At 37.1% G+C, this 65548-nt stretch overlaps 3 protein-coding genes across 4 annotated transcripts; 1 reads left to right on the forward strand and 2 right to left on the reverse strand.

The window, feature by feature from the left end:
* Positions 1-2016: 2016 nt before the first annotated feature.
* LOC139691943 (uncharacterized) lies at positions 2017-12415 on the reverse strand. The gene is made up of 3 exons (XM_071589899.1): positions 11613-12415; positions 9449-10812; positions 2017-2835 (listed from the first exon to the last, which is right to left on the reverse strand). Exons 2-3 carry the CDS (start codon positions 10582-10584, stop codon positions 2796-2798), a joined length of 1176 nt encoding a protein of 391 aa, XP_071446000.1. The 5' UTR covers positions 10585-10812; positions 11613-12415; the 3' UTR covers positions 2017-2795.
* A 90-nt stretch (positions 12416-12505) lies between these two features.
* Positions 12506-38905, forward strand: pkaap (A-kinase anchoring protein pkaap). The gene is made up of 10 exons (XM_071590496.1): positions 12506-12757; positions 12956-13102; positions 14628-15375; positions 19425-19548; positions 20009-20148; positions 25021-25256; positions 28312-28537; positions 30308-30384; positions 34423-34475; positions 37271-38905. Exons 1-10 carry the CDS (start codon positions 12733-12735, stop codon positions 37445-37447), a joined length of 1953 nt encoding a protein of 650 aa, XP_071446597.1. The 5' UTR covers positions 12506-12732; the 3' UTR covers positions 37448-38905.
* Positions 38906-51631: 12726 nt separating this feature from the next.
* On the reverse strand, positions 51632-61371 carry LOC139692004 (G-protein coupled receptor 143-like). Of its 2 annotated transcripts, XM_071590008.1 has the most exons (7): positions 61314-61371; positions 60752-61137; positions 60521-60632; positions 60199-60293; positions 59795-59973; positions 56521-56842; positions 51632-52435 (listed from the first exon to the last, which is right to left on the reverse strand). In XM_071590008.1, exons 2-7 carry the CDS (start codon positions 60899-60901, stop codon positions 52076-52078), a joined length of 1218 nt encoding a protein of 405 aa, XP_071446109.1. In that variant the 5' UTR covers positions 60902-61137; positions 61314-61371; the 3' UTR covers positions 51632-52075. The 2 variants fall into 2 exon arrangements, with proteins under 2 accessions (XP_071446109.1, XP_071446108.1); XM_071590007.1 differs by lacking the exon at positions 61314-61371 and having other exon boundaries at positions 60752-61303.
* Positions 61372-65548: the final 4177 nt, after the last annotated feature.

Genomic DNA, 65548 nt, shown 5'->3' on the forward strand with positions numbered 1-65548 from the left:
AGCACCAGAGTCCTCCATGGCAAAGTAATAACTAATATAAAAATAAAACTAGAAAATGCAAAAGCTACCACAGCTTAAGTTATTGTCATCTTGTTTAAACTGCCACATATTACTGCCTTCTGAATAAAACTTGATTAATTCATTTAATTTGCCAATAAATATAGGTAAGCCAAGCTCTAATAGTGTCCAGGATCACTTGAATGAGCTGCTTCTGATTTAGAAAGATCAAATTTGTTATTTGACAAATTTACTTTTTCTAATTAAATAATTAAAGAACAAATCCTCAGTGTACAACAATTTCACAATAAAACCAGTACCTACAGAGTCATTTTCATGGGAGGTCCCAGAAGTACCCGGCCTGACCTAGAGATGGTGGTAGTTTTTTTTCCATGTAGGCTTCCGCGGAGATTTTTGATGTAGGAAGTGGTTCTTTCGGGTTTTCTTCCGCGTGTATCCATTTTCCGGACAATATTTCGCCAACGTTCCAGTTGGCTTCCTCAGGTCCACTGAAGTTTCGATGCAGGTTTTGGTCCAATATATATACCCTCCGTTTGGCGCCTATTTTGTGGAGGTGTGCTCTGATTCGTTGAAATCCTTGAGGACACGTTTCCACGCGCTGGCGAGGGGGTAGCCGTCCTCGCGGTTGAAATTTCTGGGTGTTTTTGCAATTTCAATTGCATTTGCATCGGCACTTCAGTGGACCTGAGGAAGCCAACTGGAACGTTGGCGAAATATTGTCCGGAAAATGGATACACTCGGAAGAAAACCCGAAAGAACCACTTCCTACATGGTGGTAGTTGTTTGAAAAATACCACTGCATTAGAAAGTATGCTATCTATAAAGCATACATTTCAAGTTGGAAGATACCATGTTGTTTAGTATTTGTTTGGCAGTCATCAATAGTGAACGTTTTCAGGGAATTTGTGCAAATGGAGAAAATTGGTCATTGGCATGTGATACAATACTTTTATTTGAAAGGCCTCAGCCCAACCAATATAAAAGCTGAACTGGATTCTACTCTGGGTGAGTCGGCTCCTTTGTTTACAACAGTAAAATATTGGGTAGCAGAGGGCAGGCCGTACGAGCTGTCCAGATGACCATTGCATTGGTCGACCAATTGAGTTGACGACTCCAGAAACAGTGAAGAAAATCCACTAAGTATAGGGGATGATCGTTTACTGAAACTACGCGAGCTATGACATAGTAGGTTATTCAAAAAGTGTGGTACATCACATATTAACTGAAAATTTGGACAAAAGAGCTGTGAGCAAGATGGGTGCCGCATTTGCTTACACTCAAGCAAAACCAGTGTCGTGAAGATGTTTCAATTGAGTGTTTAGCAAAGTATCACAGCAGCAAAGCAGAATTTTTGCACCGTTTCATAACCATGGATGAAACATAGGTCGATTACTTCACACCTGAGACAAAAGAATGGATTTGGATCAATGTATTCAAAAGGGAGAATCGGCTCCAATGAAGGATAAGACTGTTTCATCTGCAGGCAAAGTCATGGTGTCGGTTTTTTGGGATCCACGGGGGATAATTTTTATTGACTAATTTGAAAAAGGAATAAATATCAACGGCGAGTATTATGCGAACTTATTGCAATGCTTGAGTAAAGAAATCAAGCAAACGCAGCTGCATTTGGCTAAGAAGAAAGTGTTGTTTCATAAAGACAATGCACCAGCTCACAAATTCACTATTGCAATGGCCAAACTTCATGAATTAAAGTTGGAATTTCTACCTCATGCACTCTATTCACCAGATTTAGCCCCCTTGAATTATTTTCTGTTTGCAAACTCGAAAATTGGCTCGATGGTCAAAGATTTTCCAACTGTGAAGAAGTGATGTCGCCAGTTAATCGCTATTTTGAGGAGCAAGACAGTTCTTATCGTAAAAAGGGTATCAAACTTATTGAACGCTGCTGGGAAAAGTGTATAGAGCTGAAAGGAGATTATGTTGACAAATAATTACATTTTTTCCAAAATCTTTGTTTTCTTTGTTGGGTCGGTTACTTCTGGGATCAACCTAATATATGAATTTAAAAATTCTACTGTGAGTTTCATTCAATTCATATGCAAGCACATACATTTTAATTTAATAATAAGTATTGTGGCATATCTCAAAGTTCCCTTGAATTTACCCTCAGTATATCCTTAGGGATAAATAATATTTGTTTTAAAAAATCAAGACCATTACTGCCCATACAAAAACATCTCACTTTCAAAGTAGTGAAGATTGATTTCAATGCCAAAATGCTGCATTTATGGATTTGTACATTAAATTAACACTTTTTCACATTATTGAGGTTTATAGCTCACTGCAAGAGTACCACTGTCTTCATACAATTGATCTTTCCTCCCTCTTTCTGACAAACAACGTAGGTACTTAACGGTCTTCCCAAGTCTATCTATGGAGGAAAGAAATTTTTTCCAGTCCATTACTGATTTAAATTCATTAAACAAACCTGATATAATAATGCAAGTCATATGCATTTCTTGTAGTTCATCAATGAGTTTCTGAAAATACTTTTGAAGCTATCTAGGACAAACTAGATATTAATTTCAATTGGTTAGTGCCTAAAAACAATGGCCATTTGGCAAATACATGGAACGTATTCCATAACTTGTGCAAAATATAACCTTTTCAAGGTTTGTTATAAATAAAAAGACAAAACTGTAAAAAATACCTAATAAATTCTTTGGTTTAGGCCACAGGTTGGATGATATTAGAAGCTACCAATGTAGTGTTTACAACACATTATTCATTAATGTTATCATAGTTCTATTATATAGCTACTGTTCCACAGAGTTGAAATCTGTAGTCTTGATTCCTCTGAAAGTAAAAAAAAAGATAAACTAATTGAGTAATTTTAATGTATTATTTCATTAAACTAGTTTTAAATTAATGGATATCATTTATTAAAATAAGAAATAGTGTTCACTGTTACCATAGTTTTCTTGATTATGATGAGTACATTTCATGAACATTTTTTTAAAAATTAATTACGGATATTCATAACAAAATTTTCACAGGCAATGCATATCTCCTAGAGACAGTAAAATATCCATTTAAAAAAACATATACATAGGGATTGATTTGAAAATATGCAGATAATTCAGGTTAAGAGCAATAAACTATGAATTTACTAATAGTCATACAATTCCAACTTAAAGGACAACTTAAGAGCGATGGTAAATATGTATACTATAATAATATAATTATGGTCAATAAATATTGTTCATGAGAGGTATTTCATAATTTTGTTCATTGAGGTATTACATAATTGTAACCCTTAACCTGTAGCTTACAAACATGTCTCTCACACAAAAAAATAGCAAACTTTCCAAAACTACATAGTGTGTTCCAAAGAAACTGTGGGAGATGCCGCAACAGTAACATTTAATGGAGTCATCTACTAATATGCATTTCAATGCAACAATTTCAGAGTGTACAAATCACTTGCCTTGACCAGGATTCAAACCCAGATCCCTCAATGTCCAGTCGAGTGCTTTAGCCAGTTAAGCTATCGAGGCATCATCTTAAACTCTAAAATTTTGGGGTATTTAAAGGAATTAGATGTTGTGACGAAATACCATGCATACAATGTCACAGGCATTCGTAGTCGTGCGCGACACGCCACAGTCCTTGAGGTTGAAGCCAATTTTTAAACACTTAGGCTGTTTATACCTTGACAAATTCTGAAGAAACGTATGTATGGTATTGCGTGATTTCTTGAGAACAAGGACATAATGGTATCCATATCATGAAAGCAAGTTTATCTTTGAGAAACTAAATGAAAACTTCATGTAGAGGTTATGAATCTTCCACTGGTTAAAATCTGACTTCTCCAGGTGGAGAGTTGTCATACTGTCAGCAGGGAGAGAGAAAAAAGAGACTTGCATAGAACATCTGTGTGTTCATGCTTGGACAGAGAAGATTGCTTGAGAAGCAGAGAGGGATATCCCTTAAACAATGGGACTTTCAACTGGCTGGCCAATTCAGTATTGATACATATGCATTTGCTACCCATCTCTTTGGATGTCAGCATTCTTGCGACATATTGAATCTACAGTGACCACTAGGGAATCTGCTCCCTGTGCATTCATGTGTGATCGAAGTTTATTTATTTTGATCCTATTTAATTGCTGTCTTGGGGGGCCTTGATAATGCAATTGATAGTGAGCAAGTACTGGGCTTAACTGAAAGGAGATGTGATAAATATTGCCCTAACAAGGATCCACTTGATTTATCCCAATCAGATTGGCCAAGCCTTTTTCCCTAAATAATAGTGAAGTTGTGGTCCCAATGAATAAATACAACGGGAAACACAATGTACAAATTTAGAAGTACCAATAATCGTGAGAACACTAGAATCAATTGATAAATTATATTGAATCGGCCTATTAACCCTGGGAACTTATGAATAGCACCTTGCATAAAAAAGTTACAAGCATCAACTCAAGGAATAAATTTTCATATAAATGGAAAAAAATCAAATGGGATACTTAAGATTTCAATCACTATGTATTACACAAGGCTAAGCATCCCTTCATTTCATAAACATGAACTTCCACAAAGTTGAGCCGGGAACAATTGAATATCCCTTCTGTTATACACTATTAACTCCTGAATTATGACTTTCAAAAACGTAACGGAAGAAGAGCATTTATCAATGGATTATTTGCAGCTTGTACACATCCACAATGAATTCAAATACATCAGGCACATCCTACAAATGGATTGAATCATATCAAAGTGAATGGCATCAGCATGAGGAGCTCTCAAAAAATTGCTCCATATTTGTTTCTCCTGGAAGAGAAAAAACACTGGGTAATCCCCAGGGTTCTGTACTTGGTCCTATTTTATTTTTAATTTATATCAATGACCTACCAGATAAACTTAAGTTCATTAAGGGAATAGACCCATTACTGTATGCTGAGGATACAAATATCATTGTGTTAGCCTCCTCGGTAGGTAGTTTGACAGAAGGAGCAGCTGAAGTAGCTCAGATTTTCAATGAATGGCGTCTTCTTAACTACCTAAGACCCAATGTGAATAAGTCCATCCTGATTTATTTTATTAATAAAAACAAGTTTCCACTACAATCTCAGTATACATAGGAGGTGTAAGCATTCCCTAAAATTCCAGTGAGTTACCCTGCACATAAAAATGTCTTCAGAGGAACACATTTTCAAATAATGTAGAAAGCTAAGATCCCCATGCTTCCTCATTAGAAATATTAGATATTCTGTAAATTTAGAGGCCCTTATATCCAATTACTACGGATACAGGTATTTATTATGGTAGGTACTATGAGCAATGCTCCTTGCGATGCACCATGCAAACCTCTCGTCAAAAGACTTGGTTTATTAACTGTACCTTGCATATATATATATATATATATATATATATATATATATATATATATATATATATATATATATATATATATATATATATATATATATATATATATATATATATATATATATATAATAATAATAATAATTTTATTGGACATTAAACAAAATAGTTTTGCAATAGTCTTCGTCATAGAGATACATAGTTTAGAGATTATGGTTACATAAACACATATTACAAATCAAATATTACATATTACAGTCAAAATACATTTGGTGAGACAAATGATTGTATGTCTATCATGGACCACACAATTTTTGAATCAAAAAACTCATTTACTGAGTAGAATGCTTTTTTAGTCAGCCAGTTCCGGATAACTTTCTTAAACTTGGGCACACTCACAACTTTAGCCTCAGAGGGCAATCTATTAAACAAACGAATTTTTAGAATATTGAAAGAATTGCTGTTCTTGGCTAATCTGCAATAGGGAATGTCTAGTGTATCGCTGTTCCTTGTATTATGAGAATGGAAGTTAGACCTTTTCTCGAAAGAGCTAAGGTTTTCCTTGACATTACATAGGCATTTATAGATATACAGACTATGCAGAGTCATGATGCCCAAATTACAGAACAGAGGTTTACAATGTTCTCTTGGGGGTGAAAAGGAAATAATTCTGACTGCCTTTTTTTGCATCTTAAATAACATATTTGTGGAAGGTGAGTGGCCCCAAAGTACAATACCATAGTCAATGTGGCAATGAAATAAAGCATAGTATACCTGAATAAGGAACTCTTTTGGAATAATATATTTGAGTTTACGTAACATATACACAGCCTTTGACAATTTTCCAAGTGTGCCCAGTATGTGAGGCTCCCAAGTCAATTTTTGGTCGAGTTCGAAACCAAGTAATTTAATGGTACTCGGGGGATTAGATATGGTACTTAGTGAGAAGACCAGGGACTGAGTTTTATCATTATTTAAAACCAGACCGTTTGCAGAAAACCAGTTTGATGCTTCTGATAAACACCAATTGGTTATAGTACTAGAATTAACATTCTTAGACTCGTGAACAAAAGTGGTATCATCAGCATAGAGTATGGACTTGCAGGAGACATTTGACGGTAGGTCATTAATTAAAATAAGGAATAAAAGAGGGCCAAGGACTGATCCTTGAGGAACTCCATAGACTAATTTCAGGGGTGAGGAAAGATTGTTATTAGTGCAAACACATTGGGATCGATCAGTGAGATAGGACTCAAAAAATTGTAATTCAAGATCATTGAAACCATAATAATGAAGTTTTTCCAGAAGAATTGGATGAGCAACACAGTCAAATGCTTTAGAAAGGTCACATGCAGTTATAACAATGGAGGATTTACTTAGAAAAGCATTTAGAATTTGATTAATTGCGGACTCGACAGCTGAAGTAGTGGAGTAGCCTTAACGAAAGCCAAATTGCGAAGGAGAGAATAAATTGTTAACTTGAAAGTGCTCATAAACCTGAACCTTAATAGCCTTTTCAAAAATTTTTCCAAATACCGGTATTAAAGAAATAGGCCTATAGTTGGACGGTAACGTTTTGTCTCCTTTTTTATGAATAGGTATCGTTTTTGATATTTTCAAAGCATCAGGAAAGATGCCCGATTGAAAGCAAGAATTTAGAATTAGCGCCAGGGGTACCTCTATGAAACCCACAAGATCTTTAATTAAGTTGACCGATAGCCCATAGACATCAGTACATCTAGAGTATTTTAAGGTTTTGATAATTTGACGGATTTCGTCTTCCGTAATCCATTTCCATTTGAAGGGAGATAATGTTGCTGGTGAATTATTAAGAAGAGGCAAGGCAGTGCTTGGAGTTGAATCAAAATTTGACACAAGGTCAGCAATTGATTCTATGAAAAACTTATTCAGGTCATCAGGCTTAAATGGAAGGTCCAGGTCGCCCCTCGAATGACCAATCTCCTTATTTATGACCTGCCAGGCTGCTTTTAAATGGTTAGTAGCATTACCTATATGACCGGAGTTAAAGCTACGTTTAGAATGTATTATTTGATTGTTATAAAAGGATTTAAGTTGTCTCCATGTCCTTTTATCCTCATCATTGCCAGTGCGAGTGTACTTTTGACGCAGCTGGATTACATGCAATCGTAATTCAGAAAGCTCGGGAGTGAACCATTTCAGGGACTTTTTGGAACTATATGAATGATTCACAAGTCTCTTGGGGAAACACTGTTGGAAGAAGGACAAAAAAATTTCAAAAAAGCAAGCAAAGTTGTCATTGCCATTTGCAAAGGTGAGCAGAGAATACCAGGTTATGTTTGATAGGAGTGATTTCAATTCACCAATCCCATGAAAGGTAATTGGATGGCAGAAAGTATGGGTAGTCCTACCTGTTGTGTTACTTTGGCACTTTTTGTTTGAGAATTGGAAATTAAGAGCTAGATGGTCGGATAAACCAGGGTCGATGACCCTGATACAGTACTGTTCAGTGTTTAGGCAAGTAATAACATTGTCCAGACAGGAGTCAAGTCTTGTTGGTTCCCTATTTGCACAATGTAAGTTAAATGATTGTATCAGAGAAGTGAGAGCAATAGAAGCACTGGATGAATGACGTATATCTACGTTGAAATCACCACATAAAATGATTTCGAGACCCAGCCTAGAGAACCACATAAGACTCTGCTCCAATTTATCACAGAAAATATTAATATCACCTGATGGGGATCGATATACGCACACAATAATAACATTATACTCCTTTATGGTAACAGCACATAATTCACAATTAACTTCACTAGAAAACTGATTTACTTCAAGCTTCTTGCATATATATATATATATATATATATGATGTACTATATATATATAGTACATTACACAGTAACAAACAATATAGAAACAAAAAAAAAGATCACTCACAATCACTCTTTTTTGTGTTTCTATGCTGTTTGTTACTGTGTAATGTACTATTCGGCACTTCAGTGTTACGTCGACAAAATCATAGATATATATATATCTATAAATATATATATAATATATATATATATGTATATATATACATATATATATATATATATATATATATATATATATATATATATATATATATATATTGCCATCTTGCATGCAAAGGGTAATATTTCTCAGTACGAGTGCAACCACGATTACCATAGTCACTATACAAGGACCTGCACCAGCCATTTGTCAGGACACACAATACTGCTCATGGGCCCAAAGCAATGAGCTTAAGGTTATTCAATAAACTTCCCCATGAAATCAAATATGAAACAAAACTACCTATTTTCAAGAAAAATCTGTTCAACCTATTAAAAAAATAATACGTTCTATTCTGTAAAAGAATAGCAGGAATTGTAGAATTAGATAGAAATAGATAGTGCATAGAATTGTCACTACACATCAATTCTGCCTTAACCAATTAATGTATAAATATACTAATGAATTGGTGAATGTATATATGTTGTGTAGTTCTTCTAAAATTGTGAAATTTATACTTGACGTGTCTTATATATTTGTGTATGCATATGCAACATATCTCCGGAATAATAAATGCATAATTATTATCATAATTAATTACACCAATTATAACCACTGAACATGACAGCATTACACACTAGCTATTGAATTCCCGAGAGATGGTGTATCTCGGCAAGACAGTCGACGTTTTTTGAGTTTTGTTGATTTGTTTTAGAAGTTTTAGCAATAAATGTTATGAAAAATATAAAAAATGCTTCTTCATTTAAATAAAATACGATATATACTCATATATTTCATATAAGAATAACCATATGGTAAAATCTATCTGTATCATTTGCCTATTGACTACAAAATTAGACAAATAATGGTAATTGGATTTTTTTTCAAATGTGAAAAACCTGCTTTGTTTGCTGTAATTCGTACAAGTCCTGATACTAAATAATAACTTACAATATCAACTTTCTCAGTCTCCAGAGTCATGTCACATGTAGAACGAAATATATGAACCGCTTCAAAAGAGAAAGACTAACTGGGGCATTCAATTGAGGTACTTATCATTTTATTATTAGAGAGAAATAGAAATTACCTCTGATTGTGCTCAGATGAGAAAGTAAGCCTTATCTTGTTCTCTAAATTACTCACTTCTTCTTCCAGTGAGATTAAAGAAGATTTTAGTGTACTTGCTGAGCTGATGTTACTCTTCTCAATTACTTCTTGGCCTTTACTTATAAGCTGCATGATAACAGAATCATTAAATTTTGAAGGCACAGGTAACATTTCAAATGGCAGAATGTTTTTTGAAAAAGGCAGTTTTGAACCTTTGACTGGATCTAAAATATCTCTCTTAGAATGTTCTGATTCTGTTAACTTCTTCTGCTTCTGATTTAACTTTTTAATTAATGTTCTCACATTGGTCCTATATTTTTGCCTCCACTCAAAGTCCACACGCTCCATTGAAGCAAGGCAGCAGGGGGATGCACCCACAGAGGAAGACTCAGATATTTTAGATGGCTCTGAAACACCCTTTACACTTTTCATCTTGTCATCGTTAAAATCCTTAGCACACTGCACGTCTGAAGACTCTACAGATCTGACCACATTCACACTGTAATTTTGCAATGCCTCATCTTTCTGTAAATCACTTTCTGAAATGTTCATTTCCTTTCCTCCTCCTTCCCCCAGTTGCTCTAACCCCAATGTTCCTGCTTGATTTTTACAGCATATTGCTTTCATATCCGCAAGCTCCTTTTCCCTCTGCGCCAATATGGACTTCATTAATTCAAAGCTCTTTCGTACACGCTCAAAATCATCCCGAATGCATTCCACAGCTCCATCCAGAGTAGACTTTTCCTTCAAAGCTCCTTGCAGAGCAGCCCTCAACTCCTCCCTCTCTCCCTCAGCTGCCCTTCTCTTCTCTTCTTCTTCCGCAAATCTACATTCTGAGTCCTTAAGTTTTCTCTTCAACCCCTCCAAGTCAGTGGTGTGCTCTTCGAGCCTTTGCTGAAACTCTGCAATCCTCCCGAGCCAAGTGGCTCGCTCCTTCTCGCTCTTGCTCACAGCATCCGAGTGCATCTCTGCTTCCCTCTTCCATGCCTCCACCTGCCCCTCCAACTCTACCACCATAGCTTGCCAGTGAGCCTTTTCTTCCTTGACCCACCTCTGGCTATCTTCCAATCTGTCAGGCAAAGCCGTGGGTTCCACGGAGGGTGACAAGCCAGTCATTTCACATTTCACAGCCAAAGACCCTTGAATATCTCCAAGATTTCCATCGATTAAACGTTTTCCAGAAGACTTTGGGGACCGTTGCTTTTCTTCATCCAGGTCTTTCTGGGCTCTGTCTCTTGCAACTTGACATTCATGCAGCTGCTTTTTATGCCAATCCAAGTTTCTGCCAAGCTCGTCGTAATCATCCTTTATAAGTTTATACCTCTCTTTCTCATGAAGTTTTTCCTGAAAAATTGAAAGAAATAAGAAAAAATAAGAAAGCGGAGAGGAATTATTTGAGTCTAGATTAGCTCTACATTAATCCAATGCAATATAATCAGAAAGTAACTAAATCAAATCTTGTGCTAAACATAGAGGTTTTACATTTATTCACACATGCTTTTATCCACTTCCATGACCTACATGTAGATTTAATTTCCCAATATGTCTTATTTTAAAACCAAAAAGGCTCTGCCATTGTTGTTACATTTCATATTAGCTTAGATTTATAACTGTCAGCTAACAGCATATCCCATAGAGGACCACAACTGAAATCATTTAAAAAGTGTGTACTGATTCGGTGGGCTCAGAAACCCAAAATAAAAGCCATGAAATTGTGGGGTGTACCTATTTTGTGCCTGTATACGAGCATTAATTACAATATCCCCTCCTGTAACAAAGGTACTATATAAAAACAGAAAGTACTTCTTCGGAATGTCACAGTACTCCGATCGCTATGTAAACACTAATAGTAAAATAAATATTGACAAGCTTTCATGAAATATTTTCCATCAATGTCTTCTTTGAGTTTTCGTATTTTTTTTAACGCGGAAAGAGGAAAATTAGCTCTCCAATAATTATGAACTTCAGGCAATAGTTCAACTGATGCATATAAAAGTTCAATTTGAAGTTCTTAAAATTAGGCAACAACTTTGTACGCGTAAGTGAATCAATTATTATCACGGGTACAACCCCTGCTTGTGAAGCCTGAATGGATTACTATTATAGGATAAAAGAACTTTAACCATGAAATAAAAGAGCCTTACTCTTTGCTCCTCCTGCAATTTTACCACTAGTTCGGCAATTTTTTTCTTCAGAGCTTCCACAACTTCTGCTTTTTCATCGGCCTCCTCTTTGGAGAGCTTGGCTTTCAGTTTCCATTCTTGTTCCTGTTGTTTAAGGCGTTCATAGCTGTCTTCCAAAGACAGAGGCTTTATTTCTTGTTTTTCTCTTTTCTCAATTGTCGGGTAAGGGTTATACACATTTGAAAATGAAGATTCAGCCCAGCTGGCTGTGGCATGATGAGATGCGTTTTTATCACTTTCTACAGTAACAGCACTGCCTTGGCCAAATATGTCCAATGTGCCCCTATTCCCCGCAGTAGAGCCATTCTTTTTCTGTGAAGATTTGCTGTGAACATGCAGGGGTTCTGTAAGCGGTAAATTGGTCTCCGGCTTATTCCAAACCGAGTCACTAACCCTGGGGTTGACGCCATGCAACCGCCGTGTAGGGAGGTGTACCTTTACAGTTTCCTCTTTTTTGTTATTCGACGCCAGCTTGGCCGGATGGAATATTAAAAATAAACTCAGCTTAAAGGCAAACACACAATATTATGCACCAAAGCAGGAGAAGAGTGAGCCACTTCCAACATTTCGTATGTAGTGTCAACTTGGAACCAAAGCTAGTGCCCCCTTCTTTAAATTCGATTTATGCAACACATTCACTAAGCGTCCTTCACTTTCAGGTAGCTTTGTCAACTAATCATTTCAACAAGCTCATTCTTCGTGCCAATCATTAATTAATCTGGCACGTCACCAATTTGTTTTCCTCAGCGTTCAGCAGCAGTCTCTCTCCTCTTCATATCGTACGCCCTTTGTTTTCGTAACTCATTTATCTACTCTCCCTTCTCTCGAATGAAAAATATCGAAAACAACAGTCATGGACGGCGTGAGAGATTGGTTGGCCTTTAGTAATTAATATCAAAGATAAGGGCGCCGAGAAATTCCGTTGAAAGTTTGCTTTGTAAATCATGCGGAATTGTGATATCATTGAATAAATTAATGTTTCATATAATTCTTTTGGGTGCAATACTGGCGTCTCGTAGATGTCAGCCCACAATTTTTACTCAGTGCCGAAGTAACTTGATGATTTGAGCACCTGCAAAGGATGCTGCAGTTCTGGAAGAAATCTGGTCAGTTACTTTGAATTGACATTTTGACTGTTTATTTATGAATGACAACCACTGGCCCCATCAAGGAGGCATAGTGTTCATTGGTGTCAATGCGATTGATTAAGTTGTATTCCCAAGTTGCCCGATATACCTTATTTTCGTCGAGAAATGTTGACAACCTTTCAACAAACTGTGGAATTTGTATCCTATCTCTTTCAGCTTCTGGTCCAGCTAAAGAAAAACCCGATTTATCCAAATCAAGCCATTCTGGTGGGAACTCACCTCCAATTAGTAACGGTAACGGAGTTTTCATCGATGAACCAGGATTGGCAGGACCTTTGAGCGATTTCCATGATGAAGCTAATGGTACTTTTGATAGCTCTAATGAAATAATATTTACATATTTTCTATTACTCAACATTTCTATCAATAATATAACTGTGTGTGTGGAAGGAGTTACAAGAATTATAAGTAACAATTGGGGTTTTAATTGGGAAAGGGAATTCATTTGCAGATTCTGTACTCAAGTTTTCTCATTTTCGCTGTTGTGCTCGCTAGTTATAATTGCGAGGATGTTCAGAGTGTTGTAATATATGCTCCTTGAACAAATCCACTAGGCCACAATCTTGGCATAGTGTATTGGTTATGTGTCCTGAGAATTGTAATTTTCAAATTCATTGGTTGATTCTGATAGATTATGCATGCCAAGTAAATGTGAACTAAAGAGTCATTTAGGATAGTTTAGGAAGTGTTTTACCCAAAAAAATACATGAATTCCTGTGACATGGTTATGGTAATCAAGTTCATGGATAGCACCACTTATAAACAATCTTATAGTATTATCAGTAGCCCATTTCTCATTAATCACAACTTAGATTTGTAAAGAATATCAAATGTAATATAGGGTGATAATATTCTGTTGTACATATGGTTGTTTGCTCAAAATCTTTGGAAAATACTGAAAGAACAGAAGTGGGCCTCTATTGATCTGAGTATATTATCATAACCAGCTGAGAGTTAATAACTATTTTTAACCAGAATGCTGTTGGTGTCTTTCTCATCAGTGGGATAGATAAAAATAGATCGGATGCGATGAGTTCTGAAGTTTTCCGTATTTTAAGGACTCTATGTAGGGCTGTGGCAGGATAACAGTTTCTTGATATAGCTAATGACGTTAATATTAAACAGGATTTTCTTAGAAGTTTGACTTGAGATTAGAGAGTTGTCATGAGCAGCTGAATAAATGGTCTAGTGGATGTTGAAGGAAAGGTGGTATTTTTGGTAAATTTTGGGGCATTGGTCTTGTGCACCACTTAGATCCATAGTCAAATACCAACAGGAGAGTGTAGCTCAATCATCTCTTAAAATATTTTTTTCTGAATCGGCAAAATGTCCAAGCGAGTGCGTGCAAATAAGATGCAAATCCAATGAATAAATAAAACAATTTCAAACCATATGATGTGTACCAACAGACTTACCTCCATATTTTCATGAAATCATTATTCTTGGAAAACTCACTAAAGTATTTCAGGAAGCGAGCTGCTGTAAATAAGTTATAAACAGGCATTTTGCAGAAGTGTTGCAAGAATTTGTAATAATTGTGGAATCGTCCAAAACCTACCTCTTTTGACAGGCTTTGCATGATAGGGCAAATATTTATTTTAAAAAGAAAATCTGTTTATTGGGTAGTTCCATGTATCTTTGTGGTAGCATTTCATGTTAAGCCATAAAAAACTACCTCATAAAATGTGAATGAATAAATAATAATGTTTTGAATAATTCAATGTGAAAAACAACATAGTGTTTCAACTGTAATGTTAATATATGTATGCATATATGTATTAGAATTTAATTTTCCCTTTTCAAATTTTTTAAAATGTGTTATTCTCAGAAACTAGCAATGGACCCTCAGAAGATGAGAAAGTGCTCAAAGGGAAGTCTCGACTGTGGATGACATTATCACAAGTCCTTGAAGATCAAAAGGGAGCCCTGGTACACTTCTCAAAATTTATGGAGTCTCTTCCCAGTGGAGGCCCACTACTTCGATTTTGGCTTGATTCTAAAGCATTCCAGGAGATGACTCCAAAAGCTCTGGATGAAGCTGAAAGGTCATCTTCGGGCAGCAGCCATTCCTCTAGCGTTTCCATGAACAGGACATTGAATCCTGTTGATCACAAATCACCCAATAATCTTGGTTCACCCAGTTCTGTTTTGTCTTCTGCAACCTCTCCCCAGTTTTCCCCATCTGTCCCAATAATTGAGGAACGTGAAAATGTTTCCAAATCGACTCCAAAAAATGAAAGACAGGAGTCTTTGGGTTGTGCAAATGTTCAAGTTTCTCCGGCTGAATCTCCAGGGGAAGTGAGTTCTGACGGTTGCGCAAGTTCTAAAGGAATTTCCCTCTCATTGTCCTTACTCAACGAGGAAGGTGTTACTGTAAAGTGTAGGACTGGTGGATATGTGGCAGAGGCAGTGCGCATATTCAGGTGTTACGTGGCTCAAGATGCACCAATGCAAGTTGGATTATCAATTGAAGTTCGGAATGCAATAGTGGATGCTATATGTCGGCCAGGAGGAGATGTTGACCAAAACTGCTTTGTTGAAGCCCAGTCTCACGTTTTCTCCATAATGGAGAACCAGTAAGTATAGACCTTATTTTTGTAAGTGTAAACTTTATTTTTATTTAGTACAAACTTGTGTGTCTATGGGTCACAGTAGTCCAGGGATAGAGCATTGGTCTACTGACCGTAGGGCCCACATTTGATTCCTGGTCACGCCTCTCTGGGCACCCTCAGTTCAGTCAAAGCTGTGTGAATTTGAGGGTACCAGATCTTCTTGGGAAACCATAACTGGCACAGGGAAAGGAACTGGCCCCCCTACCATGATGTGAGAATTCCACACGCCATTAGGCTTGGTACTAAGTCAACTCTGCCATCACCTACCAAATGGACCTTTGCGTTGATTGCTGTGCTTACAGTCTTTTTACTTGCATGAAATAAGAATGGTAATAGGAAGAGCCAGTGACCTATTATATCTATTTATATAAGTCAAATTTAAAGCAATGAATTAGGAAAGCCATGGTTTAAAAGGCTGTTGGTCAATTAATATTACTGTGCACTTGTATAATTTTAGAGAGCTTTGCAGTATTCGAGAAAGTGTGTTAAAGATTAAAGAATTTAATGTGGTTTGTCCCTGGAATGGGCGTATAGAAATATTTGCTGCCTTCCTCTTTGTCCCTCATTCATTAAATTGCATTCCCTTTCAAACTAGTAAAACTCGAGGGTCTGAAATTAATAACTACACACAATGAGATTTGAATGAAAATTTGAACAATTTTGTTGAACGTGTTTTATGCCCAATTCATAATTATTTGTTCACCTATTGCCTTTAATTTTTGGGTGTTGAGCTCATTTGATTCATACTCTCATGTACTATATTAAAATGTCAGTCAGATTGTAACTACCATGTCAAGAGTTTTAGAATTACGTGCTGATTCACATAGGCCCTTTCTCTAGTAAAAATTCAAATGTTGAAAAATATATCCCATTTGTTATTTATAACAGATGTTAATCTTTTGTAAACACCTAGGTGCTGTGCATTCACTGGAATTGTGTGCTTGAATGGGCAATCAGCTCAATTGTTCTAATTATCAGAAGTTACCGATTTCTGAAGTTCTTTTAGTGAAATGCAGCTAATTGGGTAGTTTCATGAAAGAACATTATTTCCTTAATGGAATAAATGTAGAATCTGGATGATAAATCTGAAGCTGCTCTGCTGAAAAATGAATAATGAATTGTTTTAGAAAAAATTGAATAGAGAAAAATTGCAATGGTGGACCAAAACAATGGGGAACTGGGAATGTTGGGAAGCACCCTGCATGACAATACAGTGACAAACTACTTGGGTAACTTGCTAATGTTCAATCTCTCACTCCAGTAATTGACATGCCAAAGATTTTGATTAAAGTCTAAAAGAGAAAAAGCATGGTTAATAATATACTCCAAGGTGCTGTAATGCTTTGATATTTGTAGGTGAAGGTATTCTGGAAATTCAGGATGCGGCAACATAACTTTCTTTTTTCAAACGCAAAACACTGTCAAAAAAAGAAATTATGTTACCACACCCTGTATCAATGAAATCATCCCAAATTCTCCTCTTTGGTTATTCCTCCAACTTTGAATCATATGCTTGTGCGCCCATTGACAGCATTTTTCCACCAATAAATGGGAGAATAAAGGTGTTTTAAAATTATTGAAAAGCTAACTTCATTAGAAGAAACCACAGATTTCTCCAGCTCTAGTAATATTACCGATTAACTTATAAAGTTACATATAGATGTTACATTAAGCAATCACCAGTATTAGATGTAATATTTGCAGTAAGTGCAGGCCCATAGTTTTATTAGTCTACTAAATTACATTAAAAGGCAATTCCTCCCAAAAGGCCTTTAAGAAATAATGTCCAAGACCCTTCCAGATAGGGATTTGGGAAATTTACCTTGTTTGTCATGTCTCACCTAAAAACCTGACCACCCACTCATGTTCTCACTGCATGTACTGTATATTCTTGACCATTTTTGTATGTGGAATTTGTATATTACACCCATTGCCTGTTGCTCATTACATGCATTTAACACCATGTTGACCAACTCACTCAGTTTCCCAAAAGCAAATCCTGATTCAGATCTCAATTTAGTACTCCTGAAATACATCATTAAATTAAAGAGAATGAGAAAGGGATGGAATATAAGACCTCACTTCTCGCCCGCAAAGTGACTCCTCTTCCAATTAAAACAGTCATTCTCAAGCTGCCTGTATGTCCGGATGTGTATTGACTACTGTGCAACAACCTATGCATCAGATATTGTTCCACACTCTTACCCTCTGGATTCCATCATGTCCTACTGTTCTATTACACCAGCTGCTTCCCTTAATTACCTGATCTTCAGACACACCAGTTTCCTTTGCCAATTGTTTCTCAGTTGCTTCTTTGTTAGTCAATAATCTCCCATGAGCAGTGTTGAGGAGGAAAGATGGCACTCATGTGGTCACTGTGCATTGCTCACTAAAAAACAGTGATGCCAAGAGCCATCTCTCAAACACCCTTCCACCCTCCTCTTCACAACCCCTAATAGAAAAGATTAATTTTCTCCTCCATGTCTGCTGAAGTCAGTATGAGCGATATCAAAAGCATTTTGTTCCTTTTTGTTTATGATCTGTGCTTAGCCTAAGTAATGTTTTATGATTGCATTTAGTTTTGTAATATAAAATCCATCATTGTAATATAGTGTAGCCAACTTCAGAGTCTCTGATTATTAGTTGCATCACAAATGATCCATGGGGGATCGGGTTGGTGCAAACCTGGGTCCCACTCAGACAACCCAGGTTCAAATCCTGCTGGCGGCAGATATTTTTCAGTGTATCTCGATCCCTACTTGAGGTGTTTTGTGGAGAGCTCTTTGAGTGAGTACGCCGTCTGTCGGATGGGATGCTAAGCTGCATGGCCCTTGGCGCCTTTCATTAAGAGTAGGCTAATGCCGATGCCAGGTTTCTCTCCCCCCTTTCATGTCCATCCCTAATGGCGCAAATGACCTCAGCTGTCGGTTGCCGCCCCTAAATACTACTACTAGAATTGATTCACATTTCCTTAAAAATATGGCAAATTGAACATAAAAAACTGGAACCAACTACAACCCCATGTGTGGTTTGATGCATAGAATATGTGGGTGGTGTGGTATCACAAATGTGTAGGGTATCCTTGTAATGGCTTGACGATCCAAGGATCAGGTGTCTTGGTGGAATCTCTACACCTTCATCAGCACACATGCAAGTTAATCTAATATTTTATGAATGAATTTATGCATGCGATGAACTTCTGGGGAACCATTTTCAACTCAGGAAAAGGTACTGGCTCCCTCACATAGAATGTGTGGATTTCACTGATAAATAATCTCTTTTAGAGATTTTTTATCAGAGGCATAAGCATTCATATATGCTTTGAATGCATGAATACAGCAGAAATGTAATGTTTGTGTTACATTCCTAAAAATAATTACCAGCTGTTGACTCCTTATATATTTATATATATATATATATATATATATATATATATATATATATATATATATATATATATATATATATATATATATATATATATATATATATATATATATATATATATATATATATATATATATATATATATATATATATATATATATATATATATATATATATATATATATTTTAGGAGAAAATACCAATCACAATAAATGAAATTGCTTCTCGTTGCCATTTTTTGGTGACTCCTTAATACAGTATTGTTATCTGTTAACATATAATGATTGCATCACCTTAGTCCATTTTGTTCTTCATTGAGCTGATTGAGCCCCACCCTCTCCACTGAAACCAAACGCCTGTTTGAAAAGAGTAGTGTTATCTGATTTGTGGTGCAGCTGTTATGTATGAGAATGAAATAATTCAAAATTCCTACAGTGTAGGATAACTGCATGTTTTAATAAAAGTAAATTTGATGGTTGTTTTTTTTCTGGGTCTATCAACTTTTTCTGATGCCTGCCCATGATTATAATGATTAAATTCTGGTGAACTTTTCTAACAAAGGAATGTAAATATATGTTATCCTAAGATATTAAAGTATTTAAAATTTTCATTAAAATCACTTTCAGATATTTCAATGACTTCCTCAACAGTGAATACCATTGTCAGCATCAAGTAGATATTTTGACAAGTGGTAAAGTATTACTTGATGACATTCTTTACTGTGAGACAGCACTGTTCCATTTCATGGAGGTAATTATATTTTTCAGTTTAATTTCTATATTTTGTATCGCTAGTGTCCGTCATTTGGTCCTTTTTTTATTGTATAAATTATTCACACGGGCTTCATTGTAATAATCTTAGAGTAAATACTTCCGAGCAAACATTCTTTGAATACAAAAAAAAGGTGACGTGGATTGTCCTCTTCAAAGAAGGAATGTGTTGAAAGAGGTTTATCTTGCGAGAGCTACTGATAACACTATTGTTGACAAATAGATACCTCTTCTTTCATAAGAATGATGAAAAAATTTTGATATGCTTCATCTGTTTTGAGCCCAAGGTGTGATGTTTGTTCAATTGAATGAATGCATGGCTTTTGATCTGGAAATAATTTCATCACAAAGATGAGATGTTACGTAATTTTTGGTATGATATAGTTTTCACTTTATAAGCCCCTGGTTTCAACCATTTTCTATTTTATCTTTTCGAACAGTTCCTTGAACAGGAAGGAAAGCAAGGACTTCTCTTAGAATTTTGGTTAGCAGCAAATAACTTTCAGCAACAGTTAGCAGAACAAAATGGATGCTACAATCCTATCGAAGCTCAAGATGATGCTATAATTCTCTATGATAAGTAAGTGAGAAACTTAATAACTAATACAATATTCAGTGAAGGTAACCTGTTTCCCATTGCTAAAAATTTCCCTAGATTGTGATGACTAGACAAACAAGTGACAATAAGCAAACCAAACAAAAATAATAATTTGTCGGATGATATACACAGGTCATAGATTGATGATTGAATTCATGCATTTGAATCAATCCATTCACCTGGTTGTACCATAATTTTCCCAGAAGAGTACTAAAGGGTGAAGGCATAAAGTATTTTGCCTTTAGAGTGCATTTCAGATGATTGCCCTCTAGCATTAAACACTCTTCATGAAGGGAATCGGTTTGTATTTGATAGGACAGTTTATTTTACTTGAAGGAATAGTGAATATCAGTTCATTATATGAAATGCATTTAAAACTATGTGCTGATATATGGCTAGTTATGTGCTGATAAGATTATTGCATATTCATACTGCAGATTCAAATGAGTTCCTAGAATGCATTATTATTAGAGTACGCTCTTAAATAATTTATATAATTTGATGTGTTACTCAGTATAATGTACGAGGGCGGTTCAATAAGTACCCGTGTTAGAAATGAAGAAACCATTTAAAAAAAAAATTTTTTATTTTTCAACCTAGTCCCTTATTAAAAAGATACACTTCTCCCAATGTTCCGACTATTTTTTTAACCCCTCCAAAAAATAGGATTTTGTCGAACTCTCCAAAATACGCCTCTGTCTCGGCGATAACTCTCTTGTTTGAGCTAAATTTGTTTCCCGCGAGCCATTTCTTCATGTTAGGGAATAAGAAAAAGTTGCAGGGAGCCAGATCGGGTGAATATGGGGGGTGCGGCAGCAATTCATAATGTAGTTCATGCAGTTTGGCGGCGGCAACTCCAGATCAGCTTATTGTCCACCGAGAGCAATCGGGGCACCCATCGGGCTGACAATTTTTTCATTGCCAACTTATCATGTAAAATATTAATTGCCATTCCAGTCGACACACCCACGGCCTCTGCTACTTCACGCACTTTTGTTCGTCGTTCAGCGAGAATCATGGCGTGGACTTTTTGAATGATTTCCTCGATAACCACGTCTGCCGGGCGTCCTGGTCACTCTTCATCAAAAACAAATGTTCGCCCATGTTTAAATTCGTTGAACCAATATCTAACTGTGGTCATAGATGGCAAAGTGTCCCCTTAAACAGCATCAGTACTGCTCTTTTTCCATCTTAGTAAATATCACGAAACACGTCTTAATCGAATGGATGCCAAATCCAAACTAACCTTTTAATCAGTCTGAAATTTGTTTCACCGTTGTTTGATAGATGGCAGCACACGATTATAACATAAACTTCCCTCAGGAACGCCCTTTATCGTCAAACACGGGTACTTATTGAACCACCCTCATATTTTGTCTTTTGCTCTTCTGATGATGAATTATGTGATACTGTGGAACATTGTTTAATGAGCATAATTTGTTCCTTTTTCTTACTCCCAAAGCCAAACACTCATTAGGAGAAACAATTTTCCTGTATAAATTAATTTCAAATGCAATGACGCATTCCATGTAGAAAAAGTAAATTATGTTCTAGGTTTATTCGAAGAGTATTATGTGTGTGCATTGTTGAGGATGGTGAATCATCTTCATCTTTTCTTCTATTGTGGAATGTGAACTTTATTTGCAGAAAACAAAGAAGATTATAAATTCTTAGTTTATTAATTATGATGCATCTCTAATTATTTTTTGCTAGAAAGCTATCTGGAGACGTTTGTTTTTGTCGATACTTCAAAATCATTTTGGCAAAAAAATTTCTAATAAAGACCCGTCATGTCACTATTAAAAATTAGTTGCAGCAGGTAACCCTCGGAATCTACAAGTTTCTTGAAGTCACCAATGAAATTCTCTGCTGTATTTGACTCAGAGCTAGTGGCTTCACCATGCCTCATAATGCTGTGAATGTCAGTTATTCTCTTGACCTTCTCAAAATTCCCTTAAATGCTTCTTCCTTGGCCACTGATGATGGTGGCGTCCTCTAAACAAAGCCGACCAAAATCATGTTTGCCTTCTCACCAATGACGTTCTTGTTAATAATGTTGCCTTGAAATTTCTTTTTGTTTCTTCATACGAGAAGCGACCTTCCAATATGGTTGAGAATATGTAACCATTGCATAGATATTCTTGTTACTTCCTTTGAAGCATCAGTATCCTTAATTATATCCTTGTTCTTGAGGGTAATGCAAATTGTTTCTGTCGATTGATTGTATGCTAGATCAGCCAAGCTCACACCTTGCTCTGGCTTTTCAATGATTTTACTTTTAATTTCTGCAGTTAGTTTTATTCCCTCTTGGCTGTCTTCCTGTGGTTTTTTCTACAGTGGTATTTTTGCAAGAATTAGTAACCTTTGCACCAAAAAATCACAAATAATAGACCTTGAACACCAGTTTGGAAAAACATGTGATCACCAGCAGCACTAAGATGCTAGCGGAGCAAGTGCTAAACAAACAGAAGCAGTAGACTTGCAATACTTCCAGGAATCCCCATCTTCTCATCACTCATTATGGAAAATGTCATTTAGTCATTTAAAGAAAAAAAGTCATTAAAAAAAATATTTTTTGCTCATTATGCAAATTACTCATTGTGCAATGTGCTCAGCAAGCGAGGTTCCACCGCACATGTCATTAATATTCTTGTTGTGCTTTCAATTTGGTCTTAACTATTGCTGTTTATTATGCACAGACGAAGTACACATATGTATGGTTTTTATGTTTTCATGGAAAACTGAAACTGATATATCCATCACTATTAAGCATTGGCTTGTTGTCCTATTCTTTGTTCAAATGAAAAAAATAGTGTTGCTTTTTCATGATTAGTGTTTGGGTATTGTGTGGTTTTTTCATCCATTTACTTGGGTCTACCTTGACAATGGAATGCACCACCCCTTGGTGTCGAGGGTCGTGCATTCCGATGACCCTTAGAGCTGTGTTGGCAGGAGTAATAATACTATCTCCTGGTAGGGTAGATTACTTAAAATAATAAGGTGTATGAAGCCTGAAAACATTTTGGCAGTAATAAGGTAATCATGATTTTTAATAGCTAAAGGTTTTATATGCCCTAAACCTTAACTGGTCCAAGAAATCAGGAGAATGTAATTATTATGTTCTGTTGAAATCCAACACCATTGACCTGGTCCACTTAAGGCCCATAGATTTGAATAGTATCGTATTTAGAGTAACAGTGCTGTGAACAGCAGATATCTTGAGGTTAAATCATTTGTATCAATGACCAAATAATCGAAGTTTTTCACAAATAACAAATTTATTCACTCACTCACACTCCGTGACGAGCAGATCGATCAATAATCCGATGCCCAAGCATTTTTTTCTTAGAACTCAAAACAATTAAAATCATCACAGTAAACAATCGATACAGCGAGTACCTGATCAACCATCTACTCCGGAAGAAACGGAGAAGACTAACTGCCACAGTGAGCATATCTCTAGCACCAGATCCAACACAAGTACTCAAAAATGGTGTGGGATCCCTTTCATTACTCAAATATTGCACTCCTCCCAAGAACTAATTGTGAGTTTCATTCTACACTCCCTTTAAAATGTGTCAAAACAATCGTGCAAAAACAAAATTTACTATTGTCAAGGCAAAAAGTTGTGGTGTTTATTATACATGTGTTGTGTGACTGTAAAACTAGCTACATTTGGCTGATGGGGAGGAATTTTTCCATTTCCGCAATTAAGGATGTGATGAGTCATCATAATGAGGAAACACCTCGTGAATGGAGGTGCCAAACACATATTGGAGACCAGTCATGCCTGCGACTTTCAATTGCAAGTACTGCATATGCAATGTAAGGGCAAAGAAATAAATGTGCAGACATGATTGGACATTGTCCAATTGTTGGAGAAGAACACACTTCTCCTTGATGACCTGCAGTTTACCTCCACCTCACCGTACCCACAATCAGCTTCCCTAAAGTATGTACCTTGAAACATCATCCACCTCCAAACATCCCTACCTCCCACGACCCCCGGCTAACTAGTGATGAACTCCCAGCACCCTGGAGTGTGCTAAGTGCAGTGAACAATTCCTCCTCTTCTCAATTATCATAATTTCTCAGGTATTGTGGATACTAACTATACTCCTCTTGACAATCTAAGACTTCATTCCTAAGCGCTCCCTTGTTCCTAGTGGTGAATGCCATGCTCTCAGAAACCAGAGACTTTCGTATTTTTGAATCGATATTAAACTTGGAAATTTTGCAATCAGTTACTTAATCCTCATCCAAACCCTTCTTACCCCCTCTTATCCTCCCACGTTAATTTTCCCACCCCTACCTTCCTACTCCCTGCCCTCCTAAGTAATAGTGCATCTAAGATGGCACTTGTCCTCATTCTGCACCCGAAGATTATTTAGTACATGGGAAGTTGGTTGGAAATAAATTTGTTGCCTGGTGGAAAATTGCAATAATTTGGTCATCAATTTGTTTCAAATCCACTCTTGAAACCGCACGATTTGTAATTCATTCATCACTCATCAAGTGGAAGAAGTTCGAAAACAGTCAGTTTTCTTTTGTATTCTACCCAAAACCATGAAAGGAACATCGAGGGAGAGACTAACAGAAATTTATTTAGTTCTGTTGGCTTATGATAAAATGATAGTTTGGATTTAATAGAACTGTTAATGATTTGGTAAAAAAATATTGAATTTAAATTGAAGAAATGGTTGATGTGATCCAGTCATTTCTTTTAGGTCTTGACTTACGTATCACACTTGATTCTGCCTTTTGCATTTTATGCCCAAGAAGTAAATCAACACGGTTGACCCTCTTTCCTTATTGGTGAATGCTAAATCTTGTAATTTCATTTCTGGGGGGAAGGTATTTTTCATTGCAGGCCACAAGACCCTTAGGCCTGGGCGCAGCTGTCCGTCTGGAGGTTGAGCAGAATATTTGCAGGGAAGGTGGACCTCTTCCTACTTGTTTTAACAAACCCATGGCCATAGTGCATCGTGCTCTCGAGCGGAGGCATCTTACGGCGTTTTTATCATCCCAACTTTTCTATCAGCTATTGTCAGAACTTGTGAATTCAAAGCATCATTCCGCCAAATCGCCAGGTGTGTATTTTGAAGAAGTGATGTGAAGGACAAATTATGGCTAAATACCCAACTGGTCTAACTTGTTGGATATGGCACCATGTCTTTTTAAATCTGTAACTTTCACAGCAGTGATCCTTGTGATAGTTTGGAAAAAGTGAATGTAATGTATGATAATTGATGTAGAAACAGAGTATTTTTTTCCCAATCTATTTAGGATAACATATTCCAGAAGAGAACAATCAGTTTTCTAAATTGAATATCCAGTGCACAGACCAAGTTTGATCCACACCCTCTTTGGTGACTTCCGCCTGAACTTTTTCACTCTGTTGATGGTCTGGCCACCCTAAATCAGCGCAGGTGGGGGAGTGCATGAACTTGCCCTGGGGATGGCAGGCTGAAGGGTCTCCCGCAAGCATTTGTGATTCATTGAGTTCAAAGAAACTGCAGGGGATGCCACAACAGTAACTTATGACAGAATTATCCACTGTTGCATATTATTTTGCCACAATTCAAATTTTAAAAGTCTTAAAAAAGAAAAGTATATTTACACCAAGAGAAGTATAAGATTTATACTATTTGAAATTGTTGCGTTGCAATGCACATTAGTGCATGCCTCCAGTAAAAGTTACCGTTGTGGTATCTCCCACCGTTCCTTTGAATTTGTCAAAGGGAAAACCTATTGTTTGAAAGATGGGCTAACCTCATGGACTGTGATGCAATTGCATGACTGCAAATACCTGTGACATATGCATGGTTTTTCGTCATTATATCTTTTTCCTTAAAATCCCACAAAATTTTGGAGGAGTGTAAGAGGATGCCTCAGTAACTTAACTGGTTAAAGCATCTGGCCAGACATCAAGGGATCTAGGTTCCTGTACCGGTCAAGGCAAGGTTTATGCTTGGAAATTGTTCCATTTTAATTCATTAGGTTAATTGACTGTGAAATGAAGTTTTAGCATTGAATCTGCGGTGCCTACTGCCACGACTTAAGAAGTAATTTTACTGTAGGACTACCATTTGGTCCTTTCTTAGGGTTCTTACCCCCTATTTTCAAGCAGAACAGGACTGAATGTTTACAAAAATATGCAAATTTTGCAAAAATTATTTGAAATGACAAGGTATTATCTCCTGCGGTAACCCTTCTGTCTGCAAAACTTCTCTCGCCCTTTTCTCTCTGATTTTCTCAGGTAAGTTCATTTCAAGAGATATATACTATAAGTGCATATTTATTGAATTGTGGTATTGGCGGAGGAGGTAATTATCTGTATTGTTCCATCTCAATGGTATCTTACCCTAGTGTGTGAGCCAATGTCGCATTTCATCTGAGTTCACTTCCATTCTTGTATTCCGTAAACTTTGTTGGGCCCTATCTGCCGTGTAGCCAAGATATATTCCTTTCCTCCCCACCCTCCTGCTCTGGCTGTTGCGTCACGTCAACCAGTCGACATCTTGCATGCTACTCGTTTTTTATTCCCTCACATCTGATTTACACTTCATTTATCGAAGTGGAATTTCATTATAAATTTTTAAAAGAAGTCCTTTGTTAAGAAATCATTCCTATTTGCCTGATTTGTGAACTTTGCTATCAATTGCACAATGCTGTTTTCTTCATTTCTCTACTTTCTGTATGTAACTCTTCTGTTTCAAGAATGATGATATAGTTATGTCATAGAATTGTTCAATGTTATAATCCTAAAGCTTGGGGAAAAAGGTGCAACCTATGACCCTAGAATGCTCATTGTGATTGTTTAGTCAAGGACATAAACGAGCACATTGAGCATATTCTTCTTTGTGTACAGTTTGAATATAGATGTATGAGAAAAGTGATGGTGAGTGGTACTTAAAGGGTTGGTAGATTTTGCATTCAAAGCATTTTTTATCTTCTTGTAAAATGCCCAAAAATCCTTAGTTACTGAGTTAAGAATTAAATCAAAAACATTTTTCAGTAACCAATGAAAACGCTGTATTGATTCCATGAGCATTGAGATTAAAGGGCTGTATCTATTGATATCAATTAAGTGAACGTGCATTTTTTTAAAAATATCTCCTTCCCCTGGGTTGTAAAGCTTTGAAGTTAAAATAGTGGAGCATATCTTCACGACCATTTCATTAGGCAGACGTGCTGTTGATGGCCAATGATCTTTTGGCCTCATTAACATTGCCGAATGGCAACACATCTACCTAATATTATTCCCATTTTGGTCAACATTCAAGGTCCATTTACACTTTTATTTCAGTTTTTTAATTGATTGAAGTTCTCTACTCTTCCCTTGCTAGTTCCCACTCCCCTTGGGACACCTACAAGATTTACTTTTCCATCTAATGTCCTGTTTCACTTAGTGCACATGAATTTATCCTTTGGCCCTCCTTATGGTACCTACCCATCTGTTTTGTACGCTCCAATCAAATCCATTGACTTATTGTGCTACACATTGTCTCTACAGCCTCTTCTCTATGGCCTTCTTCAACTTTTCTTGTTATATCTATCCACTTGATCATCAGTATGCCAGATCCGAGTTCCAAAGGTTTCAATTTTTTTCTGGTTTTCTTTTCCAATGGTCCATGGTATGATCAATCAAGTACCACAGTTCACATGAATACTTTCATGCGTTGCTTCTTTGTGCCCAATGCCCTCTGAGCTTCAACTGTTCTCAATGAAATATTCAATGGCCTGCTTCCATCTCATGTTATAATATGTCCTAGGAAGTTAAAGAGATGTCACTTCCTCTAATTTACCCCTTCTTAATGTAATCATTCATCTGCCTGTAACTTATACATTCACTATTATAAGACTTGAGTTTCTTTTATGTCTCCCATCATATTATATCTCTGAATTACTCGGCCTATTCTGCTCATGTACCTTGTAGTCTTCTGGTTTTTCAGCTATAACTCCAGTATCATCTGTGAGAGTCTCTTTTCCTTTCCCATATTCAATTCAATTCCTTTGATACCTATTCTTTATTCTCCTTGTATTTCTTCTTTCTAGTAAATGCAGAGTAATACTGGTTCATGGGAATGAAATTGTAGTTTGGAGGAATGTCATTTAATATTCTGATTTTTCTTGAAAATGAAGGAGCTGATAGTTGGAAAGAAAACAGAGGAAGCCAGTCCAGCCAGAGTACACCTTTATCTTCCAAAGATCATATGTCGACAAGTGGAAGTGATGTGGAAACACCCCACAGTAACCCGAGCACTCTGCCAGTCAAAAAGGTTGTGAGAAATGTGGATGGGAGAGAGATGACAATTGACTCACAACAACTTTATGACCCTGATTCTCTGTGGAGGAGACGGCAGAAAAGGTATTGGCATTGTCACTATCACCTGAATCAAATGAAAGGCACTGCAATTACTTTCAGGCTTAGATGTTACCCATTTGCAGTCTATTACAGTAAACCCTCTTTTAAATGGCATGCATCCAAAGTGATAATATATATCTCCAAGTTAATACTAAAAGGAAGACAATGTATCTTAATGGAAGTACTTAATCACAAAATTAGTGAACTCAATGAAGCTGAATTCTGTTCAAAGTCGTCATATACCACAATTGGTTTCATTTCATCATATTGATACCCCTTTTTCCCATGAGTAAAATGTTTTTCTTGTTTTAAGGCAAAGGAGAAGTTTCGAATTTGTGCTCAAGAGAAGTGCATTTGGGTACTGAAACAAAATCTAGCATAAAATTGGTAAAATCTGGCTTGAATTTGTGGAACTTTTTGATTGCACAAAGAAAAATTGCAGCTTTGTTAATTCCACTTAATGTTTTAACGTTATGACCTGGGTTTCATAGTATCTGATGGTGATGATGATGCTATGTGTCGAAACCCAGGTTTGTAAGTTTAAAACATTAAGTCGAATTGACAAAGCTGATATTTTTCTTTCAGTAAAATCTAGCATGTATCATTTAATACTGTGAATATTTGCACCCTTGCATTTTAGCTTTAAAGGCTGATGTTTTTAAGTCTAAGTTGTGAAATGCAGCATTCCTAATTTTTTATGAAGCAAACCAAGGTATTTAACATCTTTATTCATGGATTTCACCTACCTGGGAAACCATCAAAATATGAAAAATTGAGGGCAATTTACTCTCTGGGAAAATTGTAGAAAATTTTGTGTTAGTTCTGGAAAAATTAACATTCGGATAATTTCATAGAGAAGAAGAATGCCTAGATGATGAGAATAGGGATCAAAATGGACCAAATGAAGACTAAAAAATTCATAGTTAACTTGCCTGCTTCATCTTTTCAAGAGATGCATTTTGGAGGAGCTACCAATTCACATCTAGGTATATCTCTGTTCTTCTTCGCAGCCCATACCCTTATTGACCATCCGCTGAGAGAAAATGCATTGAAATTGACTGTGGTTTGTACTTTCAGTGAAAATTTGGGCCTAAATATTGTGGAATTTATTTTTTTTTTATTTTGTAACAGCTTTTATTTGAAATTCTGCTGTTAATACTTGTAAAATTATGGCATTTGTTATATCCTATCCATGTATAATTAAATTTTACATTTTTGAATTTGACTATCACTTATCTTCATTAGTAAGCCTTCATTCATATTCATTGATATTGAACTATTTGAAAAATAGTTTAAATTATATCAGCTTATTTTGTGCTTGTAACCTCCTTTTGCCGGGTTGTTTGTTTTGTTTTAGGCTAATCCTAATTTTTCTTACTGCAATAGAGTAATTATTGGAAACAGAATGCTAGGTATTTTCCACAAAATTTTTATTTGTTGACGTTAGTTTCAACGCATAGGCACAGTCTTTGGGTACCACGGTTCCATTTGCTTATGGTAAGTTATGGTACTTATGGAAATTACGGTAAGGTACCTGAGGATGATGCCTATGCATTGAATATAGCTGAGCCAAATAAAAAGTTTGCGGAAAATACCTATTATTTTTCTATGGTTCAAAAATGAATTTTAATTTAGTCAAGCCCAGTAGCATCTAATGTAAACAGTGTTTATTCTTAAATTAGAATAAGTTACAGAAATTATATTAGCTCTCTCTGTAATAATTGTCTGAAAAACTTAAAACCATTTGTCTAATGGGTTCTGTTTAATTTTCAGTGGACTCTGTTTTGGTAGAATAAATGAAATGGGGAGATTTGAGACTGACATTGAGCCTGAACCTGATCGCAAAGGAGGTTAGTGCTTTTTAATCATAAGTTAATCACCATTTCAAAACCTTCCTTTTTTATTAAAATTTAAGATTCTGATTTTCATTGGAAAAGTAAAAAAATCTCATTACAAATTTCTCCAAGTATCAATCGAATTCGTAAAATTCCTCCGTACTGCCCTTGCCAAGCGGATAGTTCAATAAGTCCTTAGGAAAAAATAGAAAAATAATTAATTTTGGTTAGATTATTTTTACTTTCCAACCTAATCTCCAATTAGCTTGATACACTTTTCCCAGCTTTTTTTTATGGCATCTAAAAAGTGGGATTTCGCAAGGTCCCCTTCATAGACATTTGTGTTGGCAATGACCTTGTTTGGTATGAATCGCTTTCCACAGAGACATTTTTTTGTCAAGTTTTTAAATTGAAAAAAGCCACAAGGGGGCCAAATTTGCTGAGAATAGTGGATGTTGCAATAATTCACACTTTAATTTCATAATTTTTATCATCAAAATTGGGCAGGTTTACATCAGTGCATTTCCTGCATGGAAGATAATTTTTTATTTGCCAAATTAGAATATTTTATTTGCTCAACCAGTGCAATAAAGATGCATAATACTCTTCATTTATCACTGGTCCTTTTTGCTAGCAATCGATGTTATACATTTTATGTGTATCCCAAAAACCATGACCATCATTTTGTCAGTTGATTTCACTTTCTTTGGCCTTAAGAAACCCATTTTCAACCATTCCTTAATCTCTAGAGTGTAGTTGTGTATTCATGTTTTGTCCACAGTTATTTATCAATGTCATTTAATTAATCACTTGTCAGGATTGCGATGGAAAAGTGCAAAACCCGCCTCCAAAACAACCACACAATTACATTTATTCTCCCCTGGCAGCAAACATGGCATCTATCGTGATTTTTTTCACAACCAATTTTTATGTAACATTAAAAATGCTGTATCTTGTGATATGACTGGGGACTATATTATTTCATGAACTTTGATCATTCAAAAACGCATTGTGGATTTTTTTAATTATTTCGGAGAAAGTCACTTCCACTGGGCATCTCGAATAATGTTCATCATTTGCGGAAGTACAGCCACATTTAAACTCATGTACTCAATTGTAAAGAGTTGCCAACACAGGAGCAGATGTGCCATTTTGTGTGCTTCAGTGGCACAGTGGCTTGGAGTCCTCTTCCCTCTACCTAAATCCTAAGACAAGGAGATAAAGTTAGGGAGAGAATAAAATGTTTGTACCCACAAGGAATGCAATATGGCCATGTGTACTCTCCTCCTCCCCTTGTGAAAGGTGCCCTGTAATGAGTCGGCCTACTCATAATGACTGCATTGTGCACTGAAAGTGTGAACAAAAAGTCATAAGTGTGAACAAAAAGTCATAAGTGTGAACAAAAAGTCATAATAGGTCTTGTGATTCAAAGTTAAGAAGCTGCATCCATATTTATTATATCAAATAGAATTTTGCATTATTGATTGATCTAGTAAAAATAAGCCTCTTTTGCAGGGAATGAATATCTGAATGCAATGGGTATCCATGTTTTAGGTTTGATGTTAATCTCTTATCCTTGTTTTGACTTTCATTTTTTTCACTTTCAAGAGTAGGCAAACACTATTGATAAGTTCCTTCCTGTCTTTGTCACCTTCCTTCAATGCAATTCATTTGGGTGTAATTTTCAACCAATCCTAGATGACATGGGTGATCTTTTTACACTCTTATACGAGGTTTGTATAAAAAGTATCGGGAAAAGTTTAGGAAAAATGGATTTATTTCAGATATTGCTATGATGCCTCAAAATTCTTCCAACTGCATTTCTTGAGCATTGACACACTTTTGCCAGTGGCTTTTCTGCAACTCAAGTGCTCCCTGATAGGCGGATGCTGTAAGGTCCTTAAGGGTAGGTGTGCATGCTTCTTTGATGGCACTTAGGGTCCCATGGTGGCATCCTTTGAGGGAAAATCACTTTTGGGAATAGGGAATAGTCTGCTGAGGCCAAATCAGGTCTATAAGGGGATTGAGGAATCGTCATGATGCTATTTTTCGTCGGGTATTCAGCGGACCCTCGACTCTGCTTTTGGTCATCCGTCTAGACCTTTAAAATGAGTTCAGAACAGATCTTTCCCATCACCAAATTTTCAGTGATAATGGTTAACACTGTCATCTGATGAATGCCAATACAATCTGCAATCATGTACACACTCAACCAACGGTCTGAATTCAGCACTTAATGAACACATTGACGTCTGTTCTTGACATCGACGGCTATCCAGCGTTGGGCTCCTCCTCCACACTCTCTCAGTCATCTTTGAAGAGCTTGTGTCGCTGAAAAATTGTAGTTTGTGACATGCTTTCATCCTTGAACACTTAGCAAATCTTACCCAATGTTTCCATGTCAGATTTTTTTGACAAAATTTGATTGCGAATGACTTCAGTCGTTCGCTACATTTTGTGCTTCAGCTGAGTCACTGGAGAGGGCTCCACTAAAAACATGATCTAGCCTGAACAAATGCTCGAGGGCGATTGGTGCACATTGAAGGTCAGACCCCCCCCGACCCATGACCGATCCTGCACAGTGCAAGTGAGCTGTGATGAACCCTAGCATCAGGAAACAATTATTCCCAATGCTTTTAATGCAAACCATGCACATCCCATAATTCAAAATTCATGCTGTATATCGTTTAAATGTACAACAGTTTCGCCAGCTATCCTGCTGGCGTCCTCAGGTCAAGGATGAAAAGAAGCTTGTTGTCCCATCTTATATAGGGAAAATCCGGCGCCAATACCGGGAAATTTCTTGGCCAATCAGGGAACGTCCTCATATTTGCGCGGAATAATTCTTTTCCACGCACTGTGGAGTGGATATCCATCCTCTCTGTTAAAATTTTCTGGCCTTTTAACGATTTCAATGGCCTCTCTGATTATTCTCTGGAAGTATTTTTCTTCTTTCGCTATTATTTTAGCGTCGTCGAACAGAATAGTGTCCGGGTTCACTCCAGGCGTGCTCAGCGATGGCCGATGCTCTAAACTGTTTGGCCTTGGTTGCCTTCTGGTGTTCACTCATGCGTGTTTTCGCGAGGGCTTTAAGGAAGCATGATGTGGTGACCAGATTCAACTGCGTTACCGAGATAGCTGACACCCTACCCGGACCCAAGGATGGAATTTCTCCGTTAATATCAGAAGGCGTGTACCAAGTGCCATGCTCCTGTGGCAAATGGTACATCGGTGAAACATGCAGAGCGCTGAAAACACGCATGAGTGAACACCAGAGGGCAACCAAGGCCAAACAGTTTAGAGCATCGGCCATCGCTGAGCACGCCTGGAGTGAACCCGGACACTCTATTCTGTTCGACGACGCTAAAATAATAGCGAAAGAAGGAAAATACTTCCAGAGAATAATCAGAGAGGCCATTGAAATCGTTAAAAGGCCAGAAAATTTTAACAGAGAGGATGGATATCCACTCCACAGTGCGTGGAAAAGAATTATTCCGCGCAAATATGAGGACGTTCCCTGATTGGCCAAGAAATTTCTCGGTATTGGCGCCGGATTTTCCCTATATAAGACGGGACAACAAGCTTCTTTTCATCCTTGACCTGAGGACGCCAGCAGGATAGCTGGCGAAACTGTTGTACATTTAAACGACATACGCGGACGCAGCCCGAAAAATGTGGAAATCACCTACTCATAGCCGCGGAAACCTGCGAACGAACATGCTGTATAGATTGTTGAGGTTTGTCAAATGGCATTAAAACTAGTAATTTTAGTAAATAGTTTGCTATTCAATTTAATTTTAAGATGAACGAGAAGAGATCTGAGTTTTCACTTGTAATGTGAAAAGTAGTGCTCGCTGTGTGCTAAGTGTAGCCAAGTGTGGAACAATGATAATCACTTGTGGAACCAGATAATCACTGGGACTTAAACTTTTAACCAGTTCACAGGCGAGTGCTGCTCCCAATTATTAGTATCCTATTTAACAGGAGAAAGGAGTTTTAATAAGTGCTTAGTTCCTTTGTATACATATTTGATTTATTTTTTCTCCTTTTCAGAGTCCAGAATAACCAAGGTTGTTAAAAAACTTGTTAATATGGACGAAGACAAGGTAATGTATTCCCATTTTATTTTCATGATAAATGCATGATATTCCAATCTAAGTCCCCTGCTCAAAGCCCGTTGCAGTTCATCAGATGAAGCTGAATTTAAAGGTCTATTTTTCATTTTCTCCTGGAAAATGTGGGATTAGCAAGGAAGATATAGCCATTAACTTAAATGTTCTGAGCAACTCAGAGTTTGAAAAAAAATGGCTTAGCATCTGAACTGTACACTTCCACACAGCACAGAGAAATATGTTGTGAAAGGCTCTGTACAGAAATCTGCTGTTAAGGAATTGCAAAATGTAGTCTTAGTATCTTTAACCTAACTGAATAAGCGTTGACGTGATAGCCCACATCTAGCCAGTTCCTTTCCCTGGCACACCTATGGTTTCCCAGGAAGGTCCGGCACCAGAACAATCACACAGCTGGGGTGGAGCTGAGGGTGCCCAGAGGCATACTCAGGTATTGAACCGGGACCTTCTGGTTTCTATTCCAACGCTCAAATGGCTGTGCAAGAGTTTCATGTTTTTTGAATTCTATTGTTAAAATTTAGTGTTTGTTTATTTCAAATCACGATTCCAGTGATGACTCTTGGGCAAGATTTTCCCAAATTGGTATGAGTGTATATAACAAGAAATGGAAGTTGACCCCATAAAAGTACTTGGCTGAAGCCCCTCCAAAAATTGTGTCAATCGAATTTTCTGAGGGGATGCAATCAAAATTTTCCAGTTGATGGTAAAGATTTTTTAAAAAATTTCTATTAAAATCCAGGCGTTCTATCTTCTGAATATTCTTTGGTAGAAAAATTAGCATTGTATAAAATCTTCATCAGTGAGTCTTGATAGACCTTCAGTTAAAGATGTGTACATATGTTCAATTCCCTAATAGTAGAAAAGTTTGGATAAAGTAAAATGACCAGAAAAGGAAACAAATTAAGTGCAAGGGATGAGAAAATGCCACTGCAAGAACTTCAGGATATCAGAAAAAGTGAATGTAGGATGTATGTGGGTCATTCAATAAGTCCTTAGGAAATAATAGATAAATGAATTGTTTTGGTTAACTTTAGTTTTATTTTTCAACATAATTAAGCTTGATACCCCTTTCTCAGTGTTTTGCCAACTTATTTAAGCCGTCCAAGTATTAGGAGGAATTTAGGCATTTGTATTGACAATGACCTCCTCATTTGATGTGAATCGTTTTCTGTCGAGCCATTTGTTCCGAGTCTTCACTGGAGACCAAATCTGGTGAATAATATTGAGGTTGTAATAATTTGAACTTAAATTCCATAATATTTTCTGTTGAAATGCACAGGTGTGCACCTGAGCAATGTCTTGTCAGAAGAGAATTTTTTTTTGCCAAATGAGTAAATGTTTTCTAGATTTCTTCGCTCAACCAATGCTTTAACGATGTATAATACTCTCCATTTATTGTTTGTACTTTTTGCGAGTAATTAATGTAAATGGTTCCACATGTATCCCAAAACCTCTCAGTCATCACCTTGTCAATTGATTTCACCTTTTTCAGAGCTGGATCTTTGACCTTAAGAAACCCACTGTTTCAACCACTCCTTTTCCTCTGGAGTGAAGTAGTGTATCCATGTTTCATCCACCCTTATGAATCTATACAGAAACTCATCAGAATTGTGATGGAAAAGTGCCAAACAGGCTCTGAACCGACCACATTATTGTGTTTATTCTCCACTGAGAGGAAATGTGGCAGCTATCTTGGCAAAATTTTTTTCATCACTAATTTTTCATGCAAAATTGAAAACACTCTGATTGAACTCAATTATTTCGTGAACTATGATTTGTCAATCATTTAAAAACACTGAGAATTTCATTTAATTGTGAATCAATTACTTTGGAGGAAGTTTATTCCACTGGCCATCCTGAATAATGTTCATCATTTGTGAATGTATGGCCACATTTAAACTCATTTACCAAATTGTAAAAAGTGACCAGCACAGAAGCAGGATGCCATGCACTTCATCCAACTTAGCTTTGATTTCTTTCGGTGATAGGCTTTTTTAATACAAGTGTAATCACTGTCTGAAACTCATTTTTTTCCATTTTTCTAAATTAAATGTTGTTACTTCAATTGACTATAAAAATGAAACTATATGATGCACATAGATGCACCTTCAACAGCAGTCAGATGAGAGGTGATGCTTGCTAAAAGCAAACCTTTTCCAATATTATGAGTTCCATCTCTTGGATTTTCTAAGGAATTATTGAATGACCCATGCATTGAATGGCAATCGAATGTGGGAGAGGGTGGAAGTTTAGGCAAACAAGACAGAGGGAGAAGTGTGCCATTTTGGACTGAATGAAGAGATGGAGAAAGATTGTAGATTTGAAATTTAGTTAAGTGTACAGTAGGGCGTAAAAGTATTTTGTGTTTTTAGCAGGGCTTCAAATTGTAGCAGTTCCTATTCCCTTGGGTTCATCAAATACCTATCTTGATAAGAGAACTAATGTTATTAATCATAATTTATGATACCAAAGTCACAATATGATGGGGCCTTTCTTCTTGAATGCTGTGTAATTTCAATGGAATAATTATTATCATGAAATTTAACAGAATTTGGAACTTTCTTTGAAGAACAAAATGTTATGAAATTATTTTCATTCACTTTTGAAAATGCCCCCCTCCCTCCCTCCTAGATCCAGAGTTTTCTCGGTCTGTAATGAATTGCCCTCTGACAGTCCTCTTTACCTCTTCTATATCAAGTGAGGGGTTAATGATGCACTTTTGAAACTTGTGTAGATAAACCCTAATTGCCTTCTGTGTGTGTTCTTTCAAGGCAAAAGAAGACATGGCGTGGCAAATAGCAGAGATGATAGTTAAGGACATAACCAGCCTGACTCTTGGAGGATGTGATGAAGAGGTGTCGGAACAAATAAGTTTAAATCGGAGGAAGGATGGCCTGACCGCTGAGGCCCATCAAAGAGAAATTACGGGGAAAGGATTGAAATCCTGACCAGTTGAATGCCATGTAACTTTGCATTTTACAGTGATGAAAGAATAAATGCAAGGGAGTTTGGTATGTTAAAGAACCTCTTCCCTTAAAAGGTAGAAAGAAAACTGTGATCCAGAGAGCATTGGTGTTTTATCTGAGGTGTGCATGTGAATCGCCATGAATATTTTTACCTTTTCCTGGAATGGTTGAGCTGATTTGTGATGAGGTCCTTTCAGAGTTTTAAATGTTGCCGGTGAGCAAACAATTTGGAAAGATTATAATATTATTTTTTTTGATTAACCGATACTAAGTCCTTGGGTTGGATAATGAATGCCCCTGGTGTGGTCCCATTTTTCTTTTCATGGTAGCATCATTTTATTCAAAGACTTTATTTCATTTTTTTTTTAGTGTTTTCTCTTGTAATATGCTGTTTTGTGAGATATATCTTGAGGATGTGATGATATCAATTTACCTGTATTATGACTGCATTTTTTTTATATCTCCCAAGTGCCGAGTATGATGTTAGTCGTCCTGCTCCTTGTTAAAAATGCATTAATATAATTATATACATTCAGATATAGCATTTCAGTATAAATGTTATTATGATGATGTTATGCATGCAGATGATAAGTGTTGTTATTTAATCACAATTTTTGTTTTCATGAAGAGGACTTAGTATTTGTTTTATTGTTTAAGAGAATCAAAGAAACAAAAGGCTTCCATTTGATGTTTAAGCAGGTATCTTTATTGTTTCCTGCAGATTTATTTCCCATTTTAGTGAGCTTTTGTGAATAGCCCCTATATTTAAAGTATATCCTAATTGTACAACAAGATGGTTCTTTAAGGAAAGAAAAGCTTTGAAGCACCAAAATATGTCTTCTGTGGAATTTGATGGATCAAATGGAACTACTGATATACATTTTCTGTTAGAAAATTCATCGGTAGTCACAGTTGGTGCTCTGGTTAATTCCCTGTGATATTGGTTCATCATGAGTAATTTAGACGTTTTTACACTGTGGATATGTTTGCTTTAATACTCATTTCTTATTTCTGGTGTGCTTGATTGCTTTGTAAAATTGTTATTGGTGGGAAATAGGCTAGTCATTGCCTTCAGTTTCCATCTCTTCAATTAACCACCTAAAATCTAGTCATTCCTCCATTCTTTCTTGAGAGCAATTGAAGAAAGGTACCCATTAGAGCCATGGATCAAAAAATTAGAACCATGTTTTCCTGTCTTGTGCTGTGTCATGATAGTGTGTTATTGTTATTTCAGATTTTGCAAGGGTTAGTAAAAGTACTGGTTACGTACACCACACTATTCATGTATACTACTGATTGGCGGCATTGAAACTTGAGTGTTAATGCATGCTTTTTTCTGACCTTATATTGAATTCCTTTATTTAATATGTACCTCTTCCCCAAAATTGTATTATATATTGTATATAAATGCAGAATGTTAAACATTCAAGTAATATAAAGATTTTTATGAATGGATATTGCTCATGCATTTTTTCACCCCCAATGCAGTAATTATTGGAAGAACCCCATGTTTAATCTGAAGTGTTGAATTCGTTCAGCTGATGAATTATATTTTATGTTGAAAATTCCAAAATGTTATTGGCAAAGGTACAGGGTGGGTTCCAAAAGTAATGCAATTGAATTTCCCACGCCACTCCTATTGATCAGAGTGGGATCAAACCACTTGGAGTATGTGGGGGGGGGGGGAACACTAAGCTTTGCCGCGAAACCAGTCTCAGTGCTCTCCAAGCTGTGGAAATGGCAGGACATCAGTTTATGTAAGCCTATATGCACCGACTGTCTTGAAAAAGATGGAATCAACAATCTAGCAACATTATGCAATTACTAAGTTTTGTGCTAAACTGATGAAATCTTTTGAGGAGACAAGCAAAATGATTTGTTAGGCTTACAGGGACTCTGTCATAATCACAAGTTTCGAGGTGGTTAAAGGCCTTTAAAGAGGGCCGGGAAGAGGTTCACGATGAATAACGCTCTAGGCCAACCAGCAAAACCAACAACATCGTGGTTCATGTGGTTGCCAATGAACTGAACTTGTCATATACTACTGCGTTTCGGATTGTTACTGGAGATTTAGCGATGAGGAAAGTGTGTACCAAGCTTGTGCCCAAGGTGTTTGCCACAATGCTCTACCAGTCAGGAAGTTCCTGGCCAAGCACCAGGTGCCAACGCTGCCACACCCCCCTATAGCCCTGATGGTCCCCAGGAGACTTCTTTTTGTTCCCTTGGCTTTAGGCAGCCCTGAAAGGAACCCTTTTTTTTTCCATGGAAGAAATCCAATTAGCAGTAACGAAGGCCTTGCGAGAGGTCCCCAAAGACACCTTCTGGGGCACATACCAATCATGGCAGAGTCACTGGAAAAAATGTGTAGAGGCCCAAGGAGAGTACTTTGAAGAATTTTAAGGGTTTGTGCAAATCTGTTCAATATATTACTTTTAAAAAATAATTGCATTGCTCTTGGAACGCACCCTGTTTATTCTAAATCAGTATCATTGGTGTCTATTGGGGGTTATATAGATAAGGAATGTTGGTGAACTCTTTATTGGAGACATCAAGTAGGGGTGCTATCTCTAAAGATTCAATGATTTTTTATTGTTTATGGAGAGATTGCCGAGACACGAGCTACATGGAAGAAAGCCATGCATTTGGGAGACAAATAAGCAATTGTGAGGGAAAGAAAACTATGAATAACTCATTTTCTGTTGATGTGGGAAAGAGCCAGCAATGAAAAATCTGTTGAAAATCACTGAAATGGAGTCATGAAGGGTGATGGCAGGGTGTATGAGAAAGAATGACCGGGTGCCATTTAGTGATCAGAACCTTAGCCATAGGTAATCTCTGTGACCTGAGATTCCTTATGCTCTCTCTCTTGCTCTCAATTCCATTGTCTGTGCCATAAACTGGGTTGGCTAAGGTTTTCAACATGAACACAATAAACTATATTATGCCAAGCAGAATGATGCAACATTATGCTTATTGATGTTTTGAAATAAATCAAGACACAACAGCGACATAGCCACCTTTTGGCACTCACTTGAGCAATTGAGAAGTGTGATGAAGTATACCTGCATAATGCAGATTTAATAATGAAAATTCATCAATTAATGAATGAACTACAGGAAAAGTTTTTGCAATTTTATTTCAAGTTTGATTCATTTTATTTATTTGATACATAATAATCAGTGGAATTCCTTATAAAAAAGGCAAGTGAGTATTATTATTGGTAATCTACTGGTTAACCTAGGTTTTTGATGGCACAAATTTCCAAACAGTACAGCTACAATTCTCTTCTCTCCTAACAAAACACAACCCTTACATCCTCTACAACTATCCTCTCTTCAACTGCATATACTTCTTTCCTCCCTTCATTCCACTCAACATCCCCATCCTATTCCTGCCCATTTCCTTGCTTAACATTCTCCCCTCTTTCAGTCTTCAACATCCCATTGCCAATCAACATGCTTTACATCCAATTTTTTCTGTTTCATAATGATTTCTCCTAACAATCCACTCTCCTTCCCAATGATACCCAGCACTTGCTCATTTGTTTTCCTTTCGGTCCAACTCACCTCCATCCTTCTCATCACCCAAATTTCAAAAGCCTTCCACGCCAATCATTCTGCTTCATTGGCCATGTTTCCACGCCATACAAAACTGCACCATATCAAGGTTTTGATGAGCCCTTTCTGGAAATCCTTACTCAATGTCCCTGTCATCAATTTCTTTCGCCTTGTGAAAGCCTCTTTGCCTAATGCAATTCTTTTCCTTATGTTCCTATTACTTTGACCATTTTGGTCCAAAGCACTTCTGAGATAGGTAAATTGTTTCACTTGCTCTAGTTTTTGCCTTCCTATTTAAAATTTAGCTCAGCATTTCTCTTCCTAGAAACCACATAACCTTTGTTTTAATTACCTATATTCTTATCACATTGATCTTTTATGTATATATATAGATAGTTTTCACACTGACTTTTCAATACATTCAGCAGAGTTTCCAACCCCTTGGCTGACTAACAAACGAAAGCTTGCTAATCCGTAAATTTAATTTTATGAATTCCCTTTTGACTTTCATTCCTATCTCCAGTTCTTCCTCAGCCTGTTTTACCATTTCCTCCACATATACATTGAATACAGGTGGTAATGAATATATCCCTGCCTCACTCCTCTTCCTAACACTGCCTATCCAGACTATTCATCGGCCACTTACACTTGAGCTGTCTGAGACATACTGGATGCGGATAAGTCTCCCATCACTCCAGTCTACTTCTCTTTTCTGCAATACATTCTTCAATTCTACCCAAAATACTCGATCAAATGCATATTCAAAATATACTATACAGGTTTTTCAATGCAACAATTTCAGAGCGTAAAAATCATTCGCCTTGACTGGGACTCGAACCCAGATCCCTCAATATCCGGTCGAGTGCTTTAGCCACTTAAGCTACCGAGGCGTCCTCTAAACTCTGAAAATTTGGGGCTTTTAAAGGAACAAGATGTTGTGACGAAATACCGTACATACAATGTCACAGGCATTCGCAGTCGTGCGCAAGGCGCCACAGTCCACGAGGTTAAAGCCAACTTTAAACACTTATGGTGTTTTACTTTGACAAATTCCAAAGAAACTGCGGGAGATGCCGCAACAGTAACTTTTAACGGAGTCATCCGCTAATGTGCATTTCAATGCAACAATTTCAGAGTGTAAAAATCTCAGAGTTTAAGAGGACCCCTCGGTAGCTTAAGTGGCTAAAGCACTCGACCGGACATTGAGGGATCTGGGTTCAAATCCCAGTCAAGGCGAATGATTTTTACACTCTGAAATTGTTGCATTGAAATGCACATTAGCGGATGACTCCGTTAAAAGTTACTGTTGCGGCATCTCCCGCAGTTTCTTTGGAATTTACTAAACAGGTGTATAAATCCTGATTGTATTCCTTATTCCTCACTATTGGTGACCTATTTACTACTATGGCATCACACATGTCTCTCCCCTTCTTGAACCATAACTGATCGTTCCCTAAGTACTCATTTGCCCTGCTCTCCATTCGCTTGTTGATCACCTTGAGAACCCCTTTAGGTGGGTGCGAAGTCAGCTTATCATTCTGAAGTCCTCACATATTGCTGCCTTTCCCTTTTTTTGGACTAAGTATTAACACTGATCTGGCTAAATCTTCCAGCCAAATTCCTCTCTCATTAATTCTACAAATTAGTCCATAAAAACTCTTCCTCCCATATTTTTCATAAACTTTTAGTAGTTCCGCTGGAATCTTGTCTACACCCAAGGACATATGTTATTTCAATTCCCTTACTGCCCACTCTATCTCACCATCAAGTAAGCTTGGACCTTAGCTATCCTCATCTACATCATATTCTCTCTTTATGTCTAATATTGCTGGCCTAATGTCTTTACCATAGAGGTCCTCCATATATTCATTCCTTCCATCTCCACTGAATCTTCTCCGATTCAACTAATATTTTTTCTGATTTATCTCTGTTTTTAACATAATTTACAGGGTCAGATGTTGTAAAAGGGATGCCATTAAGAAGCTTGGGAGGTGATTTGATGATATCCTGAATTATCTTTGTTTGTTTGCAAAAAGTTTTTCCTTCATTCTTCCTTGCAGTATTTTAACATTTCTAATTCTTTTTACTTCCTTCTGTGTGTTTACATTCTTCCATTTCTTTCTTTTGTGTATCATTATAATCATTTTGTTCATTATCCATGGTTTCCTTGTCCTTTTCCTACTTACAGTTCCTATAATTTCATTTGTGGCCCCCGAAATCGCTTCTTTGATATGTTCCCACACTTCTCTATATTACCGAGCTCTCTTTCCTCACCCATGTTTTTCTCCACAGCCTGCTGATACTCGCTTCCTTTTCGATCCAATTTGTGCTTCTGGGTTCCATTTCCTGAACCATCTTCCTTGTTTTATCTTTTTTAATTGGACACTATAATTCATATTTACTAAATTGATATCCTGCTCCTAGGAAACTGCTAATTGGTCATGCGGTTCCTAAATTTGTGACTAACCATAATATAGTCCAAGGAATACCTTCCTAAAAAATCTGCTAGTTTCTGTGTTTACTGATGCCTTTTTTTTGTGGTGCCTAAACCAAGTGTTGATGATGATTAACCCATCTCCTGAACTCTGTTGTAATTTCTCGTCCATAATCTCAATACCATCTTACCTACCATCACGTTCCAATCCCCAATTTCTATCAAATATTTCCTTCCAGGAACATCCATGATTATTTCCTCTAACTAATGGTATACTCCATCAACTTCTTCTTCCATATGATTGCTTGGTGGCATATATCATATACCTGAGCAGTGACCAATTTTGTCGGTTCAGCTTTTACTTCTACTAATAATATTCCATCAGTTGCTCTATGTGGACTAAGCTTCTTCCAACGTTTTTATTAAATATCATTGTCACCCTTCACTGGCTCTCTTCCCCTTTGCCTTATGTTTCTCCATAACAGTCACTCTGGTAATCCTTGCTATCCTTCCATCTCATTTCGCATAGACCTAAAACACCTATATTTCCTCTCTTCATCTCTCAATTTATATTTTCTAATTTTCCTGCCCTGAGCATCATCCTAATATTTCATGTCCCTATTCTAACTAATTATGTCATCTCCTATGTACTGTCAATTTTGCTTTGCGAGGATTTAGTGAGAAGATGACTGACTGCAGTAGCCTTGCCTTCCCTGCAACCAGTGGAGGCAACTTACGACACACAGCCGATTTGGCTTAGTTGCGTAGTTGCCAGGACTCATTTTCACTATGGTGTCCCTCATAAAATTTCTTAGGATGAATAATTAAGGTAGTATCCCATTGCTTTCCTCAATAGCGCTATTAACCTGACACCATCACTCAATTATCACCCCACATTCTTTGTAGCCTCATCACTGAAGAACAGACAATGCATGGATTGCCTTGCATCTGGCTCCTACCCATTGGCTTATCGGGATATCACGGGTAACCCTACGAGGACCAAATAATATCATTGCTCCTGTCAGCACAGCTCTAGAGTTCATTGGAATGCACAAGCCCTTCCACCACGTCAAAGTTATAGACCATGGGGAGGGGGTGAGTATAATGTTATACATACATATAATTAAATATAACAGCAGAGGAATTTATTGTATGTAATCTAAGAATTAAAATCATATTTGTTTTTGTATTATTGATAGAAGGCATTTGATTCATTTACGATGATCCTATGGAGTAGAGAGCTAGGTAATTAAAAAACACATTCTTAAGCTACATTCATAAAGTAACATGTAATATTCTGATGAAAATAGAAGAACCAGTAGCAAAAATTCAACCTCTTCTTCATTATTTTTATGGGTTAAGTCCTACTCAAAGGACAGCTTATTTATCTATGGTGTAAAAAATCCAAGTATATACTATAGCATACTATACTTATCATTTGCACTATGGTAGCACATGTTGTTAATGCATAATTTAATTGGCAAAAGATATTTTTCTATACTTTTTAAAGCAGTGTCACAAATTGTAGGCTTCAAATTTTGCATTAATCTCAGTGTATACCTTGCAAGATTAATTCCTAAAGTAAGGTCTCTATTTATTTTTAGATATAGAAAGAAAAATTTTATTTTAATTTTTGGTACATCATTCTAAATTTTGAAAATTCCTTATTTTCCCACATAATTTCCATTTTGGTCGATGAATTTTTGAAGGCACTGGGGCAGTTTTTGTATGCCTGTGTCATTCCCTCCTACTGCCATGTTGAACTTCATATTTTACCTTGTCATCATCACTGAAATACCTTCTGGCCAAATGTTCTTTCAACTTAGGAAACAAGTGGTAGCCACTGGGTACCAAGTCTAAACTACAGTGTGGGTGGGTGATGATATCCAATCAAAACTGTCGCAAGAGGGCAATAGTTTGATGGGCAACGTGTGGGCAAGCATGGCCGTGAAGAAGGGTTATGCCTTGCTCAACATTTCTCTTCCCCAGTTCTGAATGGTCCATCTGAGTCATTTAAGTGTCTCACGATAACTATCAGCATTAATTGTGGTTCCACGAACCAAGAATTCGACGAAAAATCTAATGTAGTGTCTAAATCACAAAACACAGTTGCCATGATTTTGCCAGCAATGTGTTTTTTTTTAATTGTTGTATTAAGGGCAAAGAGGAATGCCACCACTCGCATACTTGCTGTTTAATCTCATATGTGAAGTGGAACATCCACATTTCATAACAACTGAATATGACAAGTTGACAGATGAGTGCCATCACTTTCACAATGAAAAACAGTGAGCTGGTATGACATGGGCATACGTAAGCTGTCCCAGCCCCTACAAGAATGCATCAATCGAAATGGTGATTATGTAGAAAAATCGGGGAATGTTTAACCATTACAATGATGTATACATTATTAGAGTAAATCATTTCTTTCTATTTCTAAAAAGATCTTGAGGTCTTAATTTTGGGATTGTCCGCATACATCTTAATAGAGCTTGTTCAATAGCTAAGGAAGGTTTTTCCGACTGAGGAATTTTGACTGCCAGGGAATAAATAGGGGAGAGGATGGCCTAGGAGATGGGCAGGGGGGGAGTGAGTAATGGCAGTTGCTAGTTTAGTAACGGTGCTAATTTAATTGCCTTACTTCATATGCAAGAGTATGTGTGGCAATAAGTATGGATCTTACTTCATTTGGAGGTAAGAAAAGGATATTGAGGAAGCACTTTTTGCGACAATATGCATTGATTCTTTTCCTTGTTCTATGCACAATTTTTTAGGCAAACCATTCAGTACAGTTTTTTAAGGAAATTTTAATTTATCAAAAGTATCACATATTGTGACTCAGTTATTATTATTATTATGTTCATTCTTTACAATGGCTATGAAATGAAAGAGCACAATGGAATAGCTTCAAGGACCTTCATTTGGTGTCCAAAATTGTGAGCACAAAGTAGGCTCTAACCAGAAATTTCAAGTTTGAAGTGCAAGCATGAAGAAAAAAAATTGAGTATATTCAACATTTTTGTTTTTCATAGCAGGAAAACTCTTTAGTTTGCAAGAAATTTGACTCTAGAGAAACTACTACTGGCCATCCCACAAACTGAGATCTTCCAAACTGATCAAAGCATTTGAGTGACAGAAGTTATGGCTAACTTAGTAATTTACTCAATGTCGTAGTGAAGCATTAAAAGATCATGGAGGAACCTCTGTTCATTTGCTTGACTTGTGCTTTTCAACAGTGTGTGCTTTGAAGCAGATCTTGATTGCGCTTTGCACAAATGTAGACCTACAAAACAAAATGGGAACCTAGAACAGAGAAGAGATGAAGAGATTAATCAACATGGCATATCTTTTGGTCACACAAGAACTTCCATTTTGGGGCAGAGTGAGTTTGAAATGTTAATCAATGTGGGGAATCATGCTACAACAGTAAAATCAGATTCGATTTAAATTACTTATATGAATTCAATGCCACATTATGCATTAATCATATGTAATTTTAACTACAAAAATTAATTGCTAGATATGTGTAGAAATTTGGACCTTATTACCATTCCGTGCACCAGTTCAGTATTTTATCTACATTACCCTAAAGAGACTCAGCTAGACTAATCATTTCTCTGTACATAGTTGCCAATTCCTTATGAACACAAATCCCTTTCTAAGACCTGATTTCAGCCTATTCTTCTGCTGTAAAAAATGATGCAGACAAATGGAATAGGTTTTAACGGGGAGGCCTTGATGTAGAGTGAGTCACCTCCTTCCCAGAGTAAAGGTATAACCTGGAAGAAAAATGATTCACTATTTATTCATTTCTAGTTTGTAAAAAAGACGGTGTGCACTTCAAAACATGCTTATCAAGCCCTTGATGTAAGTGTAAGGTAGGTTTCCAGAAGAAAACGAATACATGCCACTAAAAATTATAATTCATGCATAAACTGTGCAAAATGAAAGAGGCATGTAATTATTATGAAAATAAAATGTCACTGATAAAATCAAAATTTAAATTATTTCCTTAATTTTCAGCAGTCATTCTACAGTATATATATGATTATAGTAGGGATGCAGTAGTCCAGTTGGTAGTGTTGGACTACTGACCAATGGACCTACATTCGATTCCCAGGCAAGCCTCTTAGGGCACCCTCAACTCCATCCAAGCAGTGTAAATTTTTGTGTACCAGATCTTCCTGGGAAACCATAACCATTACAGGGAAAGGAACTGGCCCCCTACCCTGGTGTGTGAAATTCACATGCAGTCAGGCCTAACACTGGGTGAACTTTACCACCAGCTACCAAATCGACCTTCTGGTTGATTGCTGTGTTTATGGTTTATATGAATGTAGAGTAAAACTGTGGGTGTGTATGAGGTCGGTCAGAAAAATCCACCTGCTGTCTCAACACATGCCTGGAGGTGACTGAACTAAAGTGCACCTGAGGGGTGGGTGGCCCCTCAACCAAACCAACTGGTTGGACCCCCATCTACTGCTCCATTGAGGCTACAGCAAACCAGTTACGACACTTATTGTACAGACCCTGTACATTGCTGGAAGTACATGAGGAGTAGGGAATTGGTGGGAGAGAGTTAAAAAGTGGGTGGTAGAGGGATGGGATTCACATGTTTTGCATCCTGGTTTATTGCAGGGCAAGGGAGTGCCTTTAGGACAGGGCAGGAGTTTTGCTCTTTATGAATAAAGGCAAAACCAGATATGTGTGTGGTGAGGTGTTTATAGGCAAAACCAGATATGTGTGAGTGAGGTGTTTGAAGCAGGAAGCAGAAGCACAGAGTTAAGCATTGAATAGGAGATGAGAAATTCCTTGCAGGCATGAACAATGCCCATAGCTCTTGAAAGAAGCAAGACCCTTGAAGAGAAAAGAAGCATAGAAGATATCTCTCTGTCTCAGCATGCCAATTTGTTTCCCATACCATCAAAATTCCAAGAGATGTGTAGAATATTTGGCACTTTCATAGATACTCACGATCAAGCTTGAGCTGAAGAGCTACATGATGTAGACTTCACTTTCCACTTCATGGTGTTCAAATGGTGGTGAGTAGAGTCGCTTGAATGGTACGACCAAGGTGGAAAAAGGAATAAGGATTTGAAAGAAAATCGCTGAAGAGTGTTTTTAGGAACTGTCCAAGCAACACCATTTTATGTTTTGGATTGGGAGTTTCCCAAAAACCTTAACCTAATCTATGCAACACTTCTCAGCCCACTCTTCAAACATCATTCTCTCAGCACAAGTGAAACATATTATAAGCAATGACAACAAAAATGCTAACTCTACTGAACAAACCCAACTAATATATTGTGCCAGTCAGTGTACGTACTTCAAATTTAATTGTTTATGTGATTAGGATATTGATGGGAATTGAATGTGATTGTGTGCAATGTTTAAATTAAGTTATCTTGAGAAGAAACTGAAAAAAAGTTCAATCTGTGTGAGTGTGTGGTCAAAGAATGCTAGTGATCGAATACTTCTAGTTATAATTTTTACCTCATGGTAACAGAGTATTTTCAGATGATTTAAAATAATATTGACTGCAATCTTTGTCAATATTTACGGCGATATGTGGTCAATTATTTTTCTGATATATTTAAATATCAAAGGTGGTTCACGTAGCAATCCCAGAGTAGTGCAGGATGTTGTTTTCTGCAATGTATTTTTTTTTCATTTTTTAAACCTAATAATATAAACACAAAGAGATAAAATGTGAAATCAGTTCAGTGATCTCATCCTAGGACTAATCATAATCTACGCTCGACTTGGTAGCATCGTTAATTACCTGGAAGTTGCATGTGCTTTGGCCATATTCTTTCCCAGATGGCTAGCAATTCTCATTCTCTGCGTTATTCTCTGTGAGTTATTTGGTGACCTCGTAGTTGCCATCACAGATTATACATTCGGCAAAGAAAAAAGCATGGCTAATTAGAATTAGAAAATTAAAAGTCAATGGATAGTTGCTGACTTTAAATGCTGGAAGCATTTAATAGTGCTATTTTAGGGACTCATATTTCAGTCATTCCTAAAATCAAATTATTGTACTGGCTGTAGTCAATTTTTTTCCTGATATACAAGGGCTGGCCAGAAAGTAACTTACATTTTGGTCTAGCTTGTCAGTGGTTGGGGCTAGAGCCACCATCTTGGTGTCTGAACATCCCTAAACTCAGAACGCATACTGTTATGATAGTTTGCATTCTAGTATTTCAAATTCTAAGAAACTGCGGAAATGCCGCAACAGTAACTTTTGACGGAGTCATTCGCTAATATTCATTTCAATGCAACAATTTCTGAGTGTAAAAATCATTCAACTTGAGTTTTTCTACTTTGCTCACTGCAAACTGTTAAAATGTGCACTGCAATAGAATATCCCGTGAGTTGTGAAGTGCGATTTGTGATTAGGGTTTTACTGCCAAAAAACCACAAACCAATTGAATTCATAGGCAACTTTGTGAAGAGTATGGAGACGGAATAATGAGTGAAGATGGAGTGGGGCAATGGCTTATTCTGTTTAAAAATGGCCGCACCAATGTTCACAACGAGGACTGCAGTGGTTGGCTTAACCTTGTCACAGATAAACTGATGGTGAAAATCAATGAAAAATTTATGAAAATCACCGATTACGGACCTCTCACTAGATGTGGCTTGCAACACAGCACTTTGACAGTGACACAGAATTGCACGCTGATGTAAACCAGTGGTTAAAATGTGAGGTGGTAGATTTCTCCAGAGACAGAATTGAAAAGCTTTTGTATTGTTATGATAAATGCCTCAATTTGAATGGTGACAATGTAGAAAAATATTTTAAGAATGTGCCTTTCAAATGTATATAATAAAACTTTGTCTTGTCACTAGGTTCATATTTTATTTCAAAATGTAAGTTGCTTTCTGGACAGCCATCATAATTATCCTGCCAAAGGCATTGCAAAAACTGATTCAAGAACAAGGATAATCTCAAAAGTAAGGTCTTCAATTTTTTAGAAATAGAAAAAAACCATTTATTTTCTATGATAAATAATACATCATTTTAAAGATTGATGAATAATATATTTTTCTACATAATCGCCATTTCGGTCGATGCATTTTTGTAAACGCTGTGACAGTTTTTGTATGCCCATGTCGTACCAGCTCACCACCATGAACGAGTTGATTCTTCACGTGAATTTCTTTGCCTCTATGCATATGAAAAGGATAGATTTTTGGACTCCATTGTCACGGGTGATGAAACCTGAGCATACTTCACTTCACACCTGAGACCAAACGACAATCATGTGAGTGGCGGCATCCCTCTTCGCCCAAGCGACGAAAATTCAAACAAACACAGTCTGCCCGTAAAAAGTCATGGCAACTGTGTTTTGGGATTGGATGGGGGGGTATTGTTGGTCAACTTCATGCCTGCTAGGACCACAATAAACGCTGACAAGTACTGTGAAACATTGAAAAAACTCAAAGACGGGCAATTCAGAATCGAAGAAGAGGAATGTTGAGCAAGGGCATATGCATTCTTCAAAACAATGCTCGCCCACACGTTGCCCACCAAACCGTCGCTCTCCTGCAAGACTTTGGTTGGAACATTGTCAATCACCAACGCTATACTCTGGACTTTGCCCCCAGTGACTTTCACTTGTTTAACAATTCAGCTCTGGCGAAGAAATAAAAGATGAAGTTCAACGTTTCCTCAAGGACATGGCGGCAAGCTGGTATGACATGGGCGTACAAAAACTGTCACAGCATTCACAAAAGTGCACCGACCGAAATGGCGATTATGTAGAAAAATAGATAATTGATCAATCTTTAAAATGATGTGTATAGCATAGAAAATAAATGGTTTTTTCTATTTCTAAAAAATTGGAGACCTTACTTTAGGGATTATCCTCGTAATAGTCCCGTAATTCTGAAGGATAATTTTTTTCAAAATTGTCCTTTTTATATAGTGAATCCTTACTTCAATGGAGTGCATACTACTTGGACATCAGAGATATTGGTCAGCGTATTCTAAATGGCATGCATTGTTTCATGATCACTAGTAGGTGCGTAGAATACCCATGGGACAAGGTGTTTGTTTGAATTCGTGTGATAGTGGACTATGTATTATGCATGTGCCTTATCATAAATCAGCCTTTTGAATAAAAAATAATTGTGCAGCACTGAACTGTTTTCAATCTAGTATTCTTTTATTTCTTTTCAGCAGCAGAAGAGATTTGAAAACATTAATTTAAATAAAAATGGTATATAATAATGCAATAGTTGAACTAACTTTGATAGTATTAAAACATTCACTTGAAGGATGCATAATTTAGATTCCAAGTGCTATAAAAATACACAAAAATAGTGAATATAAAAAAATTTAAAAAAAGAAAAATAGTCTTTAGCAAAAAATGAAATTGCACAACAAATCCAATACATGTAAAAAAAAGCAGTTTCTTAATATGCATACAAAAAGCACCTTCGCTACTGAACAAGTAGCACACCTTATGGACAGAAACCATAGCAATAAATATGAACCATGCAAACATCACATCAATTTGCAACAGCACTCAATGTCAAAATAGCATGTCATGAAAATTATATTTTTTATAGGATAACACGAAGGACTAAGACAATAAACATGCTTGTTAAAAATCACTGAGACACTGACATCACCCCAAGATTATTTTCCGAGCCATTATTAATACTGACAGGACCACAAGCATCACTTGTACCCCTACGTCTCATTAAAAGAGGGGTTCTTTCACTATCGCCGGCTAATTCTCTGTCTTCTTCTTCGACACCTTCCTTGATGCTGCCTTGCAACTGAGGGGAAGAGCTGGATCTAGGCGTTCTAAAGTATGCAGCCAACGCAGCACCAGAAGGGCTGTCGGAGCTGGGAATATTGTTCTCTGGTTGAGTCCTGCACGGAAGGTAGATCCTTTCCCTGCTCGTCTTGCCCCATTTACGATATACAATACTGTTAAATAATGCCTGAAGGGGATTGGTAAATGCCTGGAAAATTAAGAGATGTCCTTATTAATTTCAGAAACTGGTATTACCTTGAACTTAGTTCTATAAGCAATAGAATGAAAGAAATTCACCATACACTGACAATAAATAGGCTCATTTATGCATTACATCAGTGAGAAATTAAATATAAAGAAGTGGCTGGATGAGTACTTATGAGGGTGATCTGAAAAGTGTCTGAGACCTTCAGCAGGGAAAATATGTTACTTATATGATGGGATTAGGACTATAATCCCTTTCAAAGAAGGGCCCTTGTGCCTCCACTTACTTAAACATCACAATTTCAGATTTAAATTTGTGGAATTCCTTCATTTTGAGGGTAAAAAAGAAACTACACTTTCACAAAAAAGATTTGATACTTCACGACCATGGTTTCGATGCTGCACATCATCATCAGGTAACATACATCAACATTTTTTTCAACTTATATAGTCTGGCTCCAAGAGGGGAGTAAGGGAGAGGAGAGGGGGTAAGGTAGGGGGAGTAAGGGAGAGGGGTTAAGTTGAATTTAGGTGCAGCAACCTATTAAAGGTCTAGGGGAGGGGGTCGACATACTTAACCCGCCAATCCTTTCACAGCCAAAAACACTTCTGAAGGTTTTTTCAGAATGCTGTTTCTCTCCACCACCAATTTTTGCTTTATCTCATCCCAGCTCTCAATGCCTGCTAGCCCTGGTGGCAGTGGGTAACGTCCTTGCCTGCCAACCCAGAGGTCGTGGGTCCGATTCCCACCTAGGAAGGTTTTCCTTTACCTAGGATGTTTGTAATTGTCGTCAATTTATGTGCAATGTGTAGGGGTTAGGTGGGAGAAGGGACAATAAAGTCTCAATCTTGCTCGAATAAAGTGGTTAAATAAATAAAATAAATATGGGTTCCTTTCAATGGCATCTTCAATTTCGGAAACATCCAGAAGTCGCAGGGAGCCATGTCTGGAGAGTAGGGAAGTTGGTGAATGACCATAGTCATGATGCAACTGCCAGTTTTTGGCTTCCCAAGGTCTGGTCTTTTGCTCAGAACTGCAGCACGGAGTCAGCAGAGAACTTGTTGACAGTTCTATTTTCTTACTTTTTGTCCTTCATGTGCATATTCCTGTAGCACAATTCCATGGATATCGAAGAACACAGCATCACTTTGAATTTGCTTTGCACCTGTCATACTTTTTTTGATCCTGGGGACTCTGTATGCTTCCATTGCGATGGCTGCACTTTTGTTTCCGGGTCATACCTACACACCAATGACGCATCTCCAGTTATCATGGTGTTTAACAACTCATGATCAATGTTGGTAATGTCCAGCAGGTCCTGTGCGACCCCAAAACAGAGTACTTTCTCTTCTGATGACAGCAGCTTGGTCACAAATTTTGCAGCCACTCAGCTCATATTCAACTCTTCATGCAAAATTGCATGTGGAATCCTTACTTATCCCAACCTCTTTGCCAATATCTCGTACGGTCAAACGCGATCTCCCATTGCCAGATTTTACACCCTCTCAGCAACAGCTGCAATCTGAGCGGTAGGTGGCCTCCCAGAAAGCTGGTAATTTTCCACCAATGTGCAGCCATTTTTGAATCGATTGAACCATGCCTTTCTTGATTTGGGACCCCCCCCCACAGCATCTCCAGACACGAGCTGAATCTTACGAATTGTTTTGCTTTGAGAATCACCAAGCTTTTGACAAAATTTGACGTTTGACAGCACCTCATTCGGCGGCCAACAGGCAAGGACTGGCTCACTCGAAGGCAGAGAAAAACATTCAAGCATGCGCATTTAGCTGTCTCCTTTCATTGTGCACACTGGTGTTGCCTTAGCATTACTAATGTGCATGGGAAAATTTAAGGTCAGATACTTTTTGAGAGGTTTCTTATATAGTATGTGGCAGAAAACAATTTGTCCCCCTCCCTCATTATAACAGCTTAATGAATTTCTAAAGGATTTGATAGGTTTGGAATGAAACAAAATCAACAAAGAGTATACTAAAGAAAAATAATTGTTTCAAAAAGAGTCAATAGCCAAATGATACAAAACTGGAGAAAGAACTTTAGAAAGGAAGCACGAGGATGTATGCCTTCATATAAATAAAACATTCCTGACAAATCCCGATGCTTTTTTGGATGTGAGATGGCTAACACCCCTTGCCCTCCTTGGAGCCTCTGGCAATAAATAATGCCCACAGCTGGCCAGCCTGTCAATGTCCAGTTTTCGGTTTCATTCCCAATATCCCCCCTCACAAGAGATAGAGAGTGCGTGTGAAACTACGAGTAGATGAGGTCTTAGACAGATCTAGTCCACTCATCTTTGATTATCAATCCTATGAATGGTTTGTAACAGCTCTCAATGTTATCCTGGTGAGATGCCATTTCCAAGATGTTACCTGCCCATTGCTGAGTTCTCTCATAGATTCTTACACAGGCAACTTCGATGACCTTTTAATTCATTCGACAGAAAAATTCAACAGATTCCGTAGCAGGTTGCAGTATAACATCTTCAGGTAGAAATACAGGTCAAGCACAGGATATATATCTCTGGGCGTAGGGGAAGAAGAGGAAGGAAGGAAAGCAAGGATTGGTTGAGGTAGGAAGGGGGGGCTTAAAGTTTATGGTTGGAGGGGGAGGAGGAGGATTGGTAATATTGATAAATTAGCAGGCTGGGAGGAGGGATTAATACAATGTTGAAAAAGGTTTGCTTGGCGTCGGGTTAGTTGGCAGAGGAGTGGGGGAATGGGTATTGTGAACGGGGAGAACGGCATTGGGTAAGTAGTCAGGTGATTAAGTAGCAGGCTGGGATAAGGTGTTACTACATTGTTGAAATGGTTTGCTTCATGTCAGGTTAGTTGGCAGATGGGCGAGGGGAAATACAATAACAAGGAACGTGAAGGGTAAAGAAAATCGTTGGCCAAAACATCTCCAAAATTCCTGGGCTGAAGAATTTCTAATTGCTCCAACACATCGACACGGTGGCCTTTCTTCTCTATGTGCAGGATTTCGGGGATGAAATTGCTGCTATGGCCACAATCTCTCAGGTGTTTGGCGAAGAGTGGCGTGGAGATGTTGTTTGTGAAACACGCCTTTATTCTCATTTCAAATCTTCTTCCCATCTGGCCTATGTATATCCGGTTGCAGTCTTTGCAGAGGAGTTTGTAAACCCCACTCGTGTGTAAGGGTTAAACTTGGTCCTTTGTGTGGCATAACAGATGGCTTAATTTTGTTCTATTTTAGAAGGCTGGTCACACCTTTTCTTTTGGGAGGTTTCTTTGCACTTTTGACAATTGGCCACAGAAAGGGTATCTCTGCCACTGTGGCTGGTTTTCTGTAGATGAGGAAGAACTATACCTGGCTAATTTGGTTAAACGGGATAGTTTTCTATTGTAAAGTTTATCCATTAACTCTTCTCTATATCCATTGTTCACTGCAATTTGTTCTATAATGCTCAGTTTTTTAAGAGTGTTCTCTTTAGACATGGGGATAGAACATGCTCTGTGTAACATGGGGAGGAAGGCCGATAATTTTTTAGAGAACTAGCGCCTAGCATTATGGTGAATGGCTTGGTCTGTATAACACTGTTTTCTGAAAATAGGAAAATCAAACCTATTGCTTTTAATTGTAATAGCTAGGTCTAGAAAGTTGAGGGATGCGTCTCCTTCTCATCCCTCGGTAAATTTTATATGTTTATCTCTGGAATTGAGGAAACCATAAACTTTTAGCCACCCCTCTTCCTACCTCAACCAATCCTTGCTTTCCTAGTACTAGTTTTGAGGGGAGGCGACCGACAGCTAAGGTCATTTGCGCCATAGGGGATGGATAGGAAAGGATGAAGGGTGGAGAGAAACCCGGCGTCGGCATTAGCCTACTCTTTACGAAAGGCGCCAAGGGGTCCACAGTCCTCCCTTCTCTTCCCCTCTACCCAGGGCTATATATACTGTGTTTAACCTGTATTTTTACCAGATGAAGTTATACCATACTGAAACCTAGGTCGTAAATAAAAATTTTCTATGTGGAAAAGCCAAATTGGTTATTTTTCAATTTCAATATCCAATATTATTTAACAAACTATAAAAAAACTATGGACTACTTACCATGATGTACCAAAATGTTAGAACGACATTCTTTGGAAGATCAAACCAACGTATCCAAAGGAGGAAGCTGTTGACAACATTAGGTAACCAACAAATATAAAATGCCACATTTATGGCTAAAAACTTTAAACGCACAGTATCTACTACATTGCGTTCTCTCCTTGTATATTGTGAAAGCCCAACACTGACAGCATCTCTAGCTTCTTTTGTTGCTAAGTGGTACAAAACTGGATTAACAACCATTACAGTAGCTATTAGAACCAGTGTAGCAAAGTAATTTGGCAGCACACGAGTAAAGGTTTTGACCCCAAGGCCATGACACCTGAAACAAAGAAATTACAACATCAACTATGGAAACACATTCCAGAAAAATTACCCACACTGTAGTTAACAATATTAATTAACGAATTAAGGGACTTAAGAACTCCATTAAACTCCCACCATTTATAATAAATTTTGTTTTTAACCATCAAAAAAATGTCTCTAGTGGGCTAAGATTTTAATATGAAATCTGACCTGATCACATCATCAACATCCTAAAAGAAGCCCCTCTTCAACTCTGTAATCTTCCTTCTTCCCTTCATTCCGTCAAAAACATCCCTATCCTATTCCTGCCCCTTCCTCACTTAAATTCTCCCCTCTATCACAGTAATCATTATCCCACTGCCAATTAACATGCATCTTGCCAGCACTTGCTGATAGTGGAGCGGATAGATTCCTAATTTTCCAGCAGCTTGAACAAATTATTCCACTCAACATTGTTTAAAGCCTCCTTGAAGTCCATGAATGCTATTTACAGCGACTTTTTGGCACATACCATTTTTTACTCAGCCAGAATCCTTAGACAAATCATTAGGCCTTAGTAGGTGCATTAGGCCTTAGTAGCAAAACCAATCTCCAAGCTGTGGGACGTCAGTCATCATATACCTCTGTGCGCCAACCATGCCACGAAAAAAATGATATTGACAATCGAGAACCGTTACACAACTACTAAGTTTTGTGCTGAAACTGAAAAAATCTCTTGAGGAGATTAACAAAATGATTCGTGAGGCTTACGGGGACTCTGCTCTGTCCGACTCACAAGTTTTCAGGTGGTAAAAGGCTTTTAAGGTGGGCCGGGAAGAGGCTCACGATGAACAATGCTATGGGTGGCCATCAACCAGCAAAACTGACAACAATGTGGCTTGTGTTTGACAATCATTGGACCCTGACAGTCAATTGAGTATCAAGATGGTTGCCAATGAACTGAACTTTTTGTCAACTGTTGCGTTTTGCATTGTTACTGAAGATTTAGCGATGAGGAAAGTGTGCGCCTAGCTTGTCCTCAAGGTGTTGTCAGACGACCAAAAGACCAGTCGAGTGGAAATTTCAAGTGAACTTTCGCAACGTATTGAAAATGAACCTGATTATTTGTACAAAGTCATCACTGGTCATGAAACCTGGGTTTTTTAATACAACCCAGAAACAAAATGCCAATGCTCTGAGTGGCACACCAACCAGTCCCCCAAGCTCAAAAAAGGCAAGAATGAGCAAATAAAAGGTGAAAACAATGCTCATTGTCCTTTTCAACAGTAAAGAAGTGGTTCATAAGGAGTTTGCACCTCAAGGACAGACAGTTAACGCTGCCTACTATGTGGATGTACTGGAAAGACTCAGAAAAAGGGTCATCAGGATGAGGAAAGACATCTCCGCTACATAGCAACTCCATCAAGACAACGTGCTATGAGTCCACGAGTTCCTGGCCGGATGACCAGGTGCCAACGCTGCCCCAGCCCCCCTATAGTCCTGACGTTGCCACAGCAGACTTCTTTTTGTTCCCTCGGACTATGGCAGCCCTGAAAGGAACCCATTTTACCTCCATAGAAGAAGAAATCTAATTAGCCATGACACCTTCCAGGGTACACCTGAAAGGTGTACCCTGCACGTACCAATCATGGCAGAGTCGCTGGAAAAAATGTGTAGAGGCCCAAGGAGAGTAATTTGAAGAATTTTAAGTGTTTGTGCAAAACTGTTCTTTAAATTACTTTTAAAAAATAATTGCATTAGTTTCGGAACGCACCCTGTATACATACTGTAAAAGATCACATGGGTCCAAAAAAAACCCTTGCCCACAATGAGGTGAATTTTTTACAACTGGTGGTTAGTCATAGGCCATAATCCCCGACTGTGTATTATAAGGGTTGGGAATTTTGTGACCCATGTTTCTGGGTTACACCCATCCCCTCCTACTCCACCACACTCTCCCCTCCTGCTTTATTTCACCTCCCCACTCCCATATCATCAGAACAGCCATCTCAAATTAACTGGGTCCCTAGATCCTTCCAATGCCCATGTCCACATGAGACGTGTCCCTGAGCCTTTCCCATTAAGAAACTCTAGAGCTAGACCAGATTTTTTAAAATTAAATAATCCACAGTAATCAACCCAAATGTATATTTGATTAGTGAGATTTGAGTGACCCTGGCACTGGCAAAATACACACATAAGGGAAATCCTGCCCATTGCTCAAGTATGCTGTCTCAAGAAGATATGGTACTTACTCAAAAAAATAAAACCCTAGGACCCTCCCATTAGAGCCAAACGATCTATCCTCTAGACTGCCATATTACCAGAAACTAAACAAATATATGCGCATAAACCAGATGTCCTCCTTTTGACAGAACAGTCTTACTGCACATCTTTCTATCTTCAGTGCATCTCGAAGAATACCTTAGTGATCTCCTTCGTTAAACATGGACTTAGAATGTCCTGCATTTTTTCAACATCAGATAAGGTCAGTTCTAATGAACTATGTGGATGACACTAACTGGCTATGTTTTAATCTTGTTCAGAATATTTCATTTCAACTTCCCTCGGGTAACTTTGGTGGATTCCTACCACAGTGTATTTCACAAAGGACAAACAACTGTTCATTTAAATGAATGATTTTTCTAAAACTTATGCAGACAAGACAGTACAAATTTGGGTTCAGTATTACATCAGTTCCTTTGATTAGGAGGTTAGCCACTCTTTGCTACTAGTTCACTTAAATGTTGTTATAGTTGGATCACTCTGGAGTATTTTAATAGTCGTAGATAGGCACCTCTGTCACAATACATCATCTTCATAATTCACATGACATGAATTACAAAGTTTCACATGTCATTCAGGGATTTTTTTTGTAGGATTTGTAATAACGAATGGTACCTTTAAGAGATGTTTTCCAGCTTAGGTGATAATTACCATTAAGTATGATTATTATAAAATATAATGCTATTTTTCAGGTGTAACTTACTTAGCATCAGGAATATACAAAATGGAGAGCCCAGTTGTTGTCAAGATTGCTGGAACTAACCACGCTATTGTGTGGTACAATTTAAATTTACAGTCTTTACCCTGAAGCACACGACGTACATCCACAGCATAGCACAATGTCCAGCACCAGGTGGCACCATAAAAATATTGTATCCAAGCCTACAAATAGGAGATATCATACTGGGTGATTATAGCATGGGCACATGATGAATTTTTATAAGTCGTTACTTTAAAATAAAAATCAAAAGAAAATATAACTTCATTTAAAAATAAAGTCAGAATGACCACGTTTTTACGTATCATTGATTGTTAGTATGTTCTACTCTACAGGCAACTCAAACTGATGATTATATAACATGCAACTACATACACAGCTTCACTTACTGAAATAATAGCACAGAATAGCGTGCTGGCAGTGTTATCGGCCGAAGGCTGTAGATTTTCGTAATTAATCCACAGCACTGACCTCACAAATACACCTATATATATAGAACAAAAATGTTGATTCATTACTATTTTTTCTTAATATTGGAAGCGGTGAACCACATTTTAACCGGTAGAGAAAATAATTTTTTTGAAATTATAGTCAGGGTATATCATTTATATTTAAAAGGCAACATCTTTTAATAATTGATTGAAATGTGGACAGTTACTATCAATGGAAAGGTGGGCATGTACACTTTTAACGATGAGAACAAATAATAACCTGCTGAGGCCATGAGATCTGCAAGTGCGAGACAAGCAATAATTTGCCTTCCTCTTGTAGTGGGAAAGTAAACCCATCTATGAATTGGATAGATTTCTTCTCTAGGTAGGATCTGTAAAGCAGTCGTTACATGAACACGAGTGTTACATAACAAATGGTATTTAATTATAAAAGGAAACGGAACTTGATTTACTCCGAAATTATGACTTTCCAAACAGCTACTTTAGTTACCTGGTATATTGCACCCAAAATTCCAATAAACGACGACACGAGAACCAAATAATTATACGTTTCTGAGTTAAACTCAAAAAGTATTTTATAAGCTGGGTCATCAGGTTTGGGAAGATGACAGCAGAATGTCTGTATTGTTGGATCAGCCATTTCAACTACATATGTCAAGGTCTACCTTTTGTATTTACACGTTCATGTTCTTCTGCTGCAATCCACTGTTGAACTGACACCTGTCTGATTGACTATTCAAATTCGCGGTTCTTGAAGTTTTAAGAAATCAAAGTTTCAAAATGAAAAGTAAGCCCCGTCTTCATAGTAAGAACTTATTTAAAAACTCTGGTAACGAAAGTGAGAGACTGTCAACAGTCTCTTGACTACACTTTGTCCTGGAATAAAACCAAGGAATCTTGGCAATTAATGTACACCCTTACGCGAACAGACATTCTTCTCTGATATTTAACTACCACATAGATTTTCAATGAGAATAGTTAAACATGGTTTCGATACAAATGGACTAACTTCTTCGGTTCGACGAGAATTATGTCTACGTTACGTAAGTTACCTGCTTGAAGTCTTGAAACGATGAAACCGAAACTACAATCCCACGGTGAGCCGTCGCCTACCTGCTATGCAGTGTTGCCATTTATTTAATACTTAAGCGCCACTTTAAATTTTGTTACCTCAAAATCATTTACGTTTTAACAAACTTTTCTTTCGGCGCACTATAAAGGATTATGGTAAATTTTGTTTTGCAAGAATAATTAACCCTGATATGATATAAGATAGAAATGAACAACTCTTTGTATTTTTAAGGATAGCTATTACCGTCCTTCGCCTGCCTGTTTTTTACGCTGGGGTTCCGATAAACTTTTGCCTGTCTTGATTTGAGTACACACCATCTAAATTTACTTCCCATCATTCCCCGACACCATTCAAAGTACTAAAATGTTGTGATATCATTTACTATTGAGGTCATTTGCGCTAACCCAGGGTTAGTGAACGATATTGGAATAATTGGATCCATAGTTAATGTGGAGGATGGTGGAGAGAAACCCAGTGGAAGAATTATTCTACTTTGGTAAACAATGTCAAGAAGTTCATAGTTTAACATCCAAAACAAAAATTATAAATGGAGAGTCTTGAAGTGAACTCCACAGCATCTGAAATGTAATTTTCTGTCATTGATTTCCTATGTAATCATCGACATTTTAAAAACACCGAACCACTGATTCGTTCCTGATCTTGTGTTTTGGCGTATAGTTTGGCGCAACTGATGCATAAAGAGGTCATTGGTAAAGTTATTCAGATGCAAGAAATGATGGATAAAAGAGGCGACGAGAGTAAGGAGTAGGAGCATACAGGATTAACATGGATTAAAGATAAATATCTCCTTCATTACATTCCTTTAGCTATGAGTTTCCATGGATACCGATAAAGACCACCCCAATAAAAGATTTTGTACATATCGCAAAATAAATACTTAGGGAATGAGATAAGGAATGAGACTAGTTTACATTGAGAAGGAAAAGAAAGACAAAGAGAGAGGATGTGAGCACTTCGTCCCAATGGTCATTAAGGAAAAAAAGAAACCTGTATAGGTGAGGAATAGTGATTTGTGAATATTGGCATTGGCATAACCACCTAGAGCTTGCCACACTCTCAAAGTGGGGTTACATCTATACAAGTTCAGGCTTTAAAATCAATTGCTGGTGTTGTTGAAACCAAACCTGTTTGTAAGCTTGTAGTGGGAAAAAATAAGCTTCCTCTAAATGCAAGGGACATCAAAGCATCTCTGGTTGTGCCAGTAGATAGGGATACTGACAAGGAAGGCTTCCATAAAGTTTCTTCTTGGAAAAATAAATGGAAGCAGCATTGGTTGCAAAGCAAATCCAAGTGAAATGTACAAATTCTTAGGCGCTCCATATACCTCTTCATTTAGGGCATGTAAAATTAACATAAAACATTTGTGGTCATTGTAAAATACCTAATTGACAATTTCCCAAATGCATAACGACTTTTCTTGTGACAATGTTGGTATGAAATATCAATTCTTAAAACTTAATTATATGTTGAAATCACATGATGATCTTCTCAATGGAAATATTTGGTGGGTAGAAGTCTCAGTGAAGAAATGTTTACCTTTATAGTAGGTAAAAACGGCCGCTGTAATTCCAGTGTATAAAAACATTACTCCATAAATTTACCACAACGAATGATTTGAGTGAAAACAGATCCTTACAATGCTAGATCCAAGTCCATGTGACAAGAAATTAATGGAAACTTCTTTACTTCTATCCTCATGAACTAAAACCAAATTCCAAAGATCCTATTTCAATGTACAATGTTAAATGAATAAATTTCTGGGCATTATAATTTACATCCAATGTATCATATCATCATCATCATTTATTCACCAGCAGACCATGTGGTATGGGTTTTGTCAAAGAAAAATATACATATATGTATATAAACCAATAGAAACATGAGGATGCAATTCAAGCTAAATACAGACTGATTCATTGATTATAAGACAGCTATTCATCCTCACTATAAAACATTCTTTCGAATAAAAATTATCTTAATTTACTTTTTAAGGTCACTAAAAACATATTAGATTTCATAAAAGAAGGAAGTTATCATACAAAATAAGTCCCATGTTCTTGGGCCCTTGGTAGGTGCATCTTGTGCCCACAAAATTGATGTGTAGATTGTTTATATTGCGGATACTGTGATTGTGTGAACATCAGCAAAAGTAGGGAAAGTCTTCAGGTTCATTCTATTGTAGACTACAGTAGTAAAAATATAAAAACACCGAAGAGGTAAAAGTTTAAACTGCTTAAATAATTTAAGACTAGGGGCATCATATCTAACATTATCTATCTATGCATTTCAAATTGAATGTTTTTGTATTATTTTTAATGTAACATAAAATACATGTTGCATTTATTGCCCAACACTTGTTAAACTCCAATGAGTTAAGTTTTCTGTGAATTGACATCTTTAATCTTGTTTCCTCCTTTTGTGCAACACAAAAATTAGAGTGGTGGAATTTTTATTTTGTTAAAAGCGATATAAATATTTGAAATTTCAGGTTTGATAACTGCAATAAGAAGCTAGTCTTTAAATTTTATGGGACCCAACTGGCTTTTGGAGATACTTGTACTATATCTGTTATATTTTTATCATTCCCCCTTTGGAAATTTTTCTGCTTTTAAAGCCTCCTTTATCTGCTTGATGTTGCTGCTGCAAATTTTAGAAATAATTCAGCAAATACTATTATTTATGGGGAATTCTGTGTTGACATTGACTCCATGTCCACTATGAAGAATCCGTCAGTTGATTTGCAAAGGGCCCTTAATTTTGCACTATCAGCAAGTTGGCAGGCTAGAGTAATGCAATCTTCTTCTACAATTATTGATAACATTTTCACTGACCTTTCCCCCTTTATTAGCTCCATCTTGGATGAAAATTCTCAGATTACAAAGCTCAGCTGATAAAGTTTCATCCTTTTTTAAACCTAACCCTTGGTCATCTATGCTTCAGTACAGATGGTCCTTCTTACCCTTAACATACTTGCATTTCCATTATTTACTCCAACATCAAATCTCAAGAGTGGAAGCCACTATGATTTAAATAGTTATAAGTAATTTTTTTTCTTTGTTTTTTCCAAGACTTTTGAGCAAGCTATGAAGAACAGATAATTATCATTCCTAACAAAATTCGAAAAACATTTTTAAAACTCAGTTGGGTTTCATGAAAAAAAAGGTCAACTGATATTTTTATCACCATGTTCACAACTGATGTCATCCATGGACTTGATTATTATGTCACAGGAATGTTTTATGATCTTAAATAAGAATTTGATCTGGGAAAATGGGATTTTTAATAACCAAAACTTTGCAATCATGGCATTTCAGAAATTACCAATCAGTGAATACAGTCATTTCTGACAAATTCCTATGTTACATCTATCCCTTCAGTTGTTACTAAAAGTTGCCTTGAAGGATCTGTTTTGCCTTCCTTTCATTTACACAGTAATGACCATCCCTCTTACTTTGGGAGTGGATTAATCATGAGAAAATATAAGTTATAATACTATGAATAAGTACGTAGTACAAATCAGGAGGAAATTAACCAGAGCTGGTGAAGTGGTTCACATAGATTTTTGGGCAGTACTTTGGAGGAAAATGGGCATTATAGTCAATACATTTGGAGAAACCTTACTTTGGCAAAAGGAGGATTTGCAATGAGCAGATGAAAGGTTGCACAACTGAAAACTTACTGTTTCATATCATACACAACAGCATTTGAACCCATCTCCCTATCTTTCTCTCTGGAAAATGTCATCTTATGCTTTCATATTCATACAAGCTCTCTGGAATATCTGCACAGAAAACACTGCCTAATGCTTTAGGTAATGTTAGTGCTTGTCCCATGAACAATTACACAGGCTGTGTAGAAAATGAATCAAGCTTTAAGATAGCTACATGACTGTCTACAAAGCTGTGTAGGATGCTGCAAAATGTAATGTTGGTTGTCTTACACAGCGTATAGCCATCTGTGTTGGCACTCCCTCACAGGCTACCTATGAGCAATAACGGAGTATGGGAGATAGCATCTTATTTCTTCAGCAGGGGTCTTCATAGGACAAGTAGTGACCAAAACCATATATCCAGAAAATAGCTGTGGGAGTTATTTCCGATAAAAACTATCCCTTCGTGAAATAATGCGTCTGTTTCTTTATCGCTACATAAAAATCGCTTTATCAAGCAGAAAAACTAATAATTTTCAAATGGT

Source organism: Hetaerina americana, unplaced genomic scaffold (genome assembly GCF_022747635.1).
Source record: "Hetaerina americana unplaced genomic scaffold, ioHetAmer1.1.p SCAF_4, whole genome shotgun sequence".
NCBI lineage: Eukaryota > Metazoa > Arthropoda > Insecta > Odonata > Calopterygidae > Hetaerina > Hetaerina americana.

Coding starts and splice junctions, on each gene's coding strand:
- LOC139692004 (XM_071590008.1), bottom strand. CDS start 60,901: ATGGCTGATCCAACAATACAGACATTCTGCTGTCATCTTCCCAAACCT. Junction 60,633..60,751: donor TTTTGGGTGCAATATACCAG/GTAACTAAAGTA, acceptor ACTGCTTTACAG/ATCCTACCTAGAGAAGAAAT. Junction 52,436..56,520: donor TAACATTTTGGTACATCATG/GTAAGTAGTCCA, acceptor TTAATTTTCCAG/GCATTTACCAATCCCCTTCA.
- pkaap (XM_071590496.1), top strand. CDS start 12,733: ATGCTGCAGTTCTGGAAGAAATCTG. Junction 20,149..25,020: donor GCTATAATTCTCTATGATAA/GTAAGTGAGAAA, acceptor TCTGGGGGGAAG/GTATTTTTCATTGCAGGCCA. Junction 25,257..28,311: donor TCATTCCGCCAAATCGCCAG/GTGTGTATTTTG, acceptor TTGAAAATGAAG/GAGCTGATAGTTGGAAAGAA.
- LOC139691943 (XM_071589899.1), bottom strand. CDS start 10,584: ATGACTGGCTTGTCACCCTCCGTGGAACCCACGGCTTTGCCTGACAGA. Junction 2,836..9,448: donor TCATCTGAGCACAATCAGAG/GTAATTTCTATT, acceptor TTTTACTTTCAG/AGGAATCAAGACTACAGATT.